General features: G+C 43.1%; 4 protein-coding genes across 8 annotated transcripts; 3 read left to right on the forward strand and 1 right to left on the reverse strand.

The window, feature by feature from the left end:
• The first annotated feature begins 8,956 nt into the window (after positions 1-8,956).
• Positions 8,957-16,104, forward strand: TMEM72 (transmembrane protein 72). The gene is made up of 5 exons (XM_015633254.2): positions 8,957-9,443; positions 13,283-13,349; positions 13,760-13,831; positions 14,520-14,659; positions 14,842-16,104. Exons 1-5 carry the CDS (start codon positions 9,374-9,376, stop codon positions 15,300-15,302), a joined length of 810 nt encoding a protein of 269 aa, XP_015488740.1. The 5' UTR covers positions 8,957-9,373; the 3' UTR covers positions 15,303-16,104.
• Positions 16,105-31,540: 15,436 nt separating this feature from the next.
• Positions 31,541-42,056, forward strand: LOC107206872 (lipase member M-like). Of its 2 annotated transcripts, none has more exons than XM_019007281.1 (10): positions 31,541-31,799; positions 33,201-33,312; positions 34,417-34,534; positions 35,216-35,414; positions 35,920-36,029; positions 36,770-36,906; positions 37,413-37,559; positions 38,573-38,644; positions 40,158-40,229; positions 41,005-41,305. In XM_019007281.1, the coding sequence occupies exons 1-10, from the start codon at positions 31,783-31,785 to the stop codon at positions 41,071-41,073; spliced, it is 1,053 nt and encodes a 350-aa protein (XP_018862826.1). In that variant the 5' UTR covers positions 31,541-31,782; the 3' UTR covers positions 41,074-41,305. The 2 variants fall into 2 exon arrangements, with proteins under 2 accessions (XP_018862826.1, XP_015488736.1); XM_015633250.2 differs by lacking the exon at positions 41,005-41,305 and adding an exon at positions 41,350-42,056 and having other exon boundaries at positions 31,544-31,799.
• A 111-nt stretch (positions 42,057-42,167) lies between these two features.
• On the forward strand, positions 42,168-58,055 carry LOC107206873 (lysosomal acid lipase/cholesteryl ester hydrolase-like). Its single transcript, XM_015633252.2, has 11 exons — positions 42,168-42,570; positions 44,538-44,619; positions 48,350-48,488; positions 49,763-49,877; positions 50,890-51,088; positions 51,714-51,823; positions 53,318-53,454; positions 54,060-54,200; positions 55,317-55,388; positions 56,310-56,378; positions 57,366-58,055. Exons 3-11 carry the CDS (start codon positions 48,357-48,359, stop codon positions 57,594-57,596), a joined length of 1,206 nt encoding a protein of 401 aa, XP_015488738.1. The 5' UTR covers positions 42,168-42,570; positions 44,538-44,619; positions 48,350-48,356; the 3' UTR covers positions 57,597-58,055.
• Positions 58,056-58,913: 858 nt separating this feature from the next.
• On the reverse strand, positions 58,914-69,759 carry ANKRD22 (ankyrin repeat domain 22). Of its 4 annotated transcripts, XM_015633257.3 has the most exons (7): positions 69,466-69,727; positions 63,238-63,386; positions 62,965-63,156; positions 62,104-62,211; positions 61,716-61,793; positions 60,808-60,906; positions 58,914-60,053 (listed from the first exon to the last, which is right to left on the reverse strand). In XM_015633257.3, exons 2-7 carry the CDS (start codon positions 63,370-63,372, stop codon positions 59,976-59,978), a joined length of 690 nt encoding a protein of 229 aa, XP_015488743.1. In that variant the 5' UTR covers positions 63,373-63,386; positions 69,466-69,727; the 3' UTR covers positions 58,914-59,975. The 4 variants fall into 4 exon arrangements, with proteins under 4 accessions (XP_015488743.1, XP_015488745.1, XP_015488742.1 ...); XM_015633259.2 differs by lacking the exon at positions 63,238-63,386 and having other exon boundaries at positions 69,466-69,732; XM_015633256.3 differs by lacking the exon at positions 69,466-69,727 and having other exon boundaries at positions 63,238-63,421.
• Between the last annotated feature and the right edge of the window lie 413 nt (positions 69,760-70,172).

Consider the following 70,172-nt stretch of genomic DNA (forward strand, 5'->3'; position numbering starts at 1 on the left):
GAGGAAGGTGGTCCAGGGCACACAACTTCCTCAGATTGTGAGTTCTCAGGGTGGGATAGCAGCGAGAGCATGTCCTGGCTCTGGCTCACTGTCACACTAACACAGCACTGAGCGCCCTCCTAACCTTCAGCAGGCACAAATGAGCTCATGCCAGGTTCAGGGACTGGATCTCAGTGCAAAGGGAATACTACACAGCCAGTGGGACCCAGGATTGCAGGGGATGTCCAAGCCAGGCAAATATAATACATGGCAGAAACTTACTCCCATTACCACAGACTCACGTGGTGTGATGAACAAATTCAAATCCACATCCCAGCTTTCTAGCTAAGGCCAGGACTGTCTCCTCTTCTCCCTTCAAATCACACTAACCATGGCAGAACTGCAAGGTTTGCAGAGGTAAGCACACAGTGCCTAGGGTGAGAGAACAAGCTGGTATCTGGGGTCTCTCCAGGGACTTGTCTGACCTCACCCAACCTCCATCTCCAGGAGGTCTGTCTCCTTTGCTGCTGCTTCTCCTTGCTCTCAGCCTTTTCCTATTCCCAGCCCCATCTAGGGGTGATGTGACCAAACTTCTGGTTTTAAAGCTATATACTTTAAAATATAAAAACTTTGAAACTCTTTCAGACAACACAGTAAAATTGGTGATGGATCCTGCTATGCTTGTTTGCTCTGCAGCCTTTGGGAGGCAATGCCAAGTAAAACGAAGCCCCGGAATAAATCCTACTAACAGGAACACTTACAAATAACCTCAGCTACACAGCTTCCAAGACCTTGAGCATTTCTACATCTCTGCAGCCAAAAACATATGTTTTGTGTTGCTTCGCATAAATCTCCCTGGTTATTTATCTACATAAACCCTTCTATAAATTGCTCACTGGGACTAGAAATGCAGCAAGCAGGCTCTTTGATGTGTCTCAACCTCCAAGTGCATAAATCACTGCCATGCACACCTTGTTTGGTCCCATGCAGGGAGAAGTTACCAGTCCCCTTTGACAGAAAAGAGGGCAAAGAGTCAAATGGTTTTGATGGATGGATGAACGTCTGTGGGATAAAGCTCATGCAGAGAGCTTGTTTATACTGAGTTACTCCCTCCTCCTACTTACTACTAAAACACTGCTCCACCAGCCTTCCTTACAAAATATACTCCAGACCAAGAGCCTGCACATGAATATTTGATCTCTTTGTGAGCTCCTTTTACACTACTGCATTTCCTCCCATGGCGGCAATTTCTTCTTTACAGGAATAAGTGAAACAACAAATTTTGTGGTGTTAAGGCGGTATTTTTGTCTTGTTACAGACCTGCTCCACACAGAGGTGGATCTCACCCTTCATTATGGGAGCACATTCAGGGAATGAATCATGGGTTTAGGTTAGAGCTTAGCTAAGTAAGTTCCTCAACTGAGAGCTAGCACTGTATTACACAAGGGAAGTGAAGGCTTACAGAGAGGTAGGCAAGATTCATCATCCTTTAGTAAGCTATGCTGCTGACAATGCAGTGTGATGCTATCTGGATCGAGGCATCATCCCACCTCAGTTTCCCCATTCAAAATAAAAATTAATCAGTGCAATAGAACAACTGAGAATATTTACTTTATGTTGACACAGCACTCCTGCTGGCCTCATTGTTGGGTCTCAGTGATGAGAGCCTGCACATATAGAACAGTGTAACATGTCACACTGCTCCAGGGAAAGCAGCCCCTTGTGAACACCCTCTGACACCTGCCTGTGGCTCCCGCACTGCTGCTGCAAGTTTCTGTCTCCCAGGGTGATGGCAGATGACAGAAGTTTTTTTGTGGGGGGGAAGTTGAAGGGATGGAGAAGTCAGAAAAGGGGAGATGGAACCTTAGAGCAGCTTGGCCAGCAGTTCAAACACCTACTGTGACAGCCCAAAGCTCACATCCACTGCCAGCTACTGAGAAAGGAATTGGCTTTGGGAGCAAGCTACAGTCTTTATTCAGGGGTGCCAGCAGCTGAATGGCAAATTCTGACAGAAGATGTGTGATTGATTTAATCTCTTCTTCAGCTCTGTGCAAATCAACTGAGGCTACTCAGGATGATCTCATGTGTAATTTTTCTGCCTCTGCACTGGTGCTGCATTGTTACCTTTGGTGCCCCCTGGACTCTGGTGTTTTGTGACCTGTGGTGTGGAGCTGGACTTCTTTTACTATGGCCCACTGCTATAAACAACACATTGTCATTATTAAAGGTGTGGATGGTCTTTCAAGCATTATTTACCTCCCTGATTGATTACTCCTGTCCTATGAGACTTCTTTTGGGGTGAAGAATTTTTCAGTGTCAGTGTGAAAAGTGGATGTGTGCTTACTGGATCCAAGTGAGGAGAAATCCATGGCCTTCACTTCCAGATCCCAAACCATGACCATATTGCAGTAAGTGATCCTAAGCACAGCCTTTTCCATCTGCTCTGTCTGCCTGTGTGTGCCTTATTGATGACTTCTAGCAGCCTACTAGACAATGCTAACCAACATACCCACCTGCTAAAGGATTTCCATCAAACTACGGCTCTGGGAATTATTTAGACTTCAGCTCAGACATGGAAAAAGGAGATGGATCTATTTTTAGTGTGATAGTCCATAGAGAGGCACTAATGCCAATTTCAGCATGATGAGTCTCTCCCAAGTTCTGCAGCTGACTGGTTCATGGTAGGGGGTTCCTGTATGTGTGGGCAATATGATCTTTGTGACATGTCATCTTTGAACACATCTGGAGTTCCCACGGTTACTGCATGGGAGCAGCTCACAGCAAGTGAGTCTGATGAAGCCTGTAAGACAGAATGAGAACTGAGGGGCAGCAGGCACAGAGGACATGCAGGGACTTGTGCAGGGTGTAGCTGTGCCTTAAGATCACTCCATGTTTCCCTTCCCTGTTTACATGCAAGTTAAGATCTCCATTCATCCACCCAAGAGCTAAGATCAGTCTCACAAAGACCAGAGATTCCTAAGGAAGAGGGACAAAGCCCCAAAGTCCCCACTGCCAAGGCCAGTACTGAGCTGTGCTCTTTGCCCTGGGTATACCACAGCAACCCCATCAGGCTGAGGGACCCCCTCGCCCACTCCCTGTCAGAGGTGCTGACAACCAGCTCTGTGGCTGTGCTGCTTCACGATGCAGAGGAGACAGTCCCACAGGAGAGGGCTTACCCACAGCACAGAGCAGCCTCCCTGTGCACCAGGCACACCCCTGAGGAGCTCCCTGGCAGCTCCCTGGACAGAAGGCTCATACATCTCGCTGGCTGGCATCCCCTGCCCCTTGTTAATTTGGGGGAGCACCCCTATCCAGGTAAGGCTTCTGCTGCCTTCATGGTATTTTGCAGCTCCCAGCCCCACTCCTGCCTCGGTCCTCACACTGCTGTCAGCAAAGAAACTTCACAGGCAGCTGAGAAGTGCTGACATCGAAGGTATTTCTTGCCTTGGGGTTTAGATTTGGAATTACTGCCTTGACCTTAATCTCAGCTCTCCCGATGTCCCCTCTCCTTAGTTCCACCCTGACATTCCTAGTTTAGCTTTACTGTAATCCCCCAAAGATCACACATTCAATCATACAATTAGATAATACTATTAATAATAGGAAACAAAGATTTAACTCGGGAGCTTTCTTTCCTCTGGATTTTGAGTCTGTTTCTTCTGTTTTTCTCTGCAGTTTTCTGATCTAGAAATGTGTTTTCATGCAGAGTCTTGTTTAATCACATGGTTCTGGGAGCTGGACACCAACCTCTGGGAGCCCTGCTGTGGAACTAGAGATCAAATGCATAATAAATAAATGTAATTTTGATAGTTCTTGTTATTACAGCTTAGTCTAAGAAAAACACATGGGTTTTCAACACATACATACATACACTTGCCTATGTATGCACACATCCTCATCACATGTTTCTGCCAAATACTATGTAAAATATCACAAGCTCAGCACACATCTCTCAGCCCACCCTCTTGGAGAGCAGAGCAGCACTGGGATGGGGAGTGATCCGAGCCGTACAGAGCTGTACCCCACTCCTGGAAGATGGCCAGCCAGGAGCCCCTCACACATGCTGCCACAGGGAACTGGTATTAGTCCACATTTTGGAAAGCCTCTAATGTTGGTGTCAAACAGGTGACCAAATAAGAGAAAGGAAGTTCATGCTGACATGCTGGGAGGTTGCTTTCCTGAGTGAGAGGCTGGGGTGAGGAGGCTTGCAGGTTTCACAGGGAAAGCAGAAATCACCAGCAAGTCAGAGTGATAGAGGTGCTGTAGAGGTTGTGAGATCCTCACAAGTGCATCAGATCTGTTGCTACATTCATTTTCTGCTTCAGATTGCCACGGAGGTATCAACCTCAGCCCCCTTCCCCAGTATCATGACCACACAATCCCACACCACCCTGTGTTGTTAGTTTTATTAACACTGGATGCCTGGATGAGACCTCAGCCCCCAGCCATTGCACAGACACACTGGGCAGACATCAGGCCCAGCCCCGGGATAAATGCAGTGTCTTTCCAATTGTGCCGGCAGCGAGAGGGTCCCCAGGAGGGGTTGGGAGTACCAAGGCTCTCCACCAGCCCCTCCAGCTCACCCTCTCTGCTGGTCCAGCCTGCAGCACTGGAGCTGCACACCAGAGCCGCCTGGGGTCGGCTGCTCGGATGTGGGACCGTCGGGGCACTGTGCTGCTGAGCCTTGGCATTCCCGGAGGAGCAGACAAGCGCTCGGCAGCGTGTTGATCCCTTTGATCGCAGAGCATAAAGCACAACAGGCCAGCTGGTGATTTGTGTTCACTGTGGCTCTGGGCTCTCTCCGGTCCCCTTCAGATCCGTGTTGTGGCTGTCATGCTTTTCTTGTTCAAACAGTAAAACTTAACGATGCCTTTTCATCCCCGCCTTGCAGGGGGCTGGCTGCAGCCTGCCTTGCCCAGGGAGGGCTGGCTGTGCAGTGGTGGGGTCCTGCTGTCCCCTGCCGGGCATCCCCAGCACGGCCTGCAGTGCTGCCCCTTCTTTGGAGACTGCAGAGGGCATCATTTCCTCTTGTAGCAAAGGGAGAGGCGGCACACTTAGGATTTTCTCTTCGGCTCTGCTGGTTATGTGACTTCAGGCAGCCCTCTGCCATGTTTTCCCCTGGCTCAGGAGCAGAGGGAGGTTTGCCAAGCTCACCTCAGGATGCTGTCAGTATATTCAGACTGGTTTGGAAAGCAGTGGACCTCTGGGGATACAAGGCAGAGTGAAACTCTTGCTGACTGCAAGGAGATATTCGTAGCCAGTGAACCCACAGCTGCAGTTCACTGGTGCTTCCAATGGACTGGGTGCATCTGCCATCAGCCTGCTGTTGTGACAGTCCATCTCCTCTCCATGGCAGTGACCTGGTGGATGGAGGGCACAGGGAGGTGGCACTTGGCACCACTGCAAAGGCTCTGGGCAGCTGCCTGCTGGCTCCCTGTCCTCTGGCAGACAAGGGAGAGCACTGGTGTCAGGCTGCCTTAGCTGGACACTGGTGGGGGCACCTCAGCTGCTGCTGTTCAGAGAGGGGACCAAGGCTACTGAGCAAGGCTACCTGACACAGTGGTTATAGCTGAGGGATGAAGAGAGAAGAGGAGATGAAATATCAGAAACAGATTTCCAGAACATTGTCCAGGGCAGTTTGGGAACTGTTTTTGTACCTTGAGCAAGCTAAGTTTAGCATATTCCCATAGGTTTCTTCCAGAGCATGGTTTGTAGTACCCTATGCCCTAGAATAGGATCTCCACTATCTGCAGCACTGTTGCAGCACCATCATTTTTGCAGAGACAAACATGAGGTGAGTGTGCTGCTCCCCTACATCCTTTCTGGGGCAGCCAATCCAGATGCTACCCTGTGGCCTTGGTCACAGAAGAATGGCCACAGTGGTCGTGCCACAGCAAAACTGACTTGAACAAAGTGTGAGTAGGGAGAGATGAAGACAGAGACTAGCATGACCAATGAAGCCATAATGCTGAGATAAAATCCTCTCAAATCAACCCATACATCATGGAAAGCAGACTGTAAATGTGAATCCTGGCTGGCAGCCAAAGTGCAAATGGTAAGCCTCTGTGCAGGAGGAGTGTTTTAATGTGCTGTGGGGACCGCTGTTGTTATGTGTCCCACACCAGCCTGTGCTGGTGCATAGGTTTTGCAATGTTGGTTACAGGCTATTAAACCCCTCTAAGCTCAGAAGTTGTCAGTCCTCTTCTGACTGCATAAACTCATTCCTATAAACCTCACCAAAACACACCTTCATTAAGGGTATCATGTCCCCACTTGAACAGAGACAGAAGGAGAAGGGACTCTTCTACCAAGAAAAATCAAGTTCTTGTGAGGTTGTTTTGTAAGTGCACAAGCCAAAAAAGTCCTAAGTGGAAGGAGCTGCTAAATGGGTATTGATACAAATGAAGTCCGAGGATACCAGCTCACTCTGTGCTACCCTGCTGGGCACTGGTGAGAGAAACACTGAGTGAGAGAAACACCTAGTGCACCAGGAAGAGCGAGTGAAGGTGTTATGCTGCCCCAGGCTAAGGGTTTCCCCACATGGAGGACAAGGACCCTCAGGAAGGCTAATATAGGCCCACTCAGAGGATGGAGGCTGGGTAATAGCCAAAGGAACACAGGGAGGAGATGGAAAGTTTAAATGGTTAATGTATTAATCTGCTTTTTCCAAATAGATTCTGTTCCTCCGTGACCACCACCACTGGCACCCATACATTTACATTTATTTAAAACCCTAGGGCATGTTGCTTTCCAGAAGGGAAACATTGCTGTGAAGGGCACTTAGAAAAAGTCATTTACTTTCTGTGTGAGAGCTCAGTGAAGTTTAAGAAGAGTGCCAGAGTAAGAGCCCAGTATGCTGTACTGCCCGTGTTGGCTAAGGGGACCCCCACCTCAGGAGGAGGCAGCAGCTTGCTGCCTTGAGCACTGCTGGGTGCAGCTGAAGGATGGGTGGTCATAGCTCAGGGCTGCACTGTTTTCTGCATCTCTTCAAGCCTAAACTCATGGCTCTAAGTGATTCTGAGACTCTTATATCTTTCTTTCCTCTATTTGCTTTTAAAGTACTTTCCTACTTTCCACATTTGTAAAGAGACACCTTCAATTCAATACATCAATGTTAAAAAAAGAACATGACAGCAAGGACAAAAAAAATCCAGACTCTTTGCACAACCTTAAAGAACCTGCACAACCTGTACAGCCTGGGAATCCCTGAGATTTGCTCAATTGGTTAGAACATGGTGCTAATAACACCAAGATTGTGGGCTCAATCCGTGTATGGGTTATTTACTTAAGAGTTGGACCCAAAGACCCTTGTGGATCCCTTCCAGCTCAGAATATTCTGTGAATCTGTATTCCATAACCTCCTGGGCCTTTAGGAAGTTTTGGTGATTACTGGAAGCAGAGGGTGCTCCTGAAGCCTGCAGCAAAGCACCAATAGAGGGCATGGGGATCACCCAGGCAATGCCCAGCCATAGCAGGCAGTACAACAGGTACCCCAGTAGGGTTTTTACTCAGCCTTTGTGTGACCTTCCCTGTTGGCTGCCTCTGATTCCACTCTCTTGAAGAGGAAGGCTCACCACTGAGTCACCAGTTGTGGAAAAACGGGTAGTTCCGTCAAACACCCAAAGTGGTGCAGGAGGACAACAGGAAATGGGAACACCCAAAGTGTGACAGTGCCACAAAGCAAAGACACGAGTTGGGTTTGCACCATTCAGCATTGCCCCTCAGGATGCTCTGAAAACCCTTCTCCTTTGGGCCTCTCCATTTTTCACGTGGAAAATGTGCACTGTGCTCTAACCTTGTCAGGATTGCCTGCTGCAAAATCTCTGCCACTCACAACCTTTTGAATGACCAAAAATCCAGTATCAGCAGTTATTTACAGGAATCATGAATCCATTTCATAAGCTCAGGCATTTGGCTGCCCTGGGAAAATACTGGTTTAAAACACAGACCAAGAACCCACAGAGGAGAAGCTGTCACTGTGTCCTTGGTACAAATCATCTCTACCCCCAGGACATGACAGTACAACACATACTGGCCAGTCTCAGCTTTGTGGTGTCAGGCAGGTGAGAAGGGATCACGGGGGACAGGTTCAGCTGGTTGTTCCCTCCCTGCTAGGCTGGCTCTGAGTTGAGCATGATTCACACAGTCCCTTGCCTGCTGCAGCTTCCCAGCCAGCACAAGGGGCAAGGGCTGCAGTGACTCTCCAGACTCCAGCTGCAGCACAAGGTGAGCTCACTGACCTGTGAACCCACCGCCCTGCCGGCACCTCACATCTGTGCTGCCCACTGGGACTGTGCTGTGCTCACATGACCCTCCTGCCAGGACTGCCACACTGCTGCCCACACCACCTCTTCCCTGAGTGGCAGCAGGTGGGGATTGATGGTGACCTCAAGTGAGATGTACCCTGTTCAAGCAGAAAGGACTGTGGGGCTGAGGTCCAGAACAGCGAGTGTTTTTTTGTCTTGTCCTTCAGATATATGTAGGGCTGCCCCTCTCCTGAGGCAGTGTGTCCTGCAGGGACAAGCCAAGGACCCCCAGGCTGTCTACCAAATCCAAAGCAAAGAGGTCAGAGTACCTGTGCAGCTTGTTCCATATGTTATGACACTTGTGAAACCCTGATGCTGTTCAAATAGCTCTGGTACCTAGAAAAACAAAAATGTATTTCGTTGGGGTTCCCAAAAAGAGAAAATCACATCTCTCTTGCTATGGCTGTCCCAAGTCTGTGGGACCCCTCTGAATATGTTTGATCTTGCTCCTGTGATTGCACATCAGCACAGACACTTCTCAAGCTGTACTAGTTGGAACCTGGATGGTGAGCAGCAGCCATGGCTGGGGACTCAGCTGCAGGAGGCAGTGGATCTGGGGTGCCCCTCGTGACTTGCCAGAAACGTGCTGCTCTCTTGCCAAGAGCAAACATCGTCATCCTCACAAATGGTTAACCTGCCGGGAGCTGCACAGCACTAATGACTTCACGTTCATTTAATCAGCTTGGGCTTCCAGAGCCTCCACCTCAGGAGCAGGGAAGGCCGTGCACCCAGGCACTTGGGGTACAAATGCTCCCAGAGCTGCACCCCTGCCTTACCAATCATTAATCACCCCAGGAGAAGGAGCAAGCGGCAAGCAGGAAAAGGCCGGGTGTCCACAGCCCCCACGGGAGCAGCAGGAAGCAGCACTGACCGGTTCCCTGGGGTGGCAGCTCATTCTCTGACCACCCTCCCCTGGGAGGCCCTGTGGAGGTGGCCAGTCCTGCACACTGCCCTTTCCTTCAGGAAGGTCACTCAGTCCAGGGAACAAGAGGCTCTGCCTGTTTCTGGGAGCCGCTGGGCTACGTGTGAGGTGAGGGTTTTGAAGAGGAGTTTCTGTCTGGCTGTACCGCAGTCTTCATCTCTTCGCCATGCAGCACAAGGCATTTTGGAGCGCCCTGGAGTATACCTGCCGATTGCTGGGCATCTCCACTGCAGCAGGTAAGAGCAAATTCTCTCTGTCTTTGGCACTGAAAGGCACTGAGTGGGTGCTGGGACCTCCAGGCTGTCTCCCTGCCTTTGGCCAGCTGCAGCCACAGCCCTATCTTATGTGGGGGGCAAGGGAACTTGCTCACTTCTGCTTTGGGACCTAGGGTGGGAGAGTGCTGGGTGCCTGGCCAGGCTGTTTCCAAATGCTGTGGGAGGCACAGTGAGACATCAGAAAGGAAGAGCCAACATTCGGAGGGCAAGCTAAAACATACACAAAAAACAAAAACAAATCAAGAAAACTGAACTGTATGATTTTAAAACAGACATAGGCATAGGCAAGATGTGAATGCGACTGAAAAGCAAAATACTCATGGCCGTGGAAAACTGCCGGGCTACACTGTGGGATGTGAAGATGAAGGAGGAGTGTAGTGTGCACCGTGAGATGTCCTGTGTCAGGCAGGATGGAGAGATTCTGTCCCAGCCATCATGGCACAGTCACCATAAAAGCACTGCTCTGCCTCTCTAGCAGCCTGTCAGGGAGCAGCTCAGAGTAGTCCAGGTTATAGCTGCAGTACAAACACCATAAACTCACCCACCTGGTACCTGGTGAGTTGCATCCTCTCACCCGCTGCCAGGTTGAGCAGACACACCCAAGTGCTTGGTTTCAGATGAAAAGCAGGTGTTCTGAGCCTGGTGTCAGATAGTGACTCACTTGGGAGGATGGAACACCATCTCACAGGGAGCACCTCCAGATGGGACTTGGGGAATCAGCTAAAGCAGAGGGCTCAGGGGTTGACTCTGGCACTGCTGCTGACTAGCTATTATGAGACAGGACAGGCAGCACTCTCTGCCTCAGTTTCCCCATCAGTAAGCAGAGATCAAAGGGTCTGATTTGTCTAAAAGCTGGAGGGGTGAACCAGAGGTTCCTGGTGAGAGGTGACTTGAAGTGGTTCCTGTGGTTCCTGTTTCAGAACCCCAGGGATTTCAGAGACAGACACTGCAGAGTAAGTCACAGCAGGCCCTCCTAACTTTGTATTTCCTTTATCAGCTGCAGACAGTCATGAAGAGACACTTTGCTCAAACCAGGGACAAAGTAGAAAGCACACAGGTCAGCTGAAGTGTGCACAGGTTCCCAAGGACACAGCTGGGGTGATGGAGGCTCTGGAATGTGCTTTAAAGGACTGATACTGATAACAAGCAGAGATTTGAGTCTCTGAGTTTATACAAACTCACAGTAGATAAGTGCATGTCATGATGATACTGCAACAGTGGGAGATGGGACACAGCTTTAACCAGAAAATGCAGATCATTTCTTCATCCCCATCCCTTTGGGCCCCTATGAGCCTCACACTGGTCATATTCTCACTTAAAACTCCAAGGAAATGCATGGAGACCTTCCTGAGAGAAAATGTGAGCTTATTTTCGAGAAAAAACTGAAACAACAAAATTGAAAGTAGTTTACAATGTAGAAATATATTAGTGGAATATCATCTTTCTCTCCTGCATGTTTGTTTTTTTTTCATCATTTTGCAGCATCTGCACATCTTTCTTTAATTTTTTTTTTTTTTGAATGAGCAATGCAGTTATCTGTCAGATTAACATCACAGAGCACAGAGAGCTGCACTACAAGTTTCTGTGCTTTTCCATAGCTCTAGTGCATTCCTGGTATCACCTGACTTTCCCAAAAGGCCTGTGAAGAATAGGATGTGCCTGTGTTTTATTCCTCTGTGTGTTTCAATAGGGTAAGAAATCAGCTTGATGCAGTGTTTAGTGCCTGATGAGGTGTGTGAGGCTTTTGAATGAAATGGAAACCATGCTGAAGAAATTCCCATGGGTTTTGTTTGAAAAAAAAACCTATGAAATGGAGAGTGCATCAGCCTCACTAATTGATTCTGAGAAGGCCTGGCCAGCTCCTTATGCTGCTAGTAAATACAAGTTACCCACATAATATAAACCTCCCCTTCCCCCAAGATCTTGAAGTGTAATGGCTCTCTGCAATGGTGAGGCTACAGGGCTCACTTTGTATCAGAAAATGGCTAGCTTGTCTTATGGCAAGTTAGCAAAGAGTCGTCAAACAGCCCAGTGATTTGCTGCAGTGTTTGCAGCATCTCTAGTTCAGTGAATCTAGGCCTGTGATTTTTGCATCTAGGAGAGAGTTCCTACTTATTTCTTAATTCTCATGCTTTCAACCATTTAATTCCTAATCATGTGCCTTTAGCCACATGGTTTGGACAAAATCCAAATCAAGGCAGTGACTAGTCCAAACAAACACCTCGAAACAGCTCTTTTCTTGCAGATTCTTCATCCAAAGAGCTTTGTGGATAAAGCAGAAGCTGTGCAAAAGGAGGAAATGTCCCTTCCAGAGCAGAGGCTTGAGCTAACAGCCAAGCTGTAGAATTGTGCATTCATCCACAGGGAATGGATGAATGAATGAATGAGAATGAATGAATTCCACATTTGTAGGGAAGATTTATACAAAATGGTCTTCAGTCACAAGATAGTAAAAGACAGTACTTTGTACATAGGATTGCACAGCTCTTGCAGCTTCACAGCCTTCTGATGAGACTGATTTTCCTGTGCTTTGCTCAGGGCTGGAAAGGCAGTGTAGAAGAGTGACACATGGGCCCCATGTGTTCCCTTGGCTGACCAGGACCAGCAGCTGCAGGAAACACAGGGAAAACATAGATATTTTTCTGCCCAGATGGGAAAGCTGACCCTTGGCATTGGCCTACACTGCAGTCTCAATAGACACCAATCCATGTTTTTGTTTGGGAGCCTGGTACCCTTCTCCAGATGGAGAAAACCACAGCTCAGAGAAATGGATCCAGCCTGCACCTCAAACCTTGGCCAGTGCATGTGGGACAGGATCAGTGGTGAACTTCCTGAGCACCAGTGGATGGGTGGGGACTGCTCGGTGAGGGGTGGAGACATCAGGCGCAGACAGGAGATTTCCCAAGGCAATGCTCTGGCTATGAAACCTGGGCTTCATTCAGCCCCACACTACTGAGACTTGTGCCCTATGAATTGGCATGTACTCGCCAACTTGCTGCAGGTGGTGTGAGGCATTACATTTCTGCTCAATTTTAGAAATAATCTTGAAGGGAATTGAAGGATGTTGAAGGAAATTTTCTGTCCCCTGAAGCTATTGGCCAATCCATCAAAGATTTTAGCCTTGCTAATACTCGTAATCCCCCTAAAACTGACTCCCTGGTGCTCTGTACTGGCTGAGGCACTGAGAGAATGTTCATTCCGTTTTTAATCTGCCTGCTCCCATTATATGTTTTTTTGTTTGGCTAGCAAAGGATCCTGATGCTATGGCTACAGCCCTTTTTGAAGGCAGCTGGCACAGTTCCCCTGCTTTGCAGCCACATGTTGGGTGCAGCAGGCCTGGACAAGCAGGGAGGCCAAGGCAGAGGGGCTGGCAAGCATGGGGAGACCCTGGTAGAGAAGGATGGGGCAGTGGGCCCTATGGCAGCTGAGATGTGGCACTATGGCAGAGGGTGGAGTGGTCACAGGACGCTGCTGCTCACCTCCCCCAGCTGTCCAAGGCCAGCTGGTATTCCCAGAGCACCTTTCCCCAGCCCACGCAGTGGCAAGGCTGTCATAACAGGGGTGCAGCAGGGATGGATTTCAGGGCTGTATGTCAAAGGCAGCACTCAGCTCTGACTCTTCTGGGCTGGTGTGTCAGCATGAATCACTGGTGCTGGCAGTCCTAACATGCTGCTCTGCATGGGCAAAGCTGCCTTGCTAGCCCCTGGGGAAATGGGGACATCTATCCTGGGAGCTGGGAACTAACCCAGGGGAAGTGAGAATGATCCCTGCAGTCAGCATCTTTCCTTTTCTCTTTCTAGTGCTGATCGGTGTGGGTGTAGAAACTCTGCAGCGAGGACAGTTCAAAAGCCTGGCTTTCTACCTGCTGTGAGTATTTTTGCCCTTGAAATCAGAGCTGGCCGGGGTGACAAGGTCAACCCCTCCACCATATGTAACACCAGACTAGACTGCAACAGCAGCAGGGAACAGTGTCCAAGGCTTTGGGTATTTCAGTTCTCCATATTGAGGTTTCAGAAAAATCAGCTATTTCTTTTAGAAAAAGAGATGCTACTGCAGACTTAGGCAGGCCAGAGGTGACACTGGCTGCAAGCTGACTCCCCAGGGGCAGAAGGGCTGTGAGTTTTCCTCCACAAACCAGATGAGCAGAGGGTGTTCAGACCCCAACACACAGACTGTGGTGAGAACTGGATAGTAAATTCTGGCCCTCTGTGTCTTTTCTGCCCACCTGGAGAACATATCAAATACAGCCCTGCTCCCCTGACAGCTCCACCTTTCAGTTTTTCAGGGGTTGCAGTTACTGTCTGTGAAGGCTTCTTCTTTATCAGTTTGTTCCTGGAGATGTGCTTCACGTGAGTAGACCCTGCCCACTACTCTCCAGCCACGGTGGGACCTCCCAAAGGCACCTTGCCCCTTACAGGCATCACCAGATCTGGGGGAGCTGCAAGTGCCAGACCAAAGGTCCTGCCCCTAATGCCAAGGCAAGTGCACTCAGACGGGGGGAGGTAATGGGTCCATGTACACAGCCATTTAAACCTGTGTTTTAACCCACGCTTGTGCCTAAATTTCCTGAGCATCAGCACAACAAACCCTGGTCTTCAGTATCTGCTTAACACAGCGAGTAGGCACGAGGCACCAGGGTTGAAGGAAGAGCCAGATCCCCAGGGTGAGGCTCATCTTCCTGCAGCAACAGCATAGAAGTTAAAGTTAAAATGTAGACAATCTTTATGCCCTTTTCAGCAGCAGAGCACCGCTGCTGTCTTCTAGCATAGACTCAAAAATCCTCACAGCTTTGAGGCAACACTTTACTCCAAATAATAGGCAATTGATTAGTGAGATGCTGAGATGCTGGTCTCTGGCAAATGTGCTTCTCCCAACAGGAGATGTTCAGGCTCTGCTTACCTTCCCTGTAAAACACACCCATCTCCTGACAAACCAGAGTGAGGATCTGCACATTCTAGACAAGCCATGGTTAGGACCAGATCTCCTTGGCATATGGTTGGTGCCTCATCCCACAAGGACCTCTCTTTCTCTCCCCAGTCACAAGCCTGAATCCCTGGCACAGGCCTGCTGGAAGCGAGCTAGACACCCAGGGAGCTTCCAGAAATTCCTGGGGTACACGCTGCTCTCAGTGGCTTGCTTCCTTCATCCTGTCCTCGTCTGGCATGTCACCATCCCTGGTGAGAAGCTTGGGTGGGCAGTAGTGAGGATGGAAGAGGAGTGCAGTCTCTCAAGGGGTGGAGGTGGGAATGTGGAGGGAGCTGGGCTGGTGGCCACTGGCACTGGGCTAGCCAGACCAAGCGCTGCTTGGCAGGATCTTCTCATGTGCCAGAACCCTCAGCCAACACAGTCTTGTCCCCAGGGTCCATGCTGGTGCTCACTGCCCTGGCCTACTTCCTGCTCAGCAAGAGGAGCAAGAGCCCAGGGCACAAAGAGACACATCCCCAGGGAGGCCAGTACGTGGACCCTTCAGCAACTGAGGCAGCCCCAACCGTCATTGGTGACACTGAGCAGACCTACACCTTCCACGGAGCCCAGAGGGAGCAGCACCGCTCGCTTCTGGGCCATATGAAGAGCATCCTGAAGGGCAGCAAGGACAGGAGCTCAGCCCCAGAAACTCCTGTCCAGCCAGCAGCTGTGCCAGTCCCTCGCAAGCAAGTGCACTTTCAGGAGAAGGTGGTGCAGATCATCCCCTCTGTCAGCGAGAGCTTGGAGGATGTGGAGAGTGAGGCTGAGGAGACCACATCGGACACAACACCCATCCTCACCCCACCTGATGCCCCCATCATCATCGCCCCTCTCAGCTCTGCTGGCCTCTTTTGAGCCCACAGCAGGAATGAGGACAGGACAGACCTGCCACCTTGGAACAGATGCTCCAGCAGCCACAGGGCCCCAGGAGGTGGCTGTTTTTGCCTTCCGTACTTTCGGGGTGACTCTCCAAGGGGCTGCCTGCACTCCCTGGCCCCACGCGCTGTGGCAGGCCCAGGCGACAGGCGGTGCTTCAGCCAGGGCAGCGCCAGCACAGCGAGCGTTCTGCTGCCACGGCCTCACACGTGTGTCACCCCTCTGAGCACTGCTCACCACTGCGGTGCTCCTGCCCAACACCACAGCCGTGCTGTGCCCCTCTTCTGGCAGCAACAGGCGGGAGGAGGGGAGACCTCGGTGCCCCGGAGCAGCCTCTGCTGGGTCCCCCGTGTGCCTCTGGCCCTCAGAGCACATTGCAGAGCTCAGGGCTGGGCCGCATCCAGCGCAGGGCGCTGCAGCCCGCAGCTTCCCTCACAGCACCTGCACCCGCTGCAGCAGCTTGAGACATGTAAAACCTGTTTCCGAGCTGGGCTGAGACCAAGCATACCCCTGGCATTAGCACCTATTAGTACCTCCCCAGGCCCTCTCTGAGCCCAGCAGGGAAATCATCTCTGGCCTTGGAGACACCTAAGCAGGAGCAGAGGCCTTCCAGGTGTCCCCTGCTTGGACAGCCCTCTTGAATTAGAACTTTGGGATGATATGGCAGCCCAGGTCCTGAGATTCAGCAGCACGCTGGCACAGCAGACGGTGTGTGACTCCAATGTGTGTAATTATGGCCCCCAGAGGGCAAAGGCAATAATAAAATTACCATACTGTCCCACCGGTTTCTTCCATGCCAGCTTTTCCCTGAACAACTCTGGCTTAATCCTGGCATAATTTCTGCCTTTCAAGGACCATTCAGTCATAATCAAGCATTTTCCTCCTATTCAGCTCCCATCTGAGTACATGTAGGAAGAGCTCAGGTGGCTGGGTTCCCTTGGACATGGGACAAGAAGCCACACTGTCACTGCTGTTGGGATGAAAAGCTATAACTGCTCAGACCCCACACACAGAGCACTGGGGGGAAGTGATGGTCATTAGAGAAGGTTCCTGGGACCTGCTAGACTATTTATAAGGTAGAAGCCAATCAGCTGGGTGTTTTTCCTGTAAATACATTATTTCTTCTATTTAAGATCTCATCTCTTCAAGAGACAATCACCATGTTCATTTAGGAAAGTAGGTCAAAGTGTAATCAGAAGGCAATTGAGATAAGAAGCCAGTGCTACTTTCTAATAAGCTCTTTTTAAGTGACTTCTAATTTGTGATATGGATCAGGAAGAAGATGAAAGATATTGACTCACAATGTTTGACTGCCTGTGTTTCATAATGAAACTGTTGACAGGAACAGTTTATGAAGGGTTACACACACTTGTCAGCCCTAAAATGAGACAGACAAAAAGTTTTTTGTTGCATCATCGACATAAAAAGTAGCTGGTATCAATCTGCTCTAAGCGTGATACATGGATTAGAGACCTCCTGTTTCTGGCTACAGAAATTAACCTTCCACCCTGTCATGGAGTGCTGGGGAAAAGTCGTGTACACATGTGCCTTTAGGGTGGATTTGCACCTGTAAAAATATCTTCAGAAAATTGCACCCCATTAACACTGCACAACCGATAGCAGCAGGCCTAAGATCCAATCACAGCTTCACTCTCAGCCTGGTGTATTCATTACATTAGGAGATAAAAAAATAAAGCTATTTTCCTCTAAAGCTGGTGACAATCATACCTGCACCAATCAAGGTCCCAACCAGTCATGCTAACAGGATAACCACCCTGGCGTCCTCTGCCCAAAAAGGCAGAGCTGGCTCCCCAGCTTGACCACACATCTGCTCTGCAATTAGACCCACTTTCATTAGCAAAGCCCACTTTCTGCATCATCCAAGGCTCTTCTTTGAACATTTCATAATTAATTGCACACAGGGAAATAAACTTACTTCAAAAGGCACTGCTCCCAATATATTGAACAATCTGCTGACAAGAGAAAGACTGTATTGCTGTAGACTCTCTTCTAGCCCTCAGCAAAGCTCTTGGGCAGCCTAGGTGGGAAGAGATGCTCTGCCACAAATTTCATTCTTCAGCCCTTACTTGATCAGCCAGCCCCATGATTTGTACTTATGGGACATCAGGGCCAGCTGGCAAGGGGCAAAGCAATGTGGTGACAGCACCTTTGGAACTTTGAAGTGTGTAAGGAGCAAATTTCATTGTTCTGTGAAGTGCTTAAAATGCATTTGTAGTTGGTAGAGTCTGCACAATTAGGTTTCCATTTTTAGGCTTATCTTTTAAAAGTTAGTTGTAGGTTTCCCTTCAGAACCAAGACTGGAAGAAGCTACAGGTAAGGTGTTCTTTCAGTCTTCATGGAGCCAGCATTGGATCTGGTTGCTTTTCTGGCATTCTCCCTTCTGTTGGCCTGGTTCTTCTCCAGCCCAACAGCTAGCTGGCTCAGGAAATAAAGGCTGGGGAGAAAAAAAACAACACTTCTTGTCTTTTCTGTGGTATTAAATTGCCTGTTCAGTAAAGGTGCATGCTGACTCATCCTGGAGTCTGCCAAGAGCCTGCATCCATGCTGGGAAAGTGGCTGTTCCTTCAGAGGCAGACAAGCTGTACCTCAAACAGCACCTGAGCTGCTTCCTGGGTTCTCCCTGCTGAGGAGTCCATTTGTACATCCCCCCTCTGCTCCTCACCACACCTCCCACCCCTGGTGCCACCTTTCAGCTCCGTCAGCATACAGACCTGTTAGCCCAGAAGAACGATAATTAGGAAAAAGAAAGCAGGTGGCTATCTTCTTGGGTAATGAGCCAAATAAGTTCAGGGAGGGCCAGCCACAAATGAAGGGGATGGGGGATAAAAGAACCTCTTTCAAAGTCAGCAGGCTGTTAGAGCAGCTCAGCTGCTTAAAGAAACAAAGCCTCAGGCTTTCTTTAAAACCCAGTGCAGAGGAAATGTTCAGACTCAGGGGGTGTCAGATGACTTTACAGAGGCCTCAGAGATTATTCACTCGAGTGTGCACTTCTCTGTTGGCTCCACTCCCTACATCTAGCTGTGAGGGCAATCCTAGGGGCTACTGAAAGCACCAGAGATGCTATAGAGGGTTGAGGGGGGTCTGTATGAGAAAAGCTCTCATATATGTATGGTAATTGCAGAGAAAGAAAAAGAGGGAGAACTTGATGCTATTAACTTTGCAGTGTACTGTGTCTGAATATGAGCTGCCTGAATTTTAAGTCCACACACCACTACATGAACTCTGCTATGTAATTTTTGCCTGCATTGCAAAAATTCATTACTCAGCTGGTCCATTGAGATTAATCCACTGAGTTAGAGTGCATAAAGCTATAAACTCCTGTGGATTCACATACTGAAAGGAAATGAGATGAATCATCCAAAAGAAACACATGTGTAAGGTAAAACTCTGTGAGGTAATCCTGGCAGAAATTGTTTCCTTCAAAATTTTCACCAAAGATTCCTCTGCATCAGGAAAAATTTTCCTGCTTAACATGTGAAGTGGAAACACTCTATAATGCTACTTGACAGCCCCCATTAAAGCATAGGGAACTGGTATGTCGCAAGCAGTATTTCATTTAAGTTTTATATGCAGGAAAACCAGATTTTGGTGCAAGCTTCACTTACAATTCCTCTCTTCTTCCAATATATTCCAATATACTTTGCAATAAGTAGTTATTGCAGAGCCCGGGAGACAGGCACACTACCTGCCCCACCACAGTGCTCCCACCTCACACCAGAGACTTGGATAGTCACCCTCCTAACTTGCTAAATCCCCACAGGGACTCTGGTCCAAGTTTCTCTGGGTACAGCTCCATATTTGAAACATGGAAATGAATGTTTTACTCAAACAACAGCAGTGTTAGGAAAATAAGGCACACTTGGATAGAAAAGGGTTCAATTTCTGCAGTGTCAGTAATTAAAATCAAACATGCCCTGCTTGAGCCTGTAACTGCAACACTCACATCAGCAAACAGCATCAGTGGCATTGGTGGCTTCTAATTCAGGACTGAGTCATATCCACATGCAGGAGAGGACCTGTCTCCACTTGATTCCAAATTCTGAATGCTAACACACCTGCAACCCTACCACTGTTCAGCCCTGCACCTTCTCCTATCCCAGCCAGGAGATTCTCCCATGTGCTGGGACAGAAAGGCAGTTTCTGTTTTGGCTGGCCTCCTGCATTTTGTGCTGTGAGGGAAGTTACAGAAACCAAAACTAGATCCCAAGCTTTCCTGGGATTGCTTGGAGATGTCAGCTGCCTTGTCTGCTTGGCATGATGCAAAAGCAGGAATATGACTTCCAGCCACCACGTATCAGCTGACATAACACTGCTGAAATGGCTGCATAGGTTATATCCTAAAGAATGTTTGAGGTACTACTTGGATTCTAGTTCTAGGCAATTATTCACTCAGCATGTGACTTTATTGAGTTTTGTTCTGAGGATCTAGGAAAACACCAGGAACCAACCCAGGTCTTTGGACCACAGACTAAAGAGGGAATCCATATGTCAGACAGGGAAAAAAAAGTAAATAAAAAGGAAGTAAAGGGGAAGAGTAATGTTTATTGGCAGCTCCTCCTCATCACATTCTGGACTTCCTACAGCTCAGGAGGAAGTTGTGAACAGCATCTTAATGCTAATCCCTATTCCACTCTCATCGCTTCCTTCTGCCCAGCCACTTCTTCACTCCTAACTTTTCCCCTCCAGAGCACTATTTAAAAGGATATACTGTCCTGATCAAGTAATGCTAAACAAAATTACATGCACTGTGATATAATTTCAGAATTCCTTCCTGTACCTCGCTCTCCAAAACTCCTCTGTTAGAGTAGCTGTGTTTGGTACTCACCCAGATGCCCAACCTTGCCTGTGGGCCCCCAGGCCCCTGTTGGCACCCGGCTCCCCACTGCCCCCACACTCCCTGCAGAGACACACTTGCAGCTGCAGCTTTGCTGAGGCTTTCAACACTGCAGAGGGGGCTCACATCTTCCAAATTGTGCCTAGAAGGAAAGAAGGAAGAAGATACGGGAATGTGCCCAGAAAAGAGAGACTATATGGCAGCCCTAGCTAATTTGTTATGTTTTCCCAGGGGTTTTTTGGCAAACCTCACATTCCAGCTCCTGATGCCTGCTGATGCAGTATGTAAAACAAAAACAAAAACAAAAAAACACATAAAAAACCCCCACACTTTTGTTTCGGTAAAAAAAGGCATTTTGGTTTTTCTTAGTAATGTTTTTGCTAGACTGCATTACTTCCTTCAAAAGCATGAGAAAGCAGAAGAACACAAAAACATTCTATTGTGCATAAAACTGAGGGGAGGAAACTCTTCTTCACAAGCTACTCTCTAAGCCACACTCAAGTAAAATTCTCTGGGGGAATTTGGTATAATGATATGACTTTTGAGTAGCACTCCATTTCTCCCTTTCAAGGTGGGGAGACTGGCTCTGGGTTCTTTATTACTTCTTTTACTTTTCTGCCTCTTGAGGAAACAGTCCCCAGCCCTTTTCTGCATATATAACTTTGCAGCAGCGTGGCAAGAAAGCTTGATCTGAAAAGTTCTTGGGGGATTTGACTTGAAAAGGAAATTTCACCCTTTAGCAGCACCTTTCCCTCAAAAACCCAGGCCCAGGCAGGAAAGTGAACTCCATCGTATTCATCTCTAATTAATGATTATTCCGCCTCAGCATCTGTTTCTCATGCAAGCATCTGCAAGCTCAGAGGAAATTATCAGCTGCAGAAATGGATATTCAGTGTCTTCTCCAGCATAGATATGTTAGGTGTTTCACATTGGGACTACATGTTGTGACAGTGTAAAAAATATGATAGTCTTACTGTCAACATCTCTCATGGAAGTGCCCTAAGAAAGAAATTGCAAACAAATTCTTGCTGACTGGTTTGGAAATGGAGAAAGCTCTGCTTTTGTCATTACTTTTCCTGGCTCTTATCCAGTACTAAAATACTGAATTTCTATTATAATCATTTTATCAAGCTTATTGTTTCATGTTTTCTTCACATCCAACTAGTTATCACAGACAGAAACGTTTCCTTATTCAAGCTGATTCCTTCTAAATCAAAATTTGATGTCTTTTTGTTTTCTACTTACATAGCACTTTCAACCATAGAAAAACTGGCACAAAATTGCAAAATATTTTTGACTTTATATTTCACAACTACGTTTAAGTATGCCCCAAACCAATTAATTTCAGTGCTGCTCATCCTGAAACTGTGTCACAGGTATGAATTACTTCATCAATACTGTATCTAGACAAGGTACCATGACAGATCATGCCATACAAGGCAAAGTAAAAAATACCACATGGAATTATATTGCCATGGAAATTCTATTTCAGCCACTGTGCTGGCTTTGCTCCAAAACAATGTCCTATGTGCCATTCTGGACAGACTCTCTTCTTTCTTGTCACCTGCTTATAGCTGTGAAAATCCTTGTGTGACCTGTGAAATGCTCACATAGCCACTCTGCACTGCACAGAACTGCCATGCACAAGCTGAGCTTTGTTAATCAATACCTTTATTGAAAAAGTAATTATTCAAATAACTGCCCTACAACCATCTAAGTCTGTAAAACAATTGAAAACAAAAGTGAAAGAAAAATCAAATTGAGCAATGTCCTTTTTTGTAGGACTGCAACCCACATATTACTGGCATTTGGATCAGCCATTCCAATGGGTGTTTTTTCTTATTAAAAATATTTACATCTCAGGCAAGCACAGTCAAAATTATAAGTTGAATGGAATTCAGTCAAAGCTAATTTCAAGTAGAAATTCAGCAATGACAATTGTTAATCAAGTTTTACAGAGCTTTCCCTTAACAGCAATTAGAAATTACAAGTTAAATCATATTTCTGAAAATATTAATCTGTTCTACAATGATTTTAATGCTGTTGTTGATAAGATGAAAGATAATTTTAGTAGTAGAATTTTGCCTTTGTTCTATCCTTTTAAGGAAAAGTTGGCCATCTATGAAAAACTTTCTTTTGAAGCTGAGTAGGTGTGTACATGACTCAATACCTGTGCAGAACAGCTGCTAAGAAGAACTGAAGCCAAGTAGAATTTCTGTTTTACTATACTATGGTTTCTATTTCATTTGATCTATTTAATCATGTTTTAAATCTGATTTACTCAAAGTAGTAATGAGAAACTTTAACAGACCTCTGAGTTTACAAGTCTATAAACTCACTCTGCCCTGGATGAATCATTCATAAATGGATGTGTATGAAAAGCAGGAGAGGGCAAATGGAGATTGCTTTTTTCTTCTCCCTGAGCAGAAGTATGGCAACATATAATTGAATTAGGAACTGAAATTGCTCATATATTAGGAATGTCTTTTTCCCCTTCAAAGACCAGAAGGCAGACTCAAAAAGCACAAATATATAACAAACATAGGCAAACATGGGTACATGATGATTCGTTGCCCTGTATAACTTTTCCATCAGCTTTTTAATTCTGAGATGGCTGGAACACTGTGCAATACTCTGCTGTTGCAGCATCGCTGTGTGGTTTTGTGGCAGGAGCAGCAGGACAGTGTGCATCACTCCTCGTGCAGAAGGAGGTCAGTGCATGGGGCAGTGAGCATGGCACGCCAGGGTGTGTGTGGGAACAGCTTGTCCTTGTAGCACCATGAGTGGAGCAAACCAGCTTTTCCTCAGCTCTTCCAGGACATACCACACCTTCCCATGCTATGATTGTATTGAGCAAACCAGGTTCATCTTATATGACCACCCTATCTATTACTAATAAACAAGACAGTGTGCATTGCATAATAAGAGCCTGGTATTTCATTTTGTGTCACTTTGGTAAGTCCACATTGCTTTGATGGGAAATATCAGGGAGATTGTCTCCAATTAGGTGCAGTGATACTATTTCTGACTGTGATTTCTCAGACAGAACTGCATGTGTGCCTGCTGGCTAGCTGATGCATTGTGCATTTGATGTTTCAAAGGCAGCAAACCCTCTGGGGTTCACATGCTAACAGAGCTAACATCTGCAGCGTGATTATACACACACCATGTGTTGGACAGATCTCTGCAAGCCAAAGTCTGTTGCAGATAAGAAAATACACCATGTCTAGAAAAGTCATAATGGTGTAAAGCACCCTCACCACCAGACTAAATACTGAAAACAAATGTATCAGTAACAGGAAAAGCAAACAAAAAAACAAACAAACAAACCAAAGCCCTCTAATTGGCACAACAACAAAGAACTGGATAAAAAATTTGATATTATCTATCAAATATTCTGAAGTCCAAGGATAATATCAAACCAGATACAATCATGCTGATAATTCCCAGGCTTGTCACAGCTATGAAAAACCACAATTTAAATATAATGAAGTTATAATTAATGAATTTACTAAGATTTTATTGGAAGGTTGGTTGGCATTTCCATAAAGATTGCTACTCCTGGAGTCATGTGAGCATATCAGACACGGAGGTCCTATTCTCTGTCACAGAGAAAAATCCTGAAAACTGGGAGCACCTACTGATCCTGGAGAGTTTGTTTGTGGCTTTCAACACACAGAACTGACTAGTCTACATCACCTGGGAAAGAGAAAATGTTTAGAATTCCTCTCATAAATGACCACTTCTTTCATCCTTTTTTCCCCTATCATGTTCAGCTACATACAGTGTAAATTTTGCAGACCACTGATATTCAGGATTTTAAACAACTTGTGCCCATCAGTCATCACAAGTGGAAAGTTTCTTCTACCCCTGAAAATCTGGCTGTTGCTTTGCATAGACCAAGTGAAGTTTACCTGAAAACACAGTCTTCATTATTTACTTACAGTTTTGTAAATAAAGCAATCTTTAGCAGATTTAGATAAAACACAGACCAGACATGATCGAGCAAGAAACTGGTTCAGCCAAAATGACTACATACAAAGTCTGAGTCAAATCCCAGAGGCAGGCAAGGTTCTCAAGAGCATCTGAAATGGCCCTAAAGCACATTGGTTACTTCTTGCTGATGGATCCAGGATCTGATTACTGGTGTGTTGAGTAACCCCTTCTTTTGCTACTCTCCACTCTTTGTCCAGTGCCCCACAGGTAACAGTGACCAAGGACTAAAGAAAAAGGGAAAAAGTAGAGAGGTTAGTACCTGAAATTCTGTGATTCTGCAAAAAACATTTTCTCCAAAATCCCCTCTGAGGTGAAGTGCCATATGAGGGGAAAAAGTAGCCATTGTGAGCAGAGGATTGAAAGAGCACACCCTGTGTGCATATACACCCTGTATTTATGAATTTACCCACTGGAAGCTGATGGCTGGTGTACCACGTAGAGAAGTCAGTTTGCCTTAAGCAATTATCTAGCCCTGGCTTTGATTTAATTTTCTAATAAATAAAGTCCAAGGCTGTAATTCTCTGCAGTCCCAAGTGAAAATTACAGACCAGTGGTCACAGAAGCCATCTCAGAGCTGACCTGCCCCTCATGCTCTCTCCCTCCCCGGCGCCAGTGGCAGCACCATGTGTGGGGAAGGCATCACTTGTGGGGGAGTCATCATGTGGAAGATCTGCTGATTTTAGCAATCCTGCAGTGGGGAAGGCAAGGCTGTCTCCTTCCACAGATCATCCCAATGGCCCTCCTCAATGTCCTGTGCTAGTACTTGGTGTGGACATGAGGTTACTTCTGCACAATATGGAGCAACCTCCCAGGTGCTGAACGTGCCAGGTGAGAATTCATAATACACAAAATGATAATAATTCTTTCCACATGTATGCCAACATCCTTGGAGACTGAGAACTCCCATCCATTCTTGGGTGGATCCCACTTTGTCTGAACTGGTCTAATTTCAAACTCAAAAGTTCAAAGTGAACCATGCACAGCCATGAAGAAAACAGTGGCAATAATTTCAGGGTGCCTCCTAATCCAGGGCCTTCTGTGGAAACAAATGATTTCCCATGAAAGTAAAGGCAGGTATCCAGTACATGCATTACACTTTACACATTACAGGCAATGCACTATACATTGCCTGTAAGTTTAAGGGTGAGTCTGATTGAAGAGGGTCCATAATATCAGAATAACTCCTTTATTGAAAGTACTTCTGCATGTCTTCATTATTTGAAAATTATACTAGTCTAAAAAAAAATTCTGTTTTGCAGTGGCACAATCCATTTTCAAAACATGAAGATGAACAATCCAGCAGGAGTATAGAAGCATACAGAGATTTTATTCAAAGGTTTAAGGGAGGATGGTTCAGCTGCCTTCCTAAGGGAACAAAGTTCAGGAGATTATGCTGCCTGTGTGTTCATCTGCATGTTCCTTGGTTTTCAACACAGTCCTCCACAAAATAATTAAGGCTTTGTTGTTCGATAACAAAAAGTTGAGGAACAAGAAGAGAAAGATTACAAGTGTCCTGACCAGTAAAGACTGCAGCATGATTAGGAAGTTAGAAGAGGAAGAATAGCAAGAGAGATATCCTAAATATTTGACTGGAACCTGCAATCAGCTGTAAGGTACAAACTGACAGGAAACCAGGGTGGCTTCAGCTAGTGCTCAGGGAAAAATTTGTTAAACAAAAAAGAATTCTGATAGGATCAAATTAAATTTTTTACAGCATTATTAACTGCAAAAATTTATCTGCCTGTTAAAATTTTCTTTAAATGTTTCTTTCAAATATTTTCTTTTTCTCAAGGCAAAAAAAGGTGACATTTTTATCTCCAGTAATCCATTCTCTAAAATCTCTTTCGGTATAATTTGTAATTAGGGCATGATTTATGATTTATATGAAAAAAACAATCTGACATCCCTTAGGGCAAAAAGGGAAGGATTTCAGCCACAATTTTCATATACTTATTTGAATATTCATTCAGGTTAACAAGATTGCAGTTTAGAAGCTGTTCAGACAAATAGCAGGGGCAGTTTGTGCACAAAATCCTCCAAATTGGTGGTGCCAGCTGAAGCACAGGAAGGAAATAAAAGCCCTGGAGATCAGAACTACTTGAGAAGATCAAATAGCAGCGATGAGAGGCTCAATGTCCCAGTTGTTAGACATGACAGCAGACATTTATTTCAAGGTGTCAGGATGACCTGAGCAAGACTGTGGATGGAACCAGTGCTGACTGATTTGGCTGGGCACTGCTGCAGCAGGGAGATGCCAGCCCAGCCTGGCCAGCTGAGGGACAGGGTGCAGTGCAAGGTGTACAGACCCTAAAAGTGATGCTGCCAGAGCCAGCTCTTAGCTGATACCCCCCTGTGCTGCCCTGTAGGGCTGCTGCCAGCTCAGACCAGAACCAGCCTGAGGATCATCACGCCACAGCTTTTTGGACAGTGAAGGCCTGACTAGCTGTCCTGTTGGTTTTCAAAAGGAAAATGCAAATTACTAGCTTTTCAGACCTGTTCTCCTCTAATATTGGAGCCTCTCCCCTGCAGATTGACAGTCCCACCAGCCTAGAGGGATACACTGTCCTCTTACAAAGACCTTGGGACCTGACTACTTTTCAGATGACCACTACTATCTCCAGGGGAGCAAAACAGCCACGAGACCCCTCTGCAAAGGGATCTTCCTGCCTGAGGACCCTTCACAAATTGCTTCCAGAGCAAAGAGGTCATCCTGATCATCAAAAAACATGCATTTATTTTGGGATGGTAAGAATTATGCCCTTGCCTTATATTGTTTGTCTTAATGAAAGAATACTCCTTTGTTTAATGAAAACTTTTAGTGTCTAGGGCAACATTCAGTGGATCAGAGCTTGAAATAGGTCCATAAGTCCCATTTATCCTCTGTGCAAGGTTGTGGAACTATGTGTTGGCACTAACATTTTAGAAGTTAACTTCCTTCACGTAGCAAGGGTATGAAACATTTTGTTGACATAAGTAAAATAGAACATGTAGGTTCTTCATTTGGTTTGGAAAGTATCACTTTGGGGTCAGCAGGGAAATTTTGTCTTTATAAGGGAAAGCTTCCATTGAAAACACAGACTATATTTGATAAGCAGCTTTGCTATTTAAAGTGCATTTCTATAGCTAAGGTTAAAATACTTTGATCATGTTCCTTTTCCCTTATAAAATATCAAAACAATATTCTAAGCCCTAAGTACAAAGTAACCATGTTAATTTTATAATTAATGTATATTTAATTTTTCATTGTTTACAGTAGATTATTTCATGTGAGAAAATTAATGTTGATGCCCAGAGCAAACCATTAGTTTTTATTGTTGACTTCACTTTTTAATGAAAAGGGATCAGATCTATGAGTCAGCAAAACCTTTGCTGTTTCAAAAGAAAATCCTATTATACATATAAAGGTACAAGTGTAAAAATAAGTGCTTTACAATTTGTAAAGACAGGTCTTTGACTGTCTAATCTACTGCCATAGCAGAAGTTAGGGGGAAGTTGGTTTTAATGCATGAAAAGAATGAAAAAACCATGATGGAGATGATTAGTAATAGAATTAATATTTGATAAGAATTTTCTAGCAGAAAGAAGGCAAGGAGAAAGGTGTTCATGGGAAGAGAGACAGGGGTCCCAACCCACTCTGGGGTGCTCAAATGTCTCAGATGTCCCAGCCCCCACTCAACCCAGTAACAGTTATGCAAAAACCCCAGTTAGAATGGAGGACAGAGGTTTTGTGACACTGTCTCTAACCTCCCCAGCACCCTCCTTCTTTCCCAGAGCAGACTCCTTACTTTAATTCTTAGGATTAAGAAAAACCCAAAACCCTCTGCCCACAGTCCCTCTGACCCATAAAAATAGCTGGGGAGGTCCAGCTGATGGCAGCACGAAGCTGACCAGAGACCTCTTCATCTGTGCTTACCAGTGCTGAATGGCCCATGCTCACCAGGAAACTGCTGCACACTGTGTGCAAGGCCTGCACAGTGCTTGTACTGGCCCCAGTTCTTCTGCCAGAGGATTTCAATTCAAATTCCCAAGACTTTTATTTAGCAACAAGTACAAGACAAATAAAGCATATGTAATTTTCAGCTTTCCACACATGTAGGCAGATGTGTAAATTCCTTTCTTCTCTAATGATAGTCAATATTATTGATATCTTGTCACCACGGAGGTGAAAAGATACTGTTCTATACATTACTACAAAATTAGCAGAAGGATAAAAAATAATTGTCTGCAGATTGTGAGGCAAAACACTATGAACAATGCAAAGCTCATAAATTGCAACACAGACTTCATCTGCATCCACCTTCAGAGGTGAAGAAATCCCGCCTTGCATACATTTCACAAGCTTCAGCATCAGTCAGAAAGTATGGTAGAAATAATTGTTCTTTTCACACGTTGCATTTCCCTTGGATAAGTTAACAGACAGCCTGGTGCTGAGCTTTTCCTGTGCAAGCTGCCCCTTCTATGGATGGCTGGCACTTGAGCAGCAACGTGCCTGGGACATTTCCAGACAAGGCATCAGCAATGTGAGCAGCACAGCCAGATATGCAGCCCTCTCCTTTTGACACTTCTTACTTTACCTTTGTCACATGAAAGATTCAGAATTATCTAAGTGTCAATGCAGAGCTACCTCAGTCATAAATTACAAATACTGTGCCACTCAGCCCAGTTGCTGGTAATCCCCAAGCAAGCCCATTGACCTTGATGATGACCACCAGAAATATTTTTTGCAGGCCTGCAGAGCTGAGAAGAATCTCTCACCCAAGCAGTGCCTGTTCTTGCTGGTGATTCATGCTTCTGCACTTCTGTCTATGCATATGGATTCCACTGAGAGCAGTTCTTTTGCTGTTTGGGGGTGTAGGGCCCATTGCTGAATAGGGAGGGTCTGCCTTCACCCCCAAAACATGCCTGTGCTGGGGGCCAAGCACTCCAGCGGAGGCAACAGCATGGGGTGGGTGGCTGGGGGCAGTGTTTGCATGCTGCTGGGAGCCAGGCATTATCCCAGGGATTCAGTGCAGAGCACACTAATAGACCCTGGGCTTAGTTCTCAGTGTTTTTCTCGCTCTCAGGAAGCAACTGTTTACACCATTATGACACAAAATGTTTTTAAAGCCGTATGAGTGCACAAGGGGATCCTTCTGTTTTTGCTGCTGTGTGTTCCCTTGGAGACTCCTGGATGGCAACTTCCAGAAAAACAAGTCTGTCTCTCAATAAAGCATACCTCCCCTTAAAGTCCCTGCTTAACATACTTAAAATAGCCAAACATTTCTGATAACAACGTTCACTAGCTGCATGAAGAAGCCAAAAGGACATATTTGATCCATGATGAACTGCTATATTGAGCTTTATAAAAATATCTTCCATTCCTAAGTCATTTTCAGAGCCAGGTCCAATTCCTGGAGCAGGAGGGAATGGGGAGAGCAGAGTTTACTGAAATCATGAAAATGCTAGGGATTATATTCTGTACATTGATGGGGGTTTTATCCATAAAAAGCACTGGAAAGAGCTGAAGCTTCATAAACTGAGCATGTTGAACAATTTCTATAAAGGCACTTATTTATATAAGGGCACCTAGACTAACCAGTTCAAAGCTCATTTGCTAATGACCACACTTGTGAGGATGCAGCCACAACTCTGACAGCAACATCTCAACCTTTAAGCATTTCCACTGAATTCCATACCTGACTGTAGTGTGAGTAACTTCCACTGAAACCAAACAACTTACAAGAGTGTGCATGTCTGGATTTTAAAAAAATCAGCCCAACCCTCACCCTAGTTCACCTTCTTTGCCCATCTCAAACACTCACTTCAAACATATACTGCCTGCAATGACTTTATCCAGTCATTTGCTGTTTGTGGTATTATGCCATCCTTATGCAATGTTTTACTGAGTTTTTTTTGTTATTGGAGCATTGTTTGGCACTAAACAATGAAGCAAGCTTTGTTCACAGTGAGTTAATAGCACATCTTAATGACTTAGAGTAGCATGAGATACTCAAAGGCAAGTAACATTTAAACAGTTCACTCATAAAATTCTTGTCGAGCTTCCAAAGACACTGAGACTTTAAAAAGGCATAAAACTGCTTTTTGTACAGGAAAGATGAAAGAACTTGGAGTATATAAAGGAAATAATGAGAAGATTCAGAAAAATATCCCATGTGCGTGTAGAATCAATATTTGAAAACACTCAATGTTCTAAACCATATCTTTGAAAGTCATTTCCTCTCCTAATTTGCTGCCAGAAACTGAACTCAGATGTTTCTATTTCTCTTTGAAGGCCTGATAACAAGTCTTGTAGGAACAGGTCTTCTCCTGAGATTTTCTTTCGCATTTCTTTCTGATCTGTAAATATTAAAGAAAATAATTTCTGAGGATATATTGGATATTTCTGATCCTAACCACAGGCAGTACTGAAAGAAGAAAGTATGCAAGCTATAGTATAAGTAGAAATATGAAATCCTGCTCAAAACCTTGGTCAATGTTCATTTCAGTGTTTAAGCTGATCTCTTCTATGTGGATGAACAGTATTTCTGAGATGAAAAGAATATTTGGAGAAGTAAAAATTGGGAACTGAACAAGAAATAATTAGTTTCAAGATTTAAAAATGCCTGGAACATGCAGAATGAAAAACCCACCAGCTTTATACCAGAGTACACAAGTTTAAAAAAAAAAAATAATTAAAAAGATCCTCACTCATACTTCTGCAAAGCTTGAATTGTGGTGAGGACACCACTCATAGTGGAACATGGCTACACTGGGCTTGTCCTCCACAGAAAGAGGAGACTAAAAAAGGCCACTGTTCTGAATGCCTTAAAAAAGATCTGTCTAGACTCTATTCTTACCTAATTTCCACTGCTGAACAATTCTGGCCCACTTGAGACCACTGACACATTTGCCCATCTCAGCAATGTTTTCTCAGTCCATACAGATTATGGAAAAGCCTTCTAGTTTCACAGCTATTCATTTAGGGAATATCCATTAAATTCTATGACCATTTAAGAGATGAAATATAAATGGAGAAAAATCTCCAGAAACTACTCCAGCAACAATGTAGAATTACAGAACATCAACAAAAGCATTAAAAAAATAGAAGAAAAATATGTGGAGTAACATCTGTAGAGGTATCAGGGTTCCTCCCTTCCTTTCCTGATAACATGGAAAGTTGGAATTGATAGGTTGTTTGTAAAAGAGAAAATTATTGCAGGTCTATTGACAATTTCATTAGGTATGATAAAGTATATCTATGAATATATTTGTTTTCAAAATTCCTGATCCTGCTGTGCCACTCTACAGAGGCTGGTATTCTCCTTAAAAATCCAGCAATCTGTGATAGTAGAAGAGCCTTGTTTTGTTATAGATGTGGTGGCTAAGGAGCTGAAAAGCATGAGGTTTGAGAATAAAAGCAGTCGCCCCTCTCAGGTGCTGCATTAGGGAAAAGCTGAACTGATAGTAGAAGGAATGAGTAGTGGGAAAGAAACAGAGGCTTATTGTCAAGTTGTTGCATGATTGGGGAAAAAAACAGTGCATGACCATCCTTTCACTGCCAGCACCGCTTCCAAACAGCCAGGAATTGAGTTTTCATTCTTCTGCAGCCGCAGCTGCTCAGCCAAACACATGACTTTGGGCACAAGGTCAGTAATGCTTTGATTTATTTATGATCCAAAACTGGTGAAGGCTTCATGGGAGCTGCAAAAGGTGGTATGAAACCTGAGCTTGAGGAGTTGCTTTACTATTTGGGAACAAATGTATTTCATTGTGTTGTTTTGCTTGTATGTAGGTGAAAGCATGGCTATTTCTTACAAGATTCCTTCTGACTAAAGAGATTCAGGGCTGGCTCACCTAGCCTGAATTTAGGTAACTCATGGGAAAATGGCAAGTGAGAGAATCAGAAAGTGGTAACTTTTAACCAAAATAAACGGTGCTAGCTCAGTAAAACAAAGTTTTCTAAGTGTCCCTTTTACTACAAAAGGAGATAAGTATTTCCAACACACAGATTATACTAGAATGTAGTGCCAGGAAGTTAGCGTATAAAGTCTTGTTCTGAAAGAAGAAAAAAAAAATGAAAAAAGCTATTCATATTATTTGAGGGGGAAAATAGTTAAAAAAACTTCTTGATTAGGAAAACAATAAATGCAATAGATTTTCTTTGGCTGAATCAGTGTGACTGAAAGATCTCTCACTGGGACAAGAGAAGTTTAGGTGTGGCCTCTGGGGGATTATATAATGTAGAGAAGATGCTCTTTGAGCAAAGTGTATGTCGCTCTTCACAGACAGTGGAGCTGCTGTGTGTGCTTCTAAGCAGGACAGCAACCCCCCAGGTTGTTATTGTTCCTGTTTTGCTTGACAAATCTGGATGTCCCTGCACTCAGTATCTACCTAGCATTACATTTAGGAAAGTGTTCTTTTCCTTTACCCATCCTCATCCCATGGAGCAGATAAATTTTGTCATTAGGCAGATTTGTGTAAATTTTGCACTTATAAAGAACTGCTTTATTTATGTTCTTTTTATTTTAATTAAATAACACTTATTTTTTATTTGCAATTGTTTTTACTTTTTCCCACTAATTATCCCACAACTTCGTTATCTCCACTTTGAAAGCTTCACTATGACAATGATTGAGTTATTTACAAGTTACCCAACAACTCTGTGTTTCACAGAGTTAGCCAGAAATGTTTCCAAATTCACCTACATATCAAATGCATGGTATGGTAATGCAAGTGACCTCCTTTTCAGACAAATTAGTGAAATTCGTTTGTCCAGAAGCTTTTCCCCTTTTCTTGGATTCATTGATATTGTTGCCTTGATCAAGAGCAACATCCCAGTCCAAACCTTAGCAGAGTCCAGGTTACTGCCCAACACCCTCAGATAGGTGTTTGAAGTCAGCTTTATTCCGTTTAATTAACAAGTAGGGAGTATCAGACTGGCTCCATTCATTATTAGACAGCACTTTCCTCACCATAAAGTACAGAAGCTGTCAGGATTGCAAGTACAGAGGAGAACTACTGATAGATGAATATATTGGATTTTGCAGGGAGAAGATATGGCTGTTTGTTGCTGTGACATGTTTGTTTCAGGGAGTTATTTATTCAGAAGAACTGAGAAGAATGAAGAGAGCTGCGGATCCTGAAGCCTTTATGAGTATTGTAAGTTGTTTAATGGAGTGACCTGAGGAGGGATGTTATGCATGATTTACTGCAGAGGAGTTTCTAAGAGTTAGAAGTAACAGGGTAGATAAAGTGCCTGTATTTAACCTATCCTCTCTAGTCATTGTATATACTACTGCTTTCTCTTCTATTCTCTTCTGCCTGCATGTGTAACAGACCATCTTCTCTGATAGAAATTAAAGCAAATATTAAGTCTCCAGACTTAATTTCCTTTTAAACATCTGTTACCAGCTTGCTATTGCTGGCACTACCTGCCTATCTGAAAGAATGACTATCTGGACCATCAGCATTTCATCAGCAATGAAGTCTATAAACAACTAGTGGTGACCAGCAGAGACCAGAAATGGCCAGCCTTTCAGAAAAACACCTCTTGCCAAGCAAGCTTGCTTAGGTCTTTCATCGTTTGTTAAAATCCTGGGGGTTCTGTCCTGCATGGCAAAATACATTGAGTAATTCTCTGAGCACTAGTTATAAAAACCAATCCTCTTTTGTAACAAAACAGAAGGAACGTTACAGGTCAAAAGTAATATTTACTTCAGAGCTTAAGATGGGCTGAGCTAGGGATTTCCCTTGCAACTATGCAAATGCCTGATCTTTTTTTTTTCATAATGTAATCAGCTTTTCAGCAGTGCTCACTGCATCCATGCTGTTCACCAAACCATAGCTGTGAAGCTGTCTGGATTTCTCTGAAGGTAGTTTAAATAAGATGGTTCCAGCCTGTATGGAAGCAAATCAGAAGCACTGCACCCAGACAGCTCCTTGTCTCAGCCACACCCCTCATCTTATCTCATCTCATAAAGTCCTGCTATGAGCTTATAGTGATTCTTACAGCTCCAGAATGCATGATTGTATGGCAGGAGTGTAATACAGGTTTTATATGACATATTTTAACTGGGTAGTAAACCCCTAGATATAACATAAAGGAAATTTTTTGTTGCTTCAGGGTTACATGCATTCAGATATTTAATATATGTAGGTTAAATCCCCAGCTGTACCTGCTTTCTAACATTTCTTCATTGTGACTACCTTATAATGTATGAAATGGGCTTGTGCAAGCAAATGTGTTTGTACCTTCTCTCCTAGAATGAGCTGATTACTTACAAAGGGTACCCCAGTGAGGAGTATGAAGTGATGACAGAAGATGGTTACACCATTACCCTCAACAGAATCCCTTATGGTATTCAGAATCAAGGAAGCCCAGGTACGGTTATTTAATATGACACAATACCAGCCTAGATAGGGCATATTCCCAAAAGAGACAGCTTGTGTTTTTAAAACATCCACCAAAGCTTGTATACATGAGTGAAATTTTAGCAGAGTTCTGGCTGCCCTGAACAACCTTCAAGACCTACAGAATTAATGTCAAGCACACCTATTTATAATAAAAAATCCGTCATAATATGAAGCATATGCTTCCTAGTAAGAGTTGATGAGTAAAACTTAAAAAAAATTTAAAATAGTGTAATTGGTTGCCTAATCAGCCTGTTTTGTAAAAGCTTTTCCAGCTTCTAATTTTGTTTTTCTTTTGCTTACACTTGGTTAGTATCAGTGTCTGATTCATATTTTGGGTAAAGGAAACCTCTGAAAATAATTGCACACCTTCATTCTCAGTGTTGAGAATCTCAAGCTGATGTGTCTGAGCTGTACAGACAACGATCAGAGGGCGCCAAGTTAGTTTGCTCTGGTGTTAAGCAGATCTTGCCATAAATTCTTTCAGAATCTTAGAAATTGTCTCTTACAGAAAGAGGGGTTTTGTTCTTATGATTTGTTGATTCAGGAAAAAATCCCAGTATTGAATATGAGAAAATAATGTCTCTGAACAACCAGGAAATGAAAAGATAAAACCAATTATAAACTGTTTTGGTTTTGCTTTATTTTTCAGCTTCAAGACCTGTTGTGTTTCTCCAGCATGGATTATTGGGAGATGCTAGTAACTGGGTCATAAACATGCCCAACAACAGCTTGGGCTTCCTACTAGCTGATGCTGGATTTGACGTTTGGATGGGAAATAGCAGAGGGAATCGCTGGTCAAGAAAACATCAAAAGTATTCCATTGATCAAGATGAATTCTGGGCTTTCAGGTAGACAGAACCAGTGAAGGAGATATCCACAGCCCATCCTTACATGTTTACTTCAGCTGGGTAAATCAGGGATTTACATATGCTACTTTTTGATATGCATTCTTTACATTCCCTTTTGCTGAGGTACCCCTATAAAAGCATGTGAAGTGTAATAGTAATGGAGACAACTTTAATTACTGCTTGAACAGGTTTGTCAAACTAGAGGCATAGCAGCAGAACAACTTAGAGGAACCTGCACAGGCCACCTCCAAGCCATTCCTCAGCCCTGGAGCCAGTTTTGGCAGCTACTTAGAAACAGCAGTCTGTGTAATACAATAACCCAAAAAATCTTGAGCAGTATCTTCCATATCCAGTGCCAGAAAAACAAAGAACTTGGAACAATTGAGCTATTCACTAAATCAGTCAGACTGTTTCTTTGCTGACAAGCTAATTATAAAAATGTGAATTCAATTTTAAGTCTGGTTTTTAATTTATGCATGCCTCTCTTTCAATCTCCTGCCTGCAGTTTTGATGAGATGGCAAAGTTTGATCTTCCAGCAGCAATAAATTTCATTTTGGAGGAAACAGGACAAGAAAAGTTGTACTATATTGGCTATTCACAAGGTACTACCATTGGTAAGTTACACATAAGAGAGGAATTCTTCTGGAAAAAAGGAGTAAAATCTGATTTTAAATACTTAGTTACTGAATGTATCTGAAGTTTTCATCAACTCTTTGTAGTTGTGAAATACTGTGTTAGTATAAACAATTTTCAACGTAGGCATTTAAAATTTATTATAAAGATAATGAAGTATAATGGATCAAATGTCCTGCTGCTGGAAATCTGTCAACTAAGAATTATACTGGAAATTGTTGTGCGTGGGCCATGCAAATTATTTCTATTCAAGATGCAAGGGTGTGCCCAACAGCAGCTTGTCAGTTCTCCAAAATAAACAAAACAGGAAGATGAGACTACAGAAAGAGAATTTGGCCAGTTTGGACCAGATGTACACATGAAAAAAGAAAATACAAAATTGGATTGACCAGAATAAAAATGTCTTTTCCTCCCAATAGTATAAGAAATACATGAATGTACTTCAGAAGTGTACATGTTATGTTTAATCAAGTCTGGAAGAAAGCTTCAAAATATAGAAAGGAGTTTCTGTGAATAGGGAAAAAACCTATAAGCTGGTAACTTATGGAGAAGAGAGATTTCATATAAATCTAGGCTGGACCATAGTCTCTGAACAACTAACAAGGTTGCTTATAAATTGAAAATATAAATTGAATATCATATTTTAATACTGTAAACAGTCTAATGTATAAGTGATCGTTTTTTAATTCCTCTTTTTTCTTATTTTTCTTTTTTTTTTCAGCTTTCATTGCATTTTCAACAATGCCAGAGCTGGCTCAAAAAATCAAACTCTACTTTGCATTGGCACCTGTCACTGCTATTAAGTATGCTAAAGGCCCAGCAACAAAACTCCTCTATCTTCCTGAAAAAATGCTCAGGGTGTGTGATATCTTGGTTTCTAGTGTTGGACCATATACTTGTGTGTTCAGCTCTTGAAATGGATAAATAGAAAGTGTAGGGTTTTGTGTAGCTGACTCACTTGCATGTGGGCAGGTTTGCCTTGTGGTGAGGCTTTTGAAAGTTCACACAGGGCAATAAGAAAAGCTTTCAGTCAAAGGCAACAGTGCAGCACAGGGACAGGTCACCTAGAGAGGTGCAAAGATGCAGATCCTAAAAGGTTTCCAAGATTCCTCCAGGCAAAGCCACAACTGATATAAAAGCTTAAGCTATGAATTGGAGTTAACATTTAGCATATTGCTTCATTAAAAGTGATGTAACCCAGGCTGACTAATGCCCAAGCAGGCTGATGCAATGAAAAACCAAGTAATTTCTCACTTATTTGTGGAAACATCATCTGACAAATGAAGAAAGGGCGAGCAAGAGCAACTGAAATTGCTGGGGAAGTGTGTACTTTCCTAAATTAATGTTATCTTTGTATTTCAAAGGGTATGCTTGGCAACAGAGAATTCCTTCCCCAGACTGAGTGTCTAACAAGGATAATAGCCCCTGTCTGCAGCCACCGAGCTTTTGCCAGGCTTTGTAGAAGTGTCTTCTTCAATCTGGGTGGCTGTAACCTGAAAAACATTGATGTGGTACGTATAACTTTTACCAGCTCTATTGGGAGTTTAAGCTTATGCTCCCCAAATTCACCTTCTATCCTGTAGTGTGAATGCTGAATTTCTATGAGTATCACATTGCAGGGAACAGTCCTCACTACTGGGCAGTGGTGTCTGCTGTTTGCTCTATCTCTGGCAAGGAACCACTGCCTCTCCCCTCAGAAGAGCATTTGGCACAGTTCTACAGTTGGCGGCTGCTCACAGCTCCCCAGAATTCTGCAGTCTGCCTTCTGACAGACCTCACCCAAGGCACCATACCATGGTCCATACTGTGGCTACTGGTCTCATCAGAGATATTTCACATGCTGGCACACTGAAGAAGAAATAGAAAGCCTACCTGTTTCATGTTTTCTCTTTGCAACACAGAATGGAACACACATATTCCTCCTTGCCCTCGTCCTTCAAGCCTTGGACCATCAGGGTAGGAGAGTATTAGGACATACCTGGCCACCTCATGCTATGTCCAGCTGTAGGTGAGGTCACCTGGGAGTCAAAATTTTGCTCAATGATTTTTCAAAAAATGCCTCAGAAAGTGTTCACTGAGGAAGGATCACATAGCAGCTTGTTAAGAAACCCCTGCAGTGCTAGGCTGTGTTTTATTTCAAATATTCGTGCATTCATCAGGAAATTGCATTTCCCTTTGTTGTTCTGTCCAACAGTGGTCCTTTCTCACAGAATCTGGTACAGAATTCAGAAAAAACACCACACAGCTTGGGATCTAAATTGCTAGCTTTCTATTAATTCCTTCTCACCTGCTAGATTCTTTTAGATTCTCAGTCATCTCAGAAAATGTTCTGTTGGGGATTGCTCTTTAAGTGCTACTCCTAATCTGACACACTGCCACCTGTGAAGTAAATCTGAGGGAGTCTCCAATCATGCCATTCCAATTTCTATTTGTTTTATTGATACATGACACTGCTGTAGCATATGTTATATGTATATCTGCATAGAAGGGAAGAAGAAAATTCCCACAGAATATTCTCTTTCAGAACCGAATCAACGTGTATATTGCCCAAACCTCTGCTGGAACTTCTGTGCAGAACATAGTCCACTGGAGTCAGGTATGAGCACACCCCTGAAAGATAAAATAGGTACTCACCTCGAGCTGAATAGAGACATACAGAGATTACCATCTGTGAAGCCATTGCCAACTTCTTGGAAGTACGTGCAACTGGTGGATTGCAACTGAAGGCTCAGTTCAGAACACTATTTTTCATTGCTCCTTCTTTTGCTAGCAGGATGGAAATGCCCTATGTGATACAGGTACATTTGAAGGCAATAATGAAGTGCTGCATTTGAGTAATAATATGTAGCCTGGAAGCTGTGTGTGCAGGTGTTCACATCACTCTACTGTTTGTGTATCCAGTACCTTTTATAAATTGTGTCCACAGTTCTGTAGGGAGTTTACCTTAATAAATTAGTCATGTTTCCAATATAGTGTCAAGAAATGAGCAGAATTCAGACTGCCACATAAATTGTCACATTTTACTATTAAAACCCCTGCAGTTTTCGCTTTCAAGGCTGTCAATTTCTGGGCAGCAATAGCACCATAAATAATAAATACTTTATTTAGTAGACTGTTTATATCCCTTACCTACAAGGTACTGCCATAGTACCTCTTCAGCAGCAGTGCTGATGGGAGCTGCCTTTCTGTCTTTGGGCTCAGAGGATCCAAAGAGCTCCCTCGGGGGAGCCTCTGCAGCGAGGCAGGTTTCCTGGCAGCACCACGGACTCTGGAGCAGTGCAGGAAGCAGCTGTGAGGACACAGAGTTTGCAGGAGCATTCGTGCCCTTTTCAGCAAAGCAAACACACAGATATGTTTGAATGAAATCTGCACAGGCACTTACTCAGAATTCTGCTTTTGGCTGTGAGTTTGCATTAGACAGTAGGTTTGAGTAAGTCGCTTTTGTAACCATGACCTGGACCTGTAAAGAAAAAGGGTTACAAAAGCAGAGTGGGGGAATTCCGCAAATTGACTCAGATGTAATTCAGCATCTAACCACAGACTGCAAGCACAAACATGCAGAAGTAATATTCCTTTGTCGTCCTTACTGTTATTACAACTAAAGGAGCTAACGGAATTTCAATACTAAGATTCTGGTAAGAGTGTCTCTCAGAGTAGTGATAACCCACACTGTAGGTAAAGCCAAGGGGAAGAACTAAAAATGGTAATTTCTATATTCAAAATAGAGTGGGAAGAGAAAACATAAGATGAAGCCACTCACAGAGCTGAGTGTTGGCAACACAGCTGTAAGAATAGGACAAGGCAGTAGCACTGAGATGGACTTGCTGACAGCAGTTGTTAACAGCAGTTTTACAAACTTGAACAAATTGCCTGTGAGGACATCCTTGGGTCTGTTTGCAGAAGATGTGAATTTCTTTTGTTATGACAAAAACTTTTGACTCCTTTTCACTTTTTGACCCTTTTAATTAATTTACTATCGGCTCTTCCAAAGCTCTTAGAAGAATTTCTCTTGGGGCTTTAGATTGGAGTCAGAGGCTCATCAGGAAAAGAACACACAAACTTCCCAAATTATGGCTTTATTACTACCCTTCTCTTGTTTATCCTCTCAGGAGGCCCGCTCGGGGAAGTTCCAAGCTTATGACTGGGGCAGTTCAAAGAAGAACATGGAAAAATACCAACAGGTATGTTTTGGTGAAGCAGCCTTGCACAGCACAGAAACACACAGAAAGAGAGTGAGGATGTTGTAGGAGACACATTTTCAGAACATAAGTAAATGAAAATACTATTGCTTTTCAGTTTGGAAGTCAACAGAAGAAGCATACAGGCATTAGCGGCAATAATAAGTTGAATACATTTTAAAAGAGAGAGAGAATAAGATAAAAACTTTTCAATTAAATGCTCAATAGGAATGAGGAAGTAAGGGCAGAAAAAATAGAAAATTAATTTTGAAAAAGAAGAGTACACAGAAAATAACAAAAAAATCTTGCCTACTAGTGTAACTGAAACAGATGATAATATTAGGAATAGAAAAACTGGAAAACTAACAGCCACTCCTAGGTTTTGGCAGCCAGACACAAAAGGACTTTGTCCTCAAGCAGACCCTGAGGAACATCTTTTCCATTTAAGACTCAATCCCATCCCTGACCCTCCTACGCTTTAGGTCTCTACAACAGCCTGTCATGATGAGTTACATGTTTTAATGATGACTTGCATGAAATGCAGCTTCCTTTGGTTTGCCTTGAATTTGGTTGCTCCTGGAAAGTCACAGGATGCCTTCTAGGTTTTGTGTTTGGGACTATTCCTTCCAGTGCTCTTTCTTCATACCATTTGTGGTTGTATAAACCTGTCTCCTGTCCTTGCTCTGACACCTCTTTCCCAGACATAGGAGTCCTAAGCTGCTTTCCCTCTTCTCCTACAGAAGCCTTTTCGTCCTTGTCACATGTGTTTTCTCTCTAGCCCATGTCTTCTGGGACTGACCAATACTTCAAAAGGACCATGATGGGGGTTTATCCAGAGGCATCCTGACATCTCTGTCTAATTTCAGGCTCCTGCCCTAAGATTGCCACTTGAGAGGGCAGAGACCCACAATAACTCTGTCAACCCAGGAGGTGCTTTACTCTTGACTGTGTTGAGTTGAGTATCAATTGTGTAATCCCTGTGAGCACAGACAGAAAAGGCAAACAGGGGAACTTCCTCTTTGGTTTAGACACCTCTACTTTGAGCAGTGGCAGAATAAAGCCCCAAATGAATGTTTAAAGTTGCTGTGCTCTCCTGGACATTCATTCCTGTACTGTTTTCCAGACTATTCCTCCTCTCTACAATGTAGAAGAGATGACTGTACCAACTGCTGTGTGGACTGGGGGACAAGACCTGCTTGCAGATCCCAAGGATGCAGCCATTTTATTGTCTAAAATTAAGAAGCTTATCTATCACAAGAAGATTCCTGAATGGGCACACCTGGATTTCATCTGGGGATTGGATGCACCTTTGCATGTGTACAATGAAATTATTGACCTGATGCAGAAGTATCCTTAACCCACAACCAGATGCCTTACCTGACCCATTCAACAGCACTTAGGTTCACTGGGTACAAAAACCGCCTTCTGTTGGACCTGGAGTCAGGGAAAGGGTTCCTCCTGCACACTACATGTCACTCTTGCATCCTGACAGTGCACTTCATGTTTTCTGGCAACCTTGTGGAGCTCTAATTCTTTTCCAATTGATACATCTTCAATTCTGCAATTACTATATTTTGCAAACAGAGGACAGGGTTTGCTTACAGCCTACTCTCTTCTCTAGACTATAACAGTAATGAAAGCACTTCCTTTTTCTGGATGCATTCTGTGCTCCATAGATGTTTTCCATTCTTCATATTATTGCTCAGTTAATTGGGCTGGCAGTTATTTAAAGACATAGTGTAATCAAAATCTTATTCTAACAATTGTGGTATTGTATAATTTTATTATTAAACGAGATTATTAAACAAGAAAATTAGTTAATACAAAAAAACACCTCACTCCTGAAAAGAAGGTTTGTCTTTGTTTGAAACAGGAATGCTCCCTGTTTTCATGAGGAAGAGCAAGGGACACAGGGTAGGCCCAACAGAAAACAGTAACCAGTATCATGGTTCAAGCATGCACCTGGAAGCTGGGAAACTTGCCTTCAAAACCCACCCTGAGAAAGAGAAATCCTGGCTGATTCAATCTTAATCATTTTGGCAATGGCAGCACTTCCATGGGACCATTTATTCCAAAGTTACACCCTGAACCCAGCAGAAACCTCACACCTCCTGCTGTTTCAAATGTAAGCTACTGGCTATCACAGAGCTGAGATCATCTAACCTTTGTCAAGGCACTGAGCAGCCTCTTTGGAGTTTAAACACTAAAGTGAAAAGTACCCAAACCTTGCTAGAAAGAATCCATTATCTTCATCCCATGTAAATTTAGAACACTTTGACCACTACTGGAAAGAGCTGCTTTCAAGACACTGCTAAAGAATTATTCATCCGATAAATTTCCTGAGGTAATTATGACTCTACCAACCTTGTTTCAAATAAGTAGTTACTGCACAAAACCACTCAGCTGATGGGTAACCTCTGTGGGTATTAGTTTGCAGCATTATAGGTCACCATTCCCCCAAAACAAGGTGTGCCATTAGCTTCACTGTGAAAAGAAACACAGTGCATTTAGGGGTTTCCTTTCAGCCTGACACCCTCACTCCCTTTTTCAATGAAATGTGACTGTGGGCCAAGTCTGGGACATGAGCCAGCACAGTGCAGCTGTTGCACTGGGACAGTTCACTGGTGACACTGTATGACCAAAGGGCCAGTGTCTCACTCTGAGTAATGGTAAATTAGTCAAACAAATTAACCATGGCTGTTACCACTTCTGCACCTTCCCCTTCCAAGAGAAACAGCAGGCCTTTCTCATCTCCTGGGCCCAGTGCTGAAGGCTGTCCTGTTTCCTTCTGTTTCACAAATGTAACTAGAGTTTGATCCAAACAAAACAGTTCCTCTCCAGACAAGGACATTCTTTCCATCCAATACAAATTCCTGGAGACAAGTACCCTTCAGACAGTCAATCTTTCAACTAACTTGCTGCTTGTAGGGAAAATGTATGAGGACATGAGACCTACTTTGAAAGTTTTCAATGTTTTCCATGCTAAATGCAACAGCATCATTCCTGAGAGTAGGCAGAGCATTCCATAAAGTCACCTAGAAAAGAGATTGCAATTGTGCAGCTATCTTGCAACCTAGGATGCCATAGAGGAGGCAGAGATTTGAATTTTCTGGAAAATCAGGAAAAGCAGATTGAGCAAACAGCATTGGACATATCATGGGAACTATCGATCCCACCTTGGAAGGGATGAGGCATGTTGCAGAAGTCCTTCTGAGTGATCAATTTACGGTTTGATGATAGTTATTGTCACTTACAGATATCAGAGAAGTCAAGTTATAATGTTTTTCACTGAAAAATTATTGAACTACCTTTCCCACTATCCCAAACGATGTTCTCTACTTTGTATGTAAAGCAGAACTGTTACTGTGCCATCACCCACAACCGTTCGTGATGAAACAGCAGTTTCACTAAACCTTTCCTTCCCCCTCTAGTCAAAGGCATCATACTATTTGCAATAGTGTTCCCATCCTTCTTATCTGGTGTTCTAAACGCCCTTCAGTCCATGATGAAACTCAAGTTCTGAAGACACTTGTGAGTTAATTGGCTGAACAGGCTGATCCTCATGTATGAGGATTCTACTTAGTTTATAGCCCAGCTGCCCAAGGACACAGAACATGTCCTTCTGCCCATGTTCATCAAGCCAATCTCAGTGAGGACTGAGCCCTCAGGCTGACTACAGCTAATTCAGCTGTTAAGCAAAGATCTCCAGATACTGTGTTTTCAGAGGTGACGAAAATGGCTTAGGATAAACAAGAACCCTTGCTTGTTTCCTCACTGGGAAGAAGGTTACATGTAGTGCTCAAGTCTTCTTTGCCACTGAAGTGTGATTAATACAAAATAAAGTGGGTTTCATGAGTTGTGCTGGTCACTGGAAAACAGATTTAGGTCAGTCTGCAGTGTTAAAGTTAACATAAACCTAATGAAAAGCAATAGCAGAGACAGCATTCTTGAGACACTATGTTGAGAAAAGCTGGACACTTCCTCCCTTTCATCTTAAAAGATTACATTTGAAGCAGCCCCTCAGTTGGGCAACAGTACAGATCAAGGTCTGCCACAGCCCCAGAGAACTGCAACACCCAGGTCCCAGCTAAACATACTAACCACTGATTTATAGGTACTCTCTACACTCTCCTGCCCCATGGGGCATTTTGGGATGCTGAATTAAACCAGATCATCTTTTTCATCACAAATATTTCCCCACTTCTGAAACACTGCCAAATCAGTAGTTAAACATGCTCTGCAATACGTGCTGCCTACACAGCTGCTTCCCTGAAGTGCTCATTTTGTTTTGACTTCCTTTTATCCGCGCAGGTTTCTGCCAGTGAATCAGTCTGCTGGCGGAGACGGACCAGCGACCGTGGCAGAAGACAGAAGCAAGGCAGTCAAAGCAGAGGTAAGTTGCTTGTACTTACCTCTTATTGTACTTACCTTGCTTATTGTCTCTTTCTCTGTTTTCTGTCTTAAAGATGTGCTGCCTTGCTTTTGTGCAGCTGGCTGTAAAAATAAGCAATATTTATAATAAAGTGTTTTTCCTCTCTCATCTGTAAGCCTATTGCTGTGCACAGAAGTGCTTCTCTGCTTAAACTAGAAGTTTGACCTGCACAAAAGGGAGAAAAAGAGCAACAATTTAATTTTTTCCTACTTGTTTTCTTCCCTCTGAGAACAAGGGAATGAATATGCAAGTATTGCAACAATGTGGACCTCCTGTTCCTTCCGTACAATGCACGAGTATGTTCTCTTAGTAAGGCAGCAAATTCTCATGCATGTTTAGTCACAGTTGCTCTTCTGGTTGGTGTGCATATGCCTTACGCTTCTATGAAGTAAGTTTTAGACTGCTTAATGCACAAGGATAGAGGGACAAATTTCGGAATGACTTGCTTCTTAGCTTCACTAAATTGTAAAAGTGTGTAGAGGAACTTTCAAGGGCATTTCTCTCTCTGATCTTTTTTCCATCTAAGCATATTATTTTATGATAGTTTACCAGGCTCAGTTGTTTCTTATGACTTCATCTCACTAGAGGAAAGCAGCTTCATCTCCTGTCTTTATTCCTAGAATTTAAGAGAGCAGTGGCCTGCCAAGATTGATGCTACTTGGCCCCCTGCAACTGAGTAAAAGGTGAATACCCGGAAGTCCATAAAACATGTCAGCTAAGGCAGGTGATCACAGTGTGCATTGATGAAAGCCTCTACGTTGCCTCAACTAATCCTGGTAGTGATTTGAAAGCAAGTTGAGATATTAGCAGAACCTCTTCTTGCCAAATCGAGATTCCCAGAACAGGGAGAGGCAGGCTTATTTTACTCCCACTAGAGCAGAGTAAAACAGCAGAAAGCAAAACAGGGTTGCATTGCCTGAGTATATAGTTGTGAGGCTTCCTGTTCTGACAAAAAAAAAAAAAAGAAATATTTGATAAACAAAAGGAATCTAATTAAGTATGTTTTGATGCCAAATTTAAAGATTTGGGTGTTTCCAAATGCTGCTTAATTTCAAGTGTTTGATGACTCATGAGGTTTGACTTCTTTAAATTAGTTCAGTCAAATTTAAAGGTCAAATTGAAGATCACTAAAAGTCAAAACATATTTTCTTTGTTTACCTCTCTCTCATCCTACAAATTCTGTTCTTCTTCCCCACTACTTGATGGGGAATACTTTCTTATTTTCTCCTGATCTTCATATTGAACATTCTTGAGTACAAATAAACTTCACAGAGTACCCTATCTCATCATAGCAGATATGCTAGAAGCAGACTCAAGAAACATGTGGCTACATGAGAACTTCTGTTCATCATTAAAAATTGCATTCATGCCTAATGGCTGGTTCCCAAAAGTCCTGTCTCCTGAGTCTCCTTAACTTCTAACAAAAACTGTAAGACAGGCAGGTCTGCTATGAAATTCACTCACAAACCCTGTATGCTTTGGCTACTGCAAAGCTACATGGACTCTGAAATGCTGACAATCTCACTCTTGCTGGCTGCTGCTGAACATAACACCAGCTGTCTTTGTCTGCCTTCCCTCCAGCAAGGCTGAGCCCACTGGAGCAGTCCTTCCCTAACAAAGAGTCCTCAGGAGCTGCTGTGACCCCCATCACTGTAGAGGCTTGTGTTTCAGTGCTGGACTTGGCAGATATTTAACACATCAAAAGTCAGTTACAGGATGGACAGAGGGTGAGCTAACGCAAACACAACCACAGTCATAGATATGTATCCTCTTCCTCTGAGGAAGCCCAGCCTGCAAGAGCAGTGGTGTTCCCAGCCATTACAAGTGAGGCAATCTTACAAGATTACAAGTGGCTGTGATGAGCTGAAGCCTTACACTGCATTAAATCCCACGGATTCTACTGACAAACGTTTAGGTCTCCTGCCTGATCATTATGGTCTTTATACACATGCAGAATGACTACTCTTCACAGGCATCATTCTCTCCTCACACATTAAAGCACAGCATAAAACAAAAATTTGTTGTATGATGTATGATGTGGCTTTTCCTGAATATGTAAGTGCAGTACTGATGTCACACTATATTAGGAACAGCGAAGCAGTACGACATGACTCCCTTAGCTGCATTGTCCAAGAGAGCAAAATTTATTACTCTTAATCTTCTTTTATACACATGTTTGAGAAGGTCTCAAAACTCTCATTAGTAATTAAAGGTACACATCACCATCATTGGTTAAGTGGAACACCACCCCTTGACTAAACAACACCTGCAGATTGCTGTCCTTTACCAAGGACTGTTTGGATTCCTTCTTATGCTTTCTTAGGCCGGAGTGAGAAGCCTGTGTGACTTAGTTTCACACAGACTCTGTTCCCTGCTTGCTTTTGCATTTAGTATCCACATACTGAGCTTCATGGATCAGTCTTTTTGTGCAGTTCTTCAGAAAGAAGAAGCAAGGAGCACTGAATTTGTGAGCACTTGCTCTCCACACAGTTTTAACCTTTAATCCCACACTCAGTAACTATCTGGGTCACAGAATCTGTTCTTCTCTTTTCCAAGGGATGTTTGTGTCAAAATTATCTTGTTGAAAAAAAAGCCTGGGAATCTCAAAGAAGGCAGTGTTCTTGCACTCACTAACCTGGGTTCTAGAAAATAAAGACTAAAACCTGGAAGCATATCTATTTTACACGGAGCTGGCATAAACTTGTACTAGATCAACTGCACTCTGCAATTTCTGTTCAGAAATGCTAATCTGGAGCCATCCATCATCCCAGGAAAGGTCAAGGTCTCACTTCCCCATGACCAATACATGATTTGCACTATGGACAACCATTTCTAAGAGGTAATGGAGACAGGCCCTTGGCAGCACAAAGGCAGTCTCAGGATCTATTGCTCACTCCTCATGGCTGCTCACCTGGTGGCCAAAAGGTAAGACTAACTAGGAAATGACTCATGGGGATTTTGGAGAGTCATGCATGGTCACCTTGTTTGCTCCATATTGTCAGAGGAGCTGATTTTAAACAGAACTTGATCATGTTCTGGGGCACATCATCCTTTGAGGAAAGCACTGAACATACAAGCATGTTGCCCAACATTCATTAAATCTCCTCACAGAGTGCCTGAATTACTCCTGGCTCCTCCATGAGCCTCATTATCTGCTCCCTCACCCTCACCCCAGCACACCACTGACACAAGAGTAGCATTCAGTCCCAGAGGAAGAGAAAGGAGGTTTAAAGAGAGCCCATCCGGAACCTCTTTCACCTCATTCTGGAGGAGACAGGAGACAAACAGTGCTTTCTTCTCCCTCCACCTCTCCTGCTGGCAGAAGGGTGGAGACAGATAAAGGCAGACAAGTTAGGTGATGGTCATCTCAGGTGCTCACACTTCTTTGTCAAGCTTCTGCTAGGTTCATGCCAAGAGCTGGCCCTGTGTACCAACCCCAGTTCCCCTGTAACCTGCAGAGTGCTCAGGCATATTCTTGCATGGTATCCACAGTCACTTTCCTCTCCTGTTCTTCAACCTTACCTGTTAAACAGGGTGAGCTGTAGACAGCCTGTCCTCACACAGGTTCTTATCCTGGCAGCCCTTGGGGAACAACTCTTGGGCAACCTTCAGGACACTCTCTTCTTGGGTCTTCCTGGGAATTCCACTCTCTTCCTAACACAAACACCCCTGCACATTCTCTTCCACACAGCCCCAAGATGTGGTGCCTCCTGGTGCTGCTCTGCTCCCAAGGAATTGCCTTTTCAGCAGGATTCACGGCAGTTCCCACTGCAGGTGCTGACACAAACCGCTGCAAGAAGAGTCGCAACCCCGAATGCTTCATGAATGTTGTGAGTTGGGTCACCTTCTCTCCCCTTCTGAAGCTTCTCTTCCAGTTGCATAGCTGACAGTCCTTGTCAGGAAAGCTAAGAAGGGCCCCTTCTGCATCTCCTGTTTTCCCAGCCTGCTGTTTCCAGAACCACTGCTATGGGGTCCCTCCTATGATGAGGGCTGGGTCTGAATGTGCCAGGGACTGATGTGCTTCTTGCACATTGCTGTGGGGACTGCTGAATGCTACCTTTGCTTCCAAGGCTAGGAAACTCCCCAGAACCTCCAGACTACGTAATTTGGATCCCAGTGTCCAGACTCAGCACTGGACTGTGGAAAGAGCACAGACTACATGCTCCAGTCCATACCAAACTGAATAACAAACTTTGCTGTCTGCATTTATGGTGAAGCCCAATAGATATATGGGCTTCATGGATTCACTTCACTTATGGATAAATGTGGAGCTGTGTCACAGCTCATGATACTGTTTGCAGTCAGCTTTCCCAGCACATGCCAGTATTACAGGCCACTGTATAAGGGGAGGAGCGCAAACCTGGCAAGAGAACAAAGAACCTTCCAGCACTATCCTGGAAGAAACTTTGATTCTCCCATCCAGTCTGGCTGCCACAGAGAAGAATTCCTTTGCAGTGGAAGCAGAGGCTGATTTTTAATATCAGGTGAAGCAAAGGCCTGCCCTTCCGTGACAAACTGTTTGCTCAGAGCAGTGTAAAGGGAGGTTGAACCCCTTCTTCAGATTCCCACAATGCAAACTAATCAAAGATGCTTTGCCCTGAGTCACCAAAGATTTCCTCAGAGTATGTGCAGAATTAGGTGTAGGTGGTCCCATCAGTTCCTTTGAAAAGATCTCCACCCTTGTTTGCTTTGCCTGCATGGCTTGTCTAACCACATTTTGGCAAGGATTCATCATGGACCATCCCCACAGCTATTGGCATTATCTTATACAGATATGGCTGCATATTTAATCTGTAGAAAGGTACAGTCTGTACTAGCCTTGCATAACATGACAAACTATCTCTCAGAAGGGTGTTGGTCACTCAGTACAGTTCTGCTTTGTCCCATAATAGCGGGGCTAAATACCAGGCAACCACCATCTAAACAGATCTGAGGAGGACTTTGCTTCATCTTTTTACAAGACCTGTAATGTTTATTGTCAGCCATGGTCCCTGTGGCCAGGGCCTTGCACTACCCACAGCACATCCCACACCTGCACTGCTCATCTTGGTTAGGCTCCAGAATAGGACAACTGGCACATTAACTCTCCTTTGACTTTCCACAGAGTGAAATTATCAGATATCATGGATTTCCCAGTGAGGAATATGAAGTTACAACAGAGGATGGATACATTCTTGCTCTTTACAGAATTCCTGCTGGGAGGAATGATCGAAGTACAGGTGTGACACAGTTACAGCACACAAGGAAGCTCTGAGAGCCAACTCCTACACAGGTTTCCCATCTTTCCCCTTTTCATCTGCAATGGCATGTTCCATACCTGTCCATGTCCTCAAGAGCACCTGGTCAGAAGTGTGACTCACATATTGAATCTATCTGAACTCCACACATTCAGTGTCTCTGTCCTTATTTCAGACTTTTCTAATAATTTTGTTACATCCAAGGGCTGAAGGTTTTTTCCCCTCAAATGGTCTGGCAGGTAGGCTGATAAACAGGATTTGAGGAGGTTTTGACTTAACAATCTAAACAATATACATTAGGCATATGAGTTAATTCCCTGGTTTATGAAGGACAGAGACATTCTCAAGGAAGAAGGAAAAATCAGGTTGTCAGTGAAAAGTAAATACATATCATTGGTTTCATCACATTTGCTGAACTGCATAAAAATTTCAAGCTGGAATTTGAGGTACGCTGAGCACTGCCACTTTAATTATTAGTCCTTGTTAGTATTATAGAATGTTTTCTTTGGATGCCTTCCCCTAAGTGGATCTCCTTTGGAGATCATTTGGACCAGCCTGACTCTCAAAGTAAGGCTAGCCAGGTTAGATCAGGGGTCTCTCAGCCCTGCTCAGTGGTTATTGAAGTGTGGATTTCATTCTCTGGACTCTTTTTTCCTTCTCTTCCATACACTGCTCTGCCTTCAGCAGTTTTCAGCTTTGGGTAGATGTCTTCAGCATAGGGGCTGTAAGCTGGCTTTTCAGTGCAAGAGGAGGTAGAACAGGAATCCTCAGTAAATCCTTTATTTGCCAGACCTGTCATAAAATGGTTATGAAATGTCATTAAATGGTTGCTGCTTGCACAGGAGAAAATCCTTCAGGTTTTTCAAATCAATATCTATGTATAGTTCTCCTGGGAGCTTCTAGAAGGAAACCTCTCAAAAATTGAACTCTGCACTCTAATATTAAATGCACATTAATTGCTGTTCCAAGGAAATAATTTTTTAATCTTTTTCAGGGCAAAGGCCTGCAGTGTTCCTGCAGCATGCTTTCCTAGGAGATGCTACTCACTGGATTTCCAACCTGCCCAACAACAGCCTGGGCTTTGTGCTCGCAGATGCCGGCTATGACGTCTGGTTGGGAAACAGCAGAGGGAACACCTGGTCTTTAAAACACAAGACCCTTAAACCCTCCCAGAAGGAGTTCTGGCAGTTCAGGTACTCAGTAGAGAGAGAAAGACTCAACACAGAAACTCCAAGGGGACTAGATAGCTTCAGTCTGATGGCTTTCACCTAAACCAGCATCAGATCAGGATCTACAGCAACCCAGGAGGGTAAAGAACCAGACAAAGATGGATGGATGCTCACTACTACTCAGAGTTGTGAGCATTGGCTGAGGAAGAGATTTCAAAGACTGGGAAATGAAACAGGATGGTAAGGAAAAGGGAGACCATACTATGAGAGGGAGAGCAAGAACCTCAGCTGGAACATGCTGGGCAGCCTTGTCTAGAAATCTGATCTCTCACAGTTCAATCCAACCAAGAGATAAATGTACTTTGTAACCCACCCAGTTGAAAGCACTGATTAAATCCAGTTCCCCAAGGGCTGCAGCTGTCAGGTGGAACTGGCACTTCATCCACACAGAGCCCAAAGCATCAGGCAGCCAGGCTGCACAGCTGCACTCCTCTGCCCACCTCCCCAGCTCAAGCAAGGATGCAGACTTAGTGTGCAACCTCCTCCTTCTGGGGGTCCTGCTTGGTGCAATGAACAAAACTGACAGTCAGTAACTCACACTGTGTATATAGACAAATTGTCTGCCAGCTTTTTGTGTTTCTCCCCACAGCTTCGATGAAATGGGTAAATACGATATTCCTGCAGAACTGAACTTCATCATGAATAAAACTGGACATAAGGATGTTTACTATGTTGGTCACTCTGAAGGGTCAACTGTAGGTAATGTCAGGAGAATTATTAACAACCATTTGTGCTATTTGATCAGTAGGTGACCCTCCCCACTGATTCTGTTGTTTTTCATGTTTGTTGAGAGCTAGGAAAACACAAAGATTTTTCTGAGTTGAGATTTGGAAAATATGCAAAACATTTCTAAAATCAGCTTCGGTTACCCTTAAGAAGCAAATAAACTTAATAGAAGATGCAGGGATAGTTCAACTTTTCAAATAATTACAGACTAATTAAGGGTCATTTACTTGGTAATTCTGGTACTGCTATAAGGTATTTTTCTCAGCAACAGAAATTTACATGAAGTTATTTTGTATTAAGACAGACAGTTAGAATCATAGAGTCAGAATATCCTGAGCTGGAAGGGACATAGGATCATTGAAGTCCATCTCCTGGACCTGCCCAGACCATCTCCAGTGTTCACACCATGTGCCTGAGAGTATTTTTCAAACAGAATTGGTGCTGTGACCACTGCCCTGGGGACCCTGTTCTTGTGAAAAGGATGGAAAAACTAAAAAGATCAAAAAGCCCATATAATACCTAATTTGAATTAATAAATTTATTTAAACTAAATTGCTTGAAAGCAAGGAAAAATAACCTCAACATTACTAAGTTGTGACTTGGTGTCAATCTTACAATTTAAGTTGTGGTCCATGAACGGATATAACTGGCCACATTTCTGTTTAAAAATATAGTGCCAGAGACAAAAAATCAGGAAAACAAAACCATTAATAGTTTATTTTCTCTTAGGTTCAGCATTTGTCATTATTCAGTTCATGGCCTCTAAATGCAGCTAACTTTCTTTTAGCATGAGTAGAAAGTTCTTGATGGTTATGGTTTATGTGTAAGATCCATGAATGGACAATGATTAGAAAGGAGCCAATGCCAGTTATTAGTGTAAACAAGGCAGAAAAAAAGAGAAGAAGGTGTGGAAAAATCATATATTGACACAAATTCTGACCTTTTCTTTCTTTGCTTTTCATAAGAGTATTTAAGGACCCCCATGGCAAAACAAACCAAGCATCTAGGTTTTCTTATCTGCCTGTGATGCAAGCAATCAGTTGAAAACACTCAAAGCTCCTAGTATTCAGCTAATGATTTGATAGTTTCATGAAAGCATAAACATGCATGGATCTTTAGAGACTCTAATTTGAAAAACTCTTTTTTTGTGAGAGTTTCATAAACTTTAGAGGGAATTCATGTTATCTTCAAAACCTCACTGACATGTTGCCTACAAAAACAGTTCTGATAAAGACAATGCCCGTACGTGGCTTTAAACCTTAAAATGAACTTTGCCTCCCAAATAAAATTAGTTTCAGGACTTTGCTTCAACACTTTCCTTGAGAAAAACATGAACCACAAACATGAACAACAGACAATGAGCTGCCAACCTACTATGATGTCTTGTTTGCTATCTGCTGTTTATGTATTTAATTAGTCTGTGAAGGGTACCTTCACTAACTCAGGCTGTCTCTTCTGTGTTTGCAGGCTTCATAGCATTTTATACATACCCTGAGCTGGCTAAACGGGTGAAAATCTTCTTTGCTCTGGGCCCAGTAACTGTGTGTTCACATGCTACAAGCCCTCTGGTTAAGATTACAAATCTTCCTGAACCACTGCTCAGGGTATGTCACTTTTCCCTTCTAAGAGGTCCAGTGCCTGTCTGATCTTCATGGGGCTCCCTCAGCCTGAGGTCAAATGTTCACAAACAAGTGACATGCTGACACTGAGATCTTGTCTCACAAGACAATTCATCTTTGGATGAATTGAGTGCTCTCAAAAAAACTGTTCCCCAAACCCTGTGGTGAAAACAGTTAGGATATAGAGCTCATAGCAGTAGCTCCCAATGAAGTAGGAGACTTGTGAAACTCTGTCCTGTTTTAGTATTCCTGCTGCTTATCTAAAATGTTGCTGGTCTCATGCAGGAGGAGTTAAACCAGAACTGCAATAACAGACATGGTAATTTCTAGGACTTTAAAAATGAGTAGGCATTAAAGTCAGCACACTAGAAATGTTAGCTTCCTCAGGATTGCTAATAATAATATGAAGGAGGAAGAATAAATGATGTGCTGTGGGGATGAGAGTGTTTTAAGGGGTACTGTGAGGGTAAGCTCTTCCAGCACTACTTGAATGCTGCCTTATGAAGGCTAAGCTATTAGCAACAATTTTCTGCATAAAATTCTTCTGTAACTAGAAAAAAAAAAAATGTTGCACTTTTCCTTTCCCTCAGTTAGTACTTGGCTGCAAAGGAGCTATGCACCAGATCAAATTTCTGAAAGGACCCGTGACACAGCTCTGTACAAGCCTGGATAAGTTTTGTGCCCATGTTCTCTGTTACATAGCTGGAGGCAGTATAAAAAATATCAACACGGTAAGTATGTGCAAGAACACCTACTCAGAGCAAAACTAAAGGAATTTTGGCAGTTGCACTTGTGCACTATATCCTTGTCTAGTTACCATCACGCATGTAAATGTACAAAAACCACAGTGTAGTTCTCAGCAGACTGAGGGAATGCCAGGACATTGTGTACTGTCAACAGCAGCAACACAGGCCTAGTGATGGGTGTGGGCAACAGCTAGGCACATTGCAATGCCAGAAAGAATGAACTGGGTTCAAGCTGGAGCTATATTGCTTATGTCAGGATGCACCCTCTTTTGGGGCTAAGCCAACCGGATTTTTGTCACACACAGATGTCTTTAAAAAGAGACAATGAGTGATGGAGTCAGACTTCTTGGCAATACACTTGTCAGTTTCCTTCCTCAGCATATGGACACTGGGGTCCTCTGAACACTGGAAGAGCTAAAAGGCAGAAGAAAAACCTCTTCTTCCCAATTTTCAGACTGTTTGCACCAAAACTTGATCACAAAGAGCTACTGTAAGGGGCATTTTCCTGGTTTTGTTGACCTTAGAACTGGGCCCAACAGCTCAGTCCACAGGATGTAGAGCTACAGCTTCCACTGTGCCACCTACAGTCAGATTCACAAACAACTGTGTATCAGTCAGAGCAGACTGCAGAGACAGCAGTTTTTCCTCTGCTTGCCAATATACGGATGCTGTGGTGCCAATCCCCTTTACAGTGGCCAAAGTATGCAGAAGCTGGCCTGTATAATGTTTGTTACTGCAGTGTGTGTAACAGCTGGGCCCATTTTTTCATCTATAATTTTTGTTGAAAGCACATATGGGAAAGCAGTTAGACTCAAATGCAATAGCAAATAGACTCAATTCAAAACCAATTGCAGTTTTGAGTTGCAGAGCTAAACCATTAAGGACATTTCCTGCCTTTCTTAAGTCCCTAATGTGGTTCTCAGAGCAAGGTAACATAGCTGAGGAAGAATCCAGGGAGATGGAATTGGAACATCTCCTTAACAGAACTATAAAAAATGTTTTGTAAGCTGACTTCTTTAATATTAGAAACTTACTTTCTTCAGTTTTATTCTGTCACAGCACTGGATCTCTGTCTTTATAAAATTTCTGCTTTCTCTCCAGAGTCGAATAGATACGTATGTAGGACATTCCCCAGCTGGAACATCAGTACAGAACATTCTTCACTGGCGACAGGTATAACTGTGCACTGACACCTAAACTATCTCTTACTACTGCTTTTATGCAGCTGACAGCCTACAGGGAAATCCAGGGGCTTTGGATTTGGGAAACTGACCACCATACCTTCTCACCTACCACCATGAGCACCTGCAAGTTTAATATGGTCTAGAATATAGATGTGCTCCTGAAGACAAAGATTCCCAGCAGTCAGCCCCACAGGATACAATTGGTCAGGAAATGGACACAAACCATGAACAGCCAGTAACTCTAAGGTCTGTTTTGCCAGCCTCTAAAAAAATCAAGTGGATTCAAAGCAAACACAGATACAGGAAGACAGAATAGCAAAGACAATGCACCAGACAGATTTTTAGCCCATACCCAGCTACTTAAATCCTGGAAGAAAATATTTTCTAAATCGACAGACACTGGGTTTCTCTCACCCTTTTTTACCCACCACTCACAAGTGAAATTACTTGTCATGTTTGTTCAAAAAATTAAATTACCAAAACAAACAAATAACTCCAGGTATTCACTTACCAGTCCTGCAAGGCACATTACACAAGACTTGTAGTAGCCCTGACACATTACAGACATTCAGTTCTCTTTCCATGTGATAGCTGAACCCAACTCTGCATGACAATCAGGGACCTCAACTTTAGTTAAATAAAGTAAGGTAGCAAAACAAAATTTTAAGTAAAAAAAAAAAAAATACTGAGGGTAGAAGATAAGGACAGAAAGTTAGCAAGAAAAAAGACAAGGATGCCACTTACCCTGTGATCTGTCCTCAGCACCCTGGAAGCCTGCAACCAGAGGAGGGTGTGGGAGTAACTACAGTCCACTACCTGAGCCTTGACTTAACCCACAGAAAAGGAATACGCTGCCAGCACTCTACTCCTTCACCTTTCATCTCTCTTATTTTGTCTGTTCTTTTAACAGCTAGTACATACAGACCAGTTTCAAGCCTATGATTATGGCTCTAAGGAAAACATGAAGAAATACAACCAGGTAAGGCAAAACAGCTTCCCTCAGAACTTATCCTTGGGTCTTGGTAAAACTAGCAATGAAAAACTTCAAATTTTAGCACCTGTGAGTACTAACAAGGCAGAGTGGTCTCAGATAGTAGTGTTTCAGCTGAATCACACATAAGTGTAAATTCTGTTCACAAACCAGGCAGAGATAGACCCTTACAGACAATTAGCAGAACATCATTTTGCCTCCCTTACTGATGCTGGGATGTGCTCAGTGACATGTCAACTTACATACCATTCCAGAAATAAATAAGAACCACATCCAAGTCCTAGTACTGGGTGACTACAGAGCTCTTCACTTGCCAAAAAATCCTCAAAGCCTGCCTTTCATTTAAGAGAGGAAAGAGATCTCACAGCTACAGTGACCCCTCCAGTAGACTGGCAATCATTTCACTTTTGACCAGCACATTGGACTTGCAGTGTTCTGTGCTCTACCAAAATGTTGTTTTCCAAAAACAGAAAAGCACCAGAGCTACAATCAGTCACTTTTATCTCACATACTCAGAAATTTTCTATGTGAAATCATAAACAACTGAATTATTTCTGTCCCACTTCAGTTCCAAGCATGGAAACTAAGACCAAAAGCTGCACTCTGTGCATCCCAAAAAACTTACAGATCTCCTCACCCTGAATACACACAGGAAAAATCTCCACAGTCCTTGACTGATGAATACTGACTCTGTTCTTTCCATGCCCACACCTCTGAAGAGCACGATCCAGGGCCCAGCTGTGAGACAACCCTTAGCCATGCTTTATAGAAAGAACAGGAATAGGATGGGTCATTCCATAGACAGGGAATGGGGTTAGGGCAATGAACAATGAGAGGGTGGCCTTCATCCTTATGGTGTTACTGTAGGCAGTGCAGAAGCAAAAGACAAAGAGAGGTGCTTCCTCAGAAACATTTCTCTAAACACAGCTTTGATACAGCAGCAGCATTCACTCAGGTCTCCTCCCTGTCTTACAGACTGCTCCTCCTGTGTACAGGATTGAGGAGATAAAGACACCAACTGCTGTTTGGAGTGGTGGGCAGGACACATTTGCAGATCCAAAAGACATGGCAAGGCTACTTCCTCGGATTACTAATCTCATTTACCATGAGCATTTTCCTCCTTGGGGACATCTCGATTTCATCTGGGGCCTTGATGCAACTGAGAAAATTTATCTGAAAATCATTGAATTAATAAGAAAATATTAATGAAACCATGAGAAGAGTGTTGATTGTAAATACCTCCAAAACTTCTATTTGGCAATAAGGGTGTCAGGGGAAGAGGTAAACACACAGGCACACATAATGGATGCATCTATAGGTATTTATTTGTTCTTATTTATTTATTGCTTTCCTCATAATTTGAGCTTTTCCATGGTGTTACTGTGACTGCTGTCTTTCTGAGAGGCCTGAGGTATTTAAGAATGAAAGCTGAAAACAGGAATATATTTGAGTACATACTGCAGGGATCACTGAATTTCAACAGTCTTTATTTTTACAAGACTAATTTTCCTACACCTGAATTCATTGCTATTCTCAGATAGATCTTACCCAATTGAGGCATTCTCATGCCCAATTTTTGTCTTCCTATGGAGATCCAAAAGTGTGATTTGATCATTTCTCTGTTGAAAGGAGCAATTTTGTTTAAATTAAATTATTGCAACCCTTGACAGAGAAGCAGTCTTCTATTTTCCCTCCTCAAATAACCTTGTAATGTCAACAGAACCAAGAGATCTTCAAACACAAGAAACTGAGCAGATAATAGATGACTACAAAACAGCAAGGAATCCAACCTCAAAAAAAAATCATAGACGTATTCCTTTGCCCTCCATGCCTACAAATCACCCAAATGTTTGTTCACACACCCTGAACCCCTCACAGTTTCAAAGACCATGGATGGCAGCTGTGGAATAAGGAGATGCAGACCCATCCAGGAAGGTGCACCCCAGGCAATACAGCTTCCACCCTATGAATTATTCTTCACACAGGCAATGAAGCTGTTGCAAGCACTCTGAGCTGTCAGCACTCACTTTTACACAGCTCTGTGTCTGAGCCATTCTTCATTCAAGCAGTTCCTAAAACATGGGAAAGCAGTTGGATGTTTTCCCTTTCCAGCCCTTTGCCATAAGAGATGGTGTCCTCATAATCCACAGCAAGTGCCTCCCCTCTTCTCACCTACAAGCTGATCTGGAGTCTGTCCCCAGATTCCACACAAAATGCTCATTATTACAGGCTCCTGCAAGGAGCTTTGTTTCATGGGGTCTTCCTGGCTGCAGCCTCAAACTCATCTTGTCCAGCCAAGACCCTTTGTAGTTGGAGTTGACATCCAATGCAACAGTGACAGTGAAAAATATGCCTGTCTTTGCAACACAGGAGAAGTGCACTAGCTTGTCCATGCACCTACTGTGGCATCCATTAGCAATGCTGCACTGCATTTGCAAAAGCTTTTAACAGCTTACAGGAAAAGGCCAAAATTATCAACAGAAATAAAGATCCAATAGACCAAGGAGGCACAACACAGCAGTGTATAAAAGGAGTTTCCCTTTTATTGCTGCATTATTAAATCACAAAGCACTGGGCCACTTTCATACATTGCTTATCACTGCAGGTTTTCTTCTGCCTTCACCTATGCAAGAGAAGACTCATGGATATATTATTATTATGATTGGTATTATCCTCTGCTGCATGCACCACTCTGCAGCATGCTATCCTGTCTAGTCCCAGGGGAATGATACATCTGGTTTCCATCAACAGCATTTCATTTATTGACTCTTTTTTTTCTTTAGTACACTGTTTATATTGGAAAAGTAGTCAAGAGACCTGTTTCTCTACTGAGCCAAACACATTTTCTTTACTATTTCTTAATGCATTAAAGTGGTCTGGAAATTGACTTACTTTATGGTCTCCAGCAAGGCATTGAATCTCTTTTTGCTGTTTCTAGATGGGAAACAAAAAAAAAAAAACCCAAACAAAAAAACCCCAACAAAACAAACAAAAAAAAGATAGTTCTACTCTTGTAGCAACACAGTGAGAATTAAGGTGTGTGAAAATTGTTGGAAGGATGGAAGGAGGAGGGGCTCAACTGAGAGATCTATTTTCCCAGCCCCTCCCATTGTAAGAAGAGAAATACTAAGAAGGGTACCAGACCTTTTATAACTGCTCTAGCATATTGTTTAGTTCCCCTATGGAACAAGTAACACACACTCTAAAGGGTATTTTATTTTTGCATTGGCTGCCAACCATCATATGCAATGTTTAGGCTTCTACATATTTTATAGCTAGCTTTCAAAATCCACAGTCTGCAGAAGTCAAGTAATAAAATTGATGAAACAGATGGGAAGGGCAATATTTTGAACACTATTGAAGTAATTAATGGTTTAGAAAATAAAATTAACTTCTTTCAGCCCTCTCATGGCCTTAGGGTACTGACAAATCTCACAGAAAATTGTCCAAGTCTGCAGCAGGGAATGGGTGGATATGGACTGGGTCTTTATCAAGTATCAGCCCTCATCATCTGCTGGACTTCTGCTATTGTGAAAGGTGGATTGTCAGATGAGGTAATTTTCTTCATGTTTGAGTCCTTGATGGCTAAGAATCTTTTCTTATCATGCTTTCAATGTTGTGGAACTGTAATCTTCTTGCTATATCCAAGGGAGTCTCCCCATCCTGAAAGAAACACATGAAATACATTGCAATATGATAGATATGGGTCAAGTACAAAGAGATTTCCCAATTTTGTCACCTGTGTAAGGTGCCCTGTCACTTCTGCTCCAAAATAAAGGTTTCAGGACATGCTGGGCCTAATACTGGTCTGGCTGAAGAAAGGAACAGAGACCCCCCCCCCTGCAATAGGGAAAGCCTTTCCATTGTTTCCTGGGAGTAACATCCAAATGTACAGAGCTTAGCTAAGATTTGGTTTCAAGAGCAATATAGGTAATACACTTCTCACCTCAACTCAGTAGTGCAGATACTCCCAGGTCAGTATTGATTTGGGCAACACTTGAGCTGCTCTGGTGACAGAAACAGCTTGACTTAGCCTTTCAGGAGAAGGGTGTTCAGCAGCACAAAAACCACCCAGGAAGACTTTTATCCCTGCCCTGCAGCCCTCATCTTAGGAGCAACTACAGAGTAGCTCTGAGCTAAGAGGCAACATAAATATAGCTAAGAGATGTGCTAAGCCAGGGGACATGCAGGCAGCTTCTACTGGTAGAAATCCAGCAGTGAAGGATTCATACTTTAAAGTTGGTCTTGTCAATAAAGGCAATGGAGCAAATGTTTTGTATCAAACAGGAAAAAAATTGGCTTCCAGGAAGCTGTGCACCCTTTTCTTAAAACTGCTCTGCACCAGCTAAGGCCTACAATGAAATTACTGGTCGACCACCGTGATAAGTAAATACATTTATCAACCTCGCCTTCTTACCTGATTCTTTACAGAAGTATCTGCATGAGCCTCAAGCAGTAGAGGAATGACTGCCTGGTTTTTCATTTCACAAGCATAGTGAAGGGCTGTGCTGCCAGACTGAAGGGGAACATAAGCAGATTAATTTTATTTCTGCAACTTCTTTAGTAGGCCTTAGGTAAGCAGGACTATCTATGCAAAGCATACATACCATTTCCTGTCACAATATATCCCACAGTAAAACAAATAATGTTACCATGAGAAAAACAGGAACAAAAAAAATAATTCCTTCCCTAGAATGCAACTGCTAAAGCAGGTTTGATACATTAGCAGGAAGCCAATCATTTCAGAGGATCACACCAGCTTGATCTCAGAAACTACATCTTAAGTGATACTGTTTGCTTGCACTTCAGTGTTCTAGAATTTCATTGCTGATTAAATTGGTGTTTCTCCTTTTCTACCTGAGAGGAGAGGAGTTGTTTACCTCACCCAAGTGGGCTAGTGGATTCATAACTCTGTATTATGGCAGATACCACACTCTGAAGACCAAGAGAAGACATGGGGTCTTGTCCTGTAGCCCACAAATCTGTTCCCGTTCAAAATCTTGTAAATGCTGATAAACTCAGGTGCTTATATCACTAGAATATCTACAAAATTGGGTATTTAATACATAAGTACGTCAGCCCAGCTTGCTGGATTCTCTTATTGAAGGCATTGTTCAGAAAGGGTGGATTAGTTGATCAGTGGGGAACTATTTCTGCATACACTATAATCTATTGCCTGAGTGTCAAGGAGAAACATTGAATCCTTCTGGTAAGTTCAGTCCCTGATGTTCCGACTCCAACAATAGTGCTAGAAGATTCTGTAGTCTGTTTTTAGTATTGTTTTCTGAATGTGAGCCATGTTTGCATTTGTATAAACCCGCTTACAGAGTCTGTAGCATTCACATCGACTCCAGCTCTAAGCAACATCTTGACCAGGTGTTCATTCTGTTTTGTCTTTGAGACCTGTTTAGAGCAAGGAAAGGAGTAACACAGTAACACAGTTCATCTGCATATAGTCTTAAGTATATTTGTGCTAAATACTGTGCTTTTTTCCAAAAAGAGGCATGGAAATGTCAGACTGATGCAGTAATACAAATCTGTTCCTTCACCAGCTACAGTCACAGCAAAACTCCTGCTCCTTCTGCTGTACACATTCAGTCTTGCTTTAAGGAAGCAGTCCATATTCTATAGAGGTTCCTGGCCTGAAACACTGCCATGAAGAATGTGTTCAAGGGAAAGATCCAGGGTCATTCTTGCTTCCATCCAGACTCACCATGAGAAGGTATCCAATAAGCATAACTGGCATGAGGATTATGATGAGCACATAGTCCAGGAAGGTGAACCGTTTTCTCACAGCGTAATGGAGGCAAGTGCGGTCCTTCTAAACACAGAGTAACTCTGGTTAGTACCAGATTCAGCTATCTCACCTTGTTTAATACTGAAAAGACCAGACCATTTTAAATTCCACAAGCTTCCTTTTAGACTAATAGAAATTCCCCTGTGATTTTCAAACATAAATAGACACATGCATCTTGCTTCCTTCAAGCAGAAGCACATTTAACACATAGAGGGTCATGAAAATGGGACTACACCTGCAAGGAGGATGTGGGATCCAAAGGATTCTATGTGTATGCTGGAAAACTTGGACCTGGCTGCAGAAATTTGAAGGAGAGAGCAGGTATCTCATGTGGCTACTGGTGCCACACAGCAAGGTAAATCAGCAGGAGGAATCACCACAGCCCCCTCCTTACGGAGGTGCTGGCTACTGAAGCAAGGACATGTGAAACATCTCTTTTGGGACACCAGAGGAAGACAGGAAAGTAGCAATAACCACCACAGGCTCCTACTGAGAACAGAGATTAAAAAAATTCTCTGAATACTGAATATACCAAAGCAACTAAAGGGCATGTCTGTAAAGTTTTGTGCTACAGTGTTCAACTTGCTATAGGTTGGCAAAATGGACTGGGACACAGGGCACCAAAATAAGCAGAGAAGTCTTTTTGCTCCACCTGTTTCTGCACGTATCCTCAGTAGGAAGCAAACTTAAGTTTTGTCTGTGTTTGCCCATGTCCCCACTGGCACTCCAAGAATCTGAAAGAACAGTCCCACAAAGGGAGAGTCAGTGGCCACTTACCTTATTTCTGAGGTTGACATCAGCATGTTTTCTAAGAAGATAGTTCACTATCCTGTTGTTTCCTTGTCTGCATGCACAAATTAAGGGGGTGTCTCCACCAAAGCTGTCCTGGACATTCAGATAGTTGCTGTTGTTTTCCAAAAGCAGATGAACTTGATTGAAATCGTTGTTATAAGCTGCCTGACAGATGGGCTGAAGTGAGAAGATAATATTCATCAGTTCGTGTTTCATTAAGACATCCATACTTCCCATTCTGGCTTACTACTCACACACCCTGAAATACTTGGCAGAGGCTGTAGTTCTTGGTGCCTTCCAGAAGATGGTGGTAGGAGACACTCCTGCAGCTGCTACACGGCTCTCAGCCCCAAAGTTACAGCCTTTGCACAGTGGAATGGATTTTCTGTTCATTTTGGATGCTATTTCTATAATCCAGGAAATAAATCCTATTTATTTGCAGCCATTAGGGAAAAAACCCACACCAAACCAACAAAACTGGCTTCCATTCTCACAGGAGCTGGTCACTGTACCAAGCAGCAAGCAGGGACAAGCCCACATGCCCGAGTTTACATCAGGCTTTCCCTTTGGCTGAGCACTGCTGAACAGAAGGAACCACTCCTGACTCATCTGTTCCCAGAAGAGAGCTGCACTTCAGGTGAAAGGTGAAAAACCAAACCACCACCAATTCTTCTTTTCTAGACCTTGAAATAACTAGAAAAAATACCTGTCAGTGTGCCCACAGGTCAGATCCTGCTTGGCTTTTGAGAGCTGCTTGCTGGTCAGCTTTTCATTCAGTATTTCTGCACATCCTTGACCTAAAATTCCTTCCCTCTCCAGTGGCAAGAATTCAGACTAAGAGAAACCGAGAAGGGCAGGAGATCTGCAAGTTTCTAACAGCCTAAAACAGGCAGAAACTAATATTTAGAGGCAGAGCAGAGAGAGGTAGCATTTGAGTTCTCCAGTCAAAAGCAGAATAAGTCTTTCTTTTCTTCGATACTGAGAATTTTACCCAACATTTTCCAAAACAGAAATTTTCTTTAAATATTAGCTGTAGTTTTATCTTTTTCATTCTCCTTTTTTTTCACATCCTATATACTCTAAATGAAAAAGATCTAGTCCTAAACTCTGAGCTCTTTCCTCACTCCTCCAGCTAGTTCGCTCCCTTCTGTCCTCCCCTCTACCCACATGCCTTCCTGCCTAAAATTATTAATCTTATTTACACTTTTTCAGCTGACCTTTGATCTACATGTTTATCTCCAGAATAATTGCTGCTTAGTTCTACGGACAGCTGCGTAAGAGAAGTGATTTGTTTCCAAATAAAGAATTTACATGCTTACCAGACCTTGCACCACTTCTTGTTTTGTTTTTATTATATCAGACAAAAATCTACAAAGAGCACATGCCATATTTTAAATTTGCACACCTGTCTGTATTTCTACAGAAGCCTACATATACCATTTGGTATTTTGCATTTCACCAGACTGTTTTAATGATTTTGAGGAGAAAAGCCTCTTTTAAGTCCCTTTTGGTGTGATTTGCCCGCAGGTGCCATCTAAAAGATCAGTTTTCTCTAGATATTTGCTCTCTGTCATGTTGGTGTCAGGTACTGTATCTTCATGTCCCGGAAAGAGAAGATCCTGTGGAGTCTGTCTGCATCTCTGATTTCCCTACTACTCTTGTTCTCTGCTACTGTTTTGCTCATTTAAAGATGCAGGAGATTTGCTCTTTGGTTGAACATCTGCTCAAATCCCAGTCACCATATAAATTTACTCCTTTCTAGGCTGGTTTTGCTCATTCAGCAGCTCCAGGTTATGCCTTTTTGCTTTTCTTTCTGTACTGCCTCCAAGACTTTTACTTGTTACGTGTTTAAACTCAAGGCATTTCTGACTGATACTTTTATTGATCTGTGGGACCTTTTTTCTAAACCTTACTACTGCTGAACTCAGTTCTAGAGCCATGAACAATGATGGTACACAGACCACTCCCCAAGAGACCACATTACTGGGGGCTGAAGTCATGCACAGAGACCAGCACACACAAGTCACACATGCTCTTTCACCTTCTGAAACCAGCAGTTCTCAGAAAACATCCAGGGCACAGAGAATGTGAGGAAGTTCTCATCCATTCCAACAACTAATACTTGGGTAACTGATGTATTTAATTTTATTTATTTTAGAATCATTATTATTCCCCTGGAATGGGGATTCTTTGCAGAAATTATACTGTCTGCATGAACGCGTTCCATTCATTTTTAAAGAAAAAAAACAACAAAACAACACAAACTTTTTTCCCATTTGTATGGGATTTTTTTTTTGAGGCCCACTCCACTGGTTTGTATTCTTGAAAAAACCTTTTAGTCAGAGGAAAGTGAAAAGCCACACAGACCAAACTTGTAACATGCCTCCCAAATTGGCAAACATGACTCCATGCCTGGAAGAGCAAACATAGTAGCAGAATATTTAAGTAAAGGAACAAATCAGTACCAACAACTATAAGTTCATGATATTCATATCAGTAACAATAAGGATTCAGAAAAAATTGTGTTAGGAAAGTATAAAGATAAGAACAATTACAAATAGGTAACACTCGGTCACTTGTCCAAGAAAGGCAAATGTTATATTAGACAGTGTCTCTCACAGGAACAGATGTTATAGAAGACACTTCACTGGGATAGTGTATAGAGTTCTTGTCATTTGGGTCCTAAAATGAGATCAGACCATGGCAGGAGCATAAAACATCTCTACAACTGAGGAATATGGAGAGCCTGAACAAAGGCTGATTTGCTTAGCTGGGGTAGGGAGAGACAGCGCTGTCAGTGTTTCAAAATAAATTAAAGGGTCAGTATTAAAGCAGACAGGGAACTTGGTAAAAAAGTTGATACATCTGACCAAGAAATTTAGCATAAAAAATAGAAAGAGATTTATATTCATAAGCAGAGCAAAGTAACAAAACAGGCTTCCAGTGGCAACAGATTGGACACGAAACCTGCCTGGCCCCAGGCTAGGGCTTGAGCATGTGCCAGGATTTCTGTGGTTGTGAAGCCTCAGCTACAAATCTCTTTTCCACCTCTCACTTGTTTTGGATTGTCACTCTGGCAACCCTATCTAAAGGAGGAATAACTGTGCTTAAGTCTGTTTTAAACTATTCTCCGAAGTTTGCTCATAAGACAATAATAGAATTTCTTACAGATAGACAACATCTATCTAGAGTATCAGCAGGGAGGCCAAGTATGGAGTTAGAACAGTGTTAGGTACAAACAGCAGGTTCCACCTAAAACCCAAGAAAATATATTTCCTTTAAGTCTATAGAAAAACCTGGAGGATAAGAGACTGAAAAATCAAACTCAGTTTTCTACAGTGTTAGAAGATTGCCTCAGTAGTGACACAGCTTAACAATCAGGTTCATATTGTGTTATGGTTATTATTATTATTGCTGTGTTATTGTTATCCACCCATCATACACAGGAGAGAAATAAACCAATGGGATAGTGCTCAGAATACCTGAGTTTCACATGCAAGATGCAAGCCATACACAAAGCATCCAAAGTTGAAGTCTTGGGCTCACGTTCAGCTGTGGTGAGGAGCAGGACTATGAAGCAGAGGTGTGATGGAAGTGGAGGACAGGCAGGAGATCCCTCTTTTTCCCACAGCTGCACTGACAACTTGAGCACAGTCAGGTCTATGGGGTCTCCTTTAGGGACATGTGAGAAGAAAAGTGCTCCCATAACAACAAATTCTAAAGCAAGCACCAGTGGAAGCCCAGTTCTCAGCTTCTGGAGGAGGGATTTGCAGTCCAAGACACAGAGTGGCTACTTGTCAAATATAGGTAAAACCTTACAAAACAAAGGCCTTGTAAAATTATGTGTCAGGCCTTGTTACTTCAACAAGCCTTGTTACTAAGTGTAGCTAACAGCTAGCCTGATAAGTTCCCATGAGAAAATAATTATAACAATGAGAATCAGCTTGCATATCAATCTGTTCCTGTGGGAACTGATTGCACCTGTGAGGAGAAAGGTTCTACCCATGTGAAACATCCACTTCCCAGGAGACAAGAATGTAAACATACCTAGAAAGAAAGTTTTTGACTTACACATACACTAGCAAATTCTAGCCAATGAACTGAGTTACAATAATTTGCTAACCAATTAGAATTAAATACGATGCCTTCTGATAACTACGTAAATTCAAGCTGTGAAGAATAAAGATTGGTTATGGTGGAAGAAGAAACAGGTGTCTTTGTCCGTCTCTACTGCCACAGCTACTCTTGCCCAAGCCACATCATTTATCAATCCCACTGTCCTGACTGCCCCAGAGAACTCACAGCAGACCTGGCCCAACTCCATAAAGCAGCAGGGCAGACCCAGCACAGGCACAACAACACTGCACCCAACACAGACACAGGCTCAGTCTGAGGGGAGGGGCAGCAGGGAAAGGTAAAGAGGAAGAGAAGGCCTCTCTCAAGTGTCTGGCAGCAAAGCCCTTCACTTCTGCTCTCATTCACACTTCTGTAGCACCACCCAGCACTCAGACAAGGTGCACGGGATGAACCTGACAGTGTGACTTTGCACAAATCCTGCAGTGGAAGGGAGGGAAGAAAAGAGAACCACAGCACCAAACACTCCTTCCACCCTCACCAGTGGTGCCTTTTCTCAGCCATAGCATCAGGGCTAATCATGAACTGGAGCACAGTCTGCCCAGCTGAATAAAATGCAGAGGGAAGACACTGGAGAATGGAAAGTAGAGTTTGAAGATTAGATATCCCAATGGCTAGGTGTTTAAAATCTCTCTTTCTACAATACTACTTCTTCTGCAAGCCTTTCAGACCAGGATTTAATTGTTCAGTATGTAAGGTCTCAGGAAAAGTGAGAAGTGCTCACAGGACATGCAAAGGTTTTCATGGTTGAGAGCACTCAGTGCAAGACCACCAAATAAGGGGTACAAGAAAAACAATAATACTTTCACTATGAGGAAGGACAATTATAGAACTGATTTTTTTTTTTTTTAAAATCAATTGTGGAACATGATTAATGTCAGCTCCTAGTACTTTACTCAGATCCAGATGAACCACCACATCTGAAGCTGTCTGATGTATTCAGAATTTCTTGCATCAATCCCTGCTTAGCTTTGCTGGGCTACTGATAAACCTCCAGCTATTTAGCAAGTTCTACCACACATGAAGTAAAGGCATAGTATGAAGGACAAAGCATTCACTTAAAAGAGAGGAGGTGAAGGTAAAGCCTGTCTTGCAACTTGGAGAGCAATTTCAGTTTATAATTGCTTCCTCCTTTAGAACTCCAGGGGATTGCCTAAATTACGTCAACTCTTTTGCAATCATTTAGAAAAAAGGAAGACAATTTGTAATATCAAAATATTCTGAACAAATCCATAGCCTCTTCCTTTACACTAAAATTATTGCAAAAGCATGCTATGAACTTAACATGAAAGTCTAAATTATGTTTAGGATGCTGAGGAATGCATCAATATCAAATACATACTTCTCAGAAAAGGCAATTCACAATTCTTTATCTTTAGTTTCCTAGCTTTCTACCCTGTATAAATGAACCATAATTTACCCAGAAAACTGGATCTCAAAATGTTTAAAGAGAGGAAATGAATGTATATGAAAAGATTAATTAATAATCATGGAAAACATGGACAGCATTTGAACACCTGTGAAATTAAGCTAGACACTGCAATACTATCCCAGAGTAGTAGGTCTGGAGAGAGGCAAGAAATCCTTTCAGAATAAGCTACAGTCTGTTCCGCCAGTCACCTTGTGAATGCACAGATTCAAGCTCCTTGTAATACTGAAAGAGGAGAAGATACTTGATTTCATTGAATAGCTTTTTAAAAATAAAAGGCTGGCTTTCAGCACAGAAATGTAACCTCTAAAAACAACAGCTATGTAATGCTATCTCCAGAAAAAGAAACACAGTGCAATGCTCTCTTTTCACAGTCACAAAAGGCCAAAATCCTCATTTGTTCCCACACGTACAAATGGGAAATTTATAACAGAATATTTTTTGGTAGAATTTATGCTAAAGTATAGGAAAATGTTAAATGAACCATAGTTTGGAGGAAAACCCGTAAAGATAAAAAAAAATTACCTTCCTAAAACAATATGGGGAGAGTGAGCAGGAGGTTTTCTTAGGCATTAACTTTATTATCTGTATTCAGTGTAAGCCAAGGAGCTGTCTGCTTTTTGCAAAGTTGTTCATTGCTTGCACCATGTACAGAATCATTCTGATTTCAGCACAGAACAACAGAAAATGTTGAACACGTATTTTGTGTTCAAAGCCACAGTAATTATGCCGGTTATTGCGTTTTCTTTGCTTCTATTAACAATACTACTGGCGGCTTGTAATAGACAAAGGAAAACATCTCCAAAGGGAAGAAATCTTCCAGATCTCTCTATAAGCCTGTGTATGGGAGGCTGTGAAGGGAACAAACCAAGCCCAGTGAATATCCATACCCTCAGTAGCAACTGCAGAAAATGGTTACCTACCTCTGAATAGAGTATCCCCATGCCTATTCTTCACTCTGGAGTTCCTCCTTGTTCACCAGCCCAACTAGTTACCCTCGCTTGACATGTGCTGGAGCTTGTTTGAATCTGGTTAATAGTTAACTTAAAAGTACCACTTTTTCTTAAGCTGCCTTTCCTCTCAGTGCTTTCTACTCAGTAGCATAAAACAATTGTCTTCAGAAACCCAGCCCAGGGAGGTAAACGTGAGAACAGCAGCTTATGGGAGCCTGACGGAACAAGTTACAACACAGAAGCATTTTCCTTTGTCATTTCTGCAATAACATCTTTCAGTTACCGAAAAAGGAAACTAGCAAAACAGGTCAAGAGACCTTGAGGGAAAGAGAAGGGAAGAAAGTTTCACAAATAAAGAAATGGAGGAGTGAAAAGAATAAAGAGAATGAAATCTAAAACTTAAAATCATGAACAATTGTAACTACTTTGCCACCCAAGCTACTGTTGACTAAAACACATTCCAAACCTTCTGCAGGAACACCTCAAATGTCAGAAAAAGGGAAGCAACTCAATCCCATGCATTAAATGAAAGCTCTATAATTAGCCTCTTAGTCTTTAATTAAACAGGCCAGCCATTTCCATTACTTTTGCTCAGTCTTCTCTTTCTAGCCCAGCCCAACCAATGAATATGATTCATGTCTAACCTGATAGTTTATATGCTAATTGGGAAGAGAAGT

The sequence above is a fragment of the Parus major genome, chromosome 6 (assembly GCF_001522545.3).
Source record: "Parus major isolate Abel chromosome 6, Parus_major1.1, whole genome shotgun sequence".
Lineage (NCBI taxonomy): Eukaryota > Metazoa > Chordata > Aves > Passeriformes > Paridae > Parus > Parus major.

Excerpts from the sequence above, each read along its gene's own strand:
- TMEM72 (XM_015633254.2), top strand. The coding sequence starts at position 9,374 with ATGCAGCACAAGGCATTTTGGAGCGCCCTGGAGTATACCTGCCGATTG. Across the intron at positions 13,350-13,759 it reads AGCCTGGCTTTCTACCTGCT|TTTTTCAGGGGTTGCAGTTA; the intron begins GTGAGTATTTTT and ends TCCACCTTTCAG. Across the intron at positions 14,660-14,841 it reads CTGGCATGTCACCATCCCTG|GGTCCATGCTGGTGCTCACT; the intron begins GTGAGAAGCTTG and ends TCTTGTCCCCAG.
- LOC107206873 (XM_015633252.2), top strand. The coding sequence starts at position 48,357 with ATGTGGTGCCTCCTGGTGCTGCTCTGCTCCCAAGGAATTGCCTTTTCA. Across the intron at positions 51,824-53,317 it reads CTCTGAAGGGTCAACTGTAG|GCTTCATAGCATTTTATACA; the intron begins GTAATGTCAGGA and ends CTGTGTTTGCAG. Across the intron at positions 53,455-54,059 it reads TTCCTGAACCACTGCTCAGG|TTAGTACTTGGCTGCAAAGG; the intron begins GTATGTCACTTT and ends CCTTTCCCTCAG.
- LOC107206872 (XM_015633250.2), top strand. Across the intron at positions 37,560-38,572 it reads ACCTGAAAAACATTGATGTG|AACCGAATCAACGTGTATAT; the intron begins GTACGTATAACT and ends ATTCTCTTTCAG. Across the intron at positions 38,645-40,157 it reads ACATAGTCCACTGGAGTCAG|GAGGCCCGCTCGGGGAAGTT; the intron begins GTATGAGCACAC and ends TTATCCTCTCAG.
- ANKRD22 (XM_015633257.3), bottom strand. The coding sequence starts at position 63,372 with ATGAACAGAAAATCCATTCCACTGTGCAAAGGCTGTAACTTTGGGGCT. Across the intron at positions 63,157-63,237 it reads CCTCTGCCAAGTATTTCAGG|CCCATCTGTCAGGCAGCTTA; the intron begins GTGTGTGAGTAG and ends TTCTCACTTCAG. Across the intron at positions 62,212-62,964 it reads ATGTCAACCTCAGAAATAAG|AAGGACCGCACTTGCCTCCA; the intron begins GTAAGTGGCCAC and ends CTCTGTGTTTAG.